Here is a 72089-nt window from a genome sequence, read left to right on the forward strand (position 1 = left end):
AAAGGAACTCTGATTCATGATTTGCTAAAACAGCGACAAAGTTTGATGGAAGGGGTGAAATCCCAAGCAACTAAACAACTCACAATGACATAAAAGGAGCCTTTTTAGAAGATTCTCATATAGTAAGCTTGAAAGCTGTCTAATTTAAGGTTTATTTAATAAATTTGAGTTTCCAGTGTTCTATAATCAAGCTCTAATTTCTGTAGAGTCCAGTGTCCTTTTCCTTAATAATATCAGTAGTTATCAAGTCACAGTACGCTATAAGTTGTGAACCGACAGATTCGAAATATCTCTCAGAAAAGTCAAACCTTTGGCATGACCCGAAATTATCGTTTTTCTCTCTTCAGGGTAGAAAACGGTATATTAAGACAAAAAAGTTACATTATCTCTTGGGGAAATTATTTTCCAAGAGCTGGTTCCAAACATTCATTAAAGGCTAGAGCGACTGTAAAGACGAACTGCCGATTTTTTTTAGGAAAAAAAATACTGTGTGTTTGTGTGTGTGACTTTTGACATAACTTTTGAATCGGCTTGACCGATTTGATCGTGATTGGCGCAATTTAAAAAGGGTTGACCAAACTTAGATTTTGAATCTAATTTAGACTAATTTGAACCCGTAGATTTTGAGAAATCCCAATAAAACTACGAAAAAAAATGTTTTTAATGTGTTTTTTTTTGGAATAACTTTAGACGGATTTATTGATTGGGTCCAGAAACTGATTAGTTCTTAACATCAAAAAACCACGTTGATCGCCGCCAGGCCGGTCAAAATCGGTTGATTCGTTCGTGAGTTATCGTTGGTGAAACAATTAAAATAAAGAGAATTTTTCGAATTTCTCCGAAATTTCTGGGCTAATCATTCTGTGTTTCAGAGTAAATTATAGGATTTGAAAAACTTTGTCAAATGCTACCAAGCGCGTGAACATCTGTGTATTCACTCAAAGGTAATAGGTCCGAAAATTTAAAGGAAAATGTTAAATAAAACCTCTATCAGACGTTTGATCTCGAAAAGATCAAAAACGTCATAAGTGGCATTTTAAGCAATAAGTTATAGAATTAGCGGAAAATTGTGGTGATGGTCTTTTGGATCAACCGTTCTCCTAATTTCCTTATTCTCAAGTTAGTAAAATAAAATTTTCAAACCTAGATCCAGACTCAATCTAACCCAAACGTCCGTCACTATTTATTTATTATCATTTTCTCCAGCTCGACCAGTTCAGGAATCAACAATTTCTTAACAAGGCTCTTTTTTCATTCTTGAGATAGTAAAATAAAATTTTCAAAATTGAAACCATTCTCAATCTAACCTAACATCCGCTGCTATTTATTTATTTTCATTTTCTCCAGCTTCACCATTTCAAAATTTATTAATTTCTTAACAAGACTCTATTTTCTATTCCCCAGATAGTGAAATAAAATTTTTAAAATTAAATCTAGCCCAGATCCAAGTTAGATTTCGGCTAGATTCAATTTTGAAAATTCTATTTTACTATCTCGAGAATAAAAAAAACAAAGACTTGTTAAGAAATTGATGAATTTTTTACTGGTGGAGCTGAAGAAATCAAAGTTCATAAATACTTGTGAAACTTAGGTTAGATAATCTAACCTAACCAGTAAAAAATTCATCAATTTCCCAACAAGGTTCTTTTTATTATTCTTGAAATACTAAAATAAAATTTTCAAAATTGAAACCTTTCTCAATCTAGCCTAACATCCGTTGCTTTTTATTTATTTTATTTTCTCCAGCTTCACCAGTTAAAAATTCATTTATCCCTTGACAAGGCTCCTTTTTTTATTCTCGAGATAGTAAAATAAAATTTTCAAAATTAAATCTAGCCCAAATCTAACTTAGATCTGGGCTGGATTTAATTTAGAAAATTTTATTTCACTTTCTGGGGAATAGTAAATAGAGCCTTGGTAAAAAATTAATGAATTTTGAACTGGTGAAGCTGGAGAAAATGAAAATAAAAAAATAGCAGCTGATGTTAGGTTAGATTGAGAATGGTTTCAATTTTGGAAATTTTATTTTACTATCTCAAGAATAAAAAAAAAGAGCCTTGTTAAGAAATTGATGATTTTTGAACTGGTAGAGCAGAAGAAATTAAAGTACAGAAATATTTGTGAAACTAAATTTAGATTTGGGCTCGATTTAATTTTGAAAATATTTTTAACTCTATGGGGGATAAAAAAAAGAGCCTGGTTTAAGAAATTGATGATTTTTGAACTGGTGGAGCTAGAGAAATTGTAGTACATAAATTCTTGTGAAACTTATGTTAGATTTGGGCTGGATTCAATTTTGAAAATTTTATTTCACTATCTGGGGAATAAAAAAAAGGTTATTGTTAAAGAATTAATAAAGCTTTAACTAGTGAAGCTCGAGAAATTGGAAATAAATAAAAAGCAACGGATATTAGGCTAGATTGGGGCTGGTTATAATTTTCAAAATTTTATTTTACTATCTCGAGAATAGAAAAAATAGCCTTGTTAAGAACTCGATGATTTTTGAACTGGTAGAGCTGAAGAAAATAATGTATATAAATATTCGTGAAACTTAGGTTAGATTATCTAACCTAAGTTTTACAAGTATTTATGAACTTTGATTTCTTCAGCTCCACCAGTAAAAAATTCATCAATTTTTTAACAAGGCTCTTTTTTTTATTCTTGAGATAGTAAAATAAAATTTTCAAAATTGAAACCAGCCCCAATCTAACCTAACATCCGATGCTTTTTATTTATTTTATTTTCTCCAGCTTCACCAGTTAAAAATTCATTTATCCCTTGACAAGGCTCCTTTTTTATTCTCGAGATAGTAAAATAAAATTTTCAACATTGAATTTAGCTCAAATCTAACCTAAGTTCCACAAATATTTAGATACTTTAATTTCTTCAGCTCTACCAGTTCAAAAAGCATTGATTTCTCAAGAAGGCTCCTTTACTTATTCTCTAGATAGTAAAATCAAATTTTCAAAATTAAATTCAACCCCAATCTAATGTTAGATCCACTAGTATTGATTTAATTTACATTCTATAACTTTACCAGTTGAAAAATCATCAATTTCTCAACAAGGCCCTGGTGGACTCGAGCGACGGCAAAAACGTCGGTCGCTTTGTTCACGAAAACGTCGACGTTTTGATTAAAAACGACGGTGATCTAAAACATCGATAAATAAGCAAAAAATGATAAAAAATGTAAATGTACTGAATATAGAAATTATTTTCAGTATTAGTGGAGATATAAAATTTATGTATAAATGAATTAACGGTGAATAAAAGTATAAAAACCAATAAAATAAAATAACTCGCGAGTATGTTATACTGAGCGGGTAATAGGTGGGAACCCATGACTGTTGACAAAGCAAATAGCAATATTATCGGCACATAAGGGTTCAACCATAAAATCAGAGATGGCGCGTGGACTTCGAAATTTAAGTCAAGAAAAGAAATATCAATTTAATATTGGATGTGCGGAGCTGTTGATCTAGAGCGAAAAAAAAAACGTCGTCGTTTTGTTATAAGCGTCGAAAAAAACGTCGGCTGAAAATTTTACTAGTCTTTTATCTGTTAAATTTTAATTTTATAACTTTCCCTTATCCTAGCCAATTAATGTCCAATCTAGCTTTAAAGTGCGCGGAATTTTTAATATCGGGGACTTAATTAAATCGAAAAATTAGAACATCAAATTATCGAGGGCCAAAAAAAAAAACGTCGTCGTTTTGTTGTAAGCGTCGAAAAAAACGTCGGCTGAAAATTGTACGAGCATATCATATGTAAAATTTTTGTTTTTTTTTCTTTGTCTTATTCTTGCAAATAAATTTGTAATTTTCTTCTGAAATACGCAGGATTTTGAATATCGGAAACTTAATTAATTCAAAAAAAGAATGGAAGATCAAATTATCGAGGGCAAGAAAAAAACGTCGTCGTTTTGTTGCAAGCGTCGGAAAAAACGTCGGCAGAAAATTTTACTAGCCTCTCATATGTAAAATTTTTGTTTTTTTTCTTTGTCTCATTCTTGCCAATAAATTTGTAATCTTCTTTTGAGATACGCGGAATTTTCAATATCGGGAACTTATTAATTAATTCAAAAAAATTAAAAGATCAAATTATCGAGGGCAAGAAAAAAACGTCGTCGTTTTGTTGCAAGCGTCGGAAAAAACGTCGGCAGAAAATTTTACTAGCCTCTCATATGTAAAATTTTTGTTTTTTTTCTTTGCCTTATTCTTGACAATAAATTTGTAATCTTCTTTTGAGATACGCGGAATTTTCAATATCGGGAACTTATTAATTAATTCAAAAAAATTAAAAGATCAAATTATCGAGGGCAAACAAAAAAACGTCGTCGTTTTATTGTAAGCGTCAAAAAAAACGTCGGCTGAAAATTGTACTAGTCTTTCGCTTTTAAATTTTTGTTTTTTCACTTTTTCTTGTCCACGCCAATAAATGAGCAATCTAGCTTTGAAATACCCGGGATTTCGAAACGACGAACGTCATTTATGCAAAAAAATTGGAACATCAAATTATCAATGGCAAAAAAAAAACGTCATCGTTTTGTTGTAAGCGTCGAAAAAAACGTCGGCTAAAAATTGTACTAGCCTATCATATGTAAAATTTTTGTTTTTTTTCTTTAACTTATTCTTGCCAATAAATTTGTAATCTTCTTTTGAGATACGCGGAATTTTCAATATCAGGAACTTATTAATTAATTCAAAAAAATTAAAAGATCAAATTATCGAGGGCAAGAAAAAAACGTCGTCGTTTTATTGTAAGCGTCAAAAAAAACGTCGGCTGAAAATTGTACTAGTCTTTCGCTTTTAAATTTTTGTTTTTTCACTTTTTCTTGTCCACGCCAATAAATGAGCAATCTAGCTTTGAAATACCCGGGATTTCGAAACGACGAACGTCATTTATGCAAAAAAATTGGAACATCAAATTATCAATGGCAAAAAAAAAACGTCGTCGTTTTGTTGTAAGCGTCGAAAAAAACGTCGGCTAAAAATTGTACTAGCCTATCATATGTAGAATTTTTGTTTTTTTTCTTTAACTTATTCTTGCCAATACATTTGTAATCTTCTTTTGAGATACGCGGAATTTTCAATATCGGGAACTTATTAATTAATTCAGAAAAATTAAAAGATCAAATTATCGAGGGCAAACAAAAAAACGTCGTCGTTTTATTGTAAGCGTCAAAAAAAACGTCGGCTGTAAATTGTACTAGTCTTTCACTTTTAAATTTTTGTTTTTTCACTTTTTCTTGTCCACGCCAATAAATGAGCAATCTAGCTTTGAAATACCCGGGATTTCGAAACGACGAACGTCATTTATGCAAAAAAATTGGAACATCAAATTATCAATGGCAAAAAAAAAACGTCGTCGTTTTGTTGTAAGCGTCAAAAAATACGTCGGCAGAAAATTTTACTAGCCTCTCATATGTAAAATTTTTGTTTTTTTTCTTTGTCTTATTCTTCCCAATGAATTTGTAATCTTCTTTTGAGATACGCGGAATTTTCAATATCGGGAACTTATTAATTAATTCAGAAAAATTAAAAGATCAAATTATCGAGGGCAAACAAAAAAACGTCGTCGTTTTATTGTAAGCGTCAAAAAAAACGTCGGCAGAAAATTTTACTAGCCTATCATATGTAAAATTTTTGTTTTTTTTCTTTGTCTCATTCTTGCCAATAAATTTGTAATCTTCTTTTGAGATACGCGGAATTTTCAATATCGGGAACTTATTAATTAATTCAAAAAAATTAAAAGATTAAATTATCGAGGGCAAACAAAAAAACGTCGTCGTTTTATTGTAAGCGTCAAAAAAAACGTCGGCAGAAAATTGTACTAGTCTTTCGCTTTTAAATTTTTGTTTTTTCACTTTTTCTTGTCCACGCCAATAAATGAGCAATCTAGCTTTGAAATACCCGGGATTTCGAAACGACGAACGTCATTTATGCAAAAAAATTGGAACATCAAATTATCAATGGCAAAAAAAAAACGTCGTCGTTTTGTTGTAAGCGTCGAAAAAAACGTCGGCTAAAAATTGTACTAGCCTATCATATGTAGAATTTTTGTTTTTTTTCTTTAACTTATTCTTGCCAATACATTTGTAATCTTCTTTTGAGATACGCGGAATTTTCAATATCGGGAACTTATTAATTAATTCAGAAAAATTTATAACGTTCACTACTATTTCACACTACCCACGGCGGAGTGTGGTTAGTGTCAAATAGGCGTTATGGCCCACCGATGGTAAAAACTGAAAATAAAAATAGATAAACAGAAAACAAAACCAAAAATGTCCTTTGGAACTGCCCACAACCCCAATGGACACTCAGCTCTCCTCAGGCTGGGTTAGAAAACCTAGTTGGGCGCCAGCTCGTGTACCCCACGAACGAAATAACAAATAAACAATAAAGAAATAAATGAAAATGAAAAATGAAATAATAAAATAAAATCAGAGAGCAGTATTCAGGTATTGGAAGAGGAAAAGCAAGAAAGAGATAGATGCAAGAAATAAATAATAATAATATTTAATTAAATCCCGGGTTGGTAGCCATTTACCCGATATAATTCAACTTATAATGTTTCATCGATATTCAGATAATAAACAATAATAATAATAAAAATAATATTCACTTCACAATATAAACGTTGACTAATCGTCAAATAACGCAAAAACAATAATATAATTCCTTTGGGGTATCGCTCGCACGTGATAAATAATAAATATAAATATTTATAATTAATAATTGTTACGCGCACACATACAAATTTCTCAATTATTTAATTATATAATTCGCAAAATAATAATAAGCACTCAATTACGTATAACTATAATATTGTTAAATAGTTATACCAAATAATCACCCAATGATGAAAATAATAATTATGTGAATAATTACAACTAATATTTAATTATTCACCGCAAATTTAATCCCAAAACCCATTGGTGATATTCAATGATTGTATATAAATTCCAATTGGTAACTTTTGATCACAACAAACAAATGGGTATATTTTTACCGCAAATAATAAATAATGTAAATTATAATCACTGTAAAATAATACATGGGGTTCAAATAATAATTACTTAAGGATAAATATCCACCAACAAAATAAATACTTCCCCACACTCTTCAAACTAATGATTATAAAATATAAATAATAATTATAAATGATACCAATTATTTACCGTAACAATACACGGTCGCCAATAATTAATAGAAATAAAATAATAATAATAGGTAGTATTAATTATTTACCGTGAACAATACACGGTCACCAATAATTAATACAAATAAAATAATAAGGATAACTGGTATTAATTATTTACCGACAATAATATGCGGTCACCAATAATTAATACAAATACGAAATAATACCAAGAAATATATTAATAATTATTTACCGTTGAACACATATACGGTCACCAATAATTATTAATATAAAAAATCATAAATTTACCTCCCAATTCTTTGAATTTAAAATTCATTTGCCGAGACAAAGAATTACGCACTATCTGTATATATATATATGGTCCGCTCTCTCTCACTCACACGTGAGGTATGTAATAATAATGGCCACCAACGCGGGACAAATTACACGCCAATGAATGATACTCAAAGGTACTTACAGTCATCATTGTAGTATAATATTTTAATTGGCTCCATTGGTGTATTTAACAGCAATATCAATTACGGCCAACAATTTCAATCAATATATATATATGCCAAATGCCAATAGTTGCCCAACTATGCAAAATAGATCAAATGGCGTCTTAATAAATTTCTTTCGGCAACAATAACAACACACCTTGCTCTCTCAATGGACTATCCACGTCTGGCCATGGCAGCACGTGAGTCCCATGCCGGCACCTCGGCCGGCGCCATCTTGTAATGGTTTCTCTTTTCAACCAATGGAGCACTATTTCTGTCGCATGTTAATTCACTCATTGACATCAACATGATGCAATGACTGTTTTGGCATGTAATTTGTCCACTCTCGGCATTAAATGGCCATTCTTTTTCCCAAAAATAATTAATAAGATACTTTTATACCTAAATATTCCCGTAGTTTAGGTATAATGCCCGTAAATTTATTTAAATTAAATAAATTCCCCGAGGCCAACTGTTGCATTGCCGCGCATGCGCCAACCAACCAACATAATAATAATAATAATCAAATAATTAAATTAAATAAATGCGTAATTAATTATCCCGGCGGCTGTAAAATCCATTGGCAAGTTTATAAAATACAGTAATTTTTACTGATATCGCCGCAATTTGTATCTAGTAAATTAAACAATTAATAATAACACAGTGAATAAAATAAGATAATACATAAGATAATAATAATAATAGTATGATAATAATAATAATGGATGAGACGTGCTGAGCAGCGTGTGCTGCCATCTGTTGCCCTTCTCCGACCTAATGCGAAGATGCCGCGATATTTAAATATCGTGACACCCCCCCACCAGGCCGGTCTTAGCCCTCTGCAAGACCTTTGGCCGAGACAACAGCAGTCTTCGCATCCATTGGCGTGTTTCAAACAAATCAACATTCACTTACCTTCTCGTTCTTGCTACTATTGGGAAGCAGGTGAATGAGGATTGGGTAGGAATGAGTGTAAATAAGTAACTTGAGTAATGGGTGTGTGGCGCTTTACTATCGACTATTGTACCAAGTGGAGAGCGTACAATGATTTCACTCCCACTTGGCCGCCTACCGACACGAACAGATAATGAATATAAAAGAAATAATAATAAATAATAATATAAAGAAAGTATAAATGAATAAATAATAATTGGGGAACTCAGCTGCAGCACCGTAGCTGCCGTCACGGTTATGCCTGCATAACCGTCCGATGCGGTACCTCCGCACACCCCCTGATGCTAGTTCACCACTCGTCCAAGCGATACTTGAGGATGACTGCTCGATCCCAGGTGAACTTCGGAAGCCGTTCAAGAGCCCACAATTGCTCTGAAATGGTTCTTCGACACCCCTGACAACGATGGCCCACTACCCGCTCGCGACAGCACACCATACAGCGCCCTCGCGCTGCTAAACGCGCTCGCCCATGGGGACCATGACATATGTCCGTGTCAAAGAAGCCAACACACTCGTCACAGAATGGCTTAATCTGCGCCGGGGGGTTTGTACATTCGCGCGCTGTGTGCCCCCAGGCAGTACAGCGAGCACAACCCTCTGGTACCGTGCGCTCAGCCCATTGTCGTCTCCACTGGGTCAGTTGTTGGCGGAACATCAGCTCAACCTCCAACTTCCATTCGGCTGTACCGGGCGTGATACTTGCTTGGAGGAACGGCTGTCGGCCGAACCTCATTATTTTTTCAGCCAGCTCTTTCTGTCGTTCCGACAGTCTCGGTACCGCAATCCCGTAATGAATTAGGTTACGGGCCGCCGCAAAGTCTGAAATATATATATATCCACGTTACTCACACAGGGTCTTTAGCCCTCGAAATCCCAGAGTAAGCAATAGATCAGAAGCAAAGCGATAGAAGGACAGTGCAAGAAATAGAGACAATAGATAGATAGGTAATCAGATAGATTAGACCATTGGAGAGTCATTAGGTGACCATCAAGATAGCGTTCATAGACACTAGCGCAACCGAATTTTCGACCGATTGAACCACATTCTCCGACCGCTTGAACAATTTCAACAACTTGATGTGACTACGACCCACGAGCTTACCATCAAGTGTTTTCAATTCAACTATGACCGGAGTGACCACCTTATCAACCACCAATGGACCGACAAACCTTGGAGCCAACTTACCGACCACCTGATCACACTTTTTGGACAGAACCTTGTTTGGACGATAGACGAGATCACCGACTTCAAAAACCCCCACTCGGCGAGTTTTATTATAGTGTTTCGCATACCTGTCCGATGCTTGACGTATGTTTTGGTTGACTACGTCCCTTAGTTCAACCATTCGGTCCATCCGAGCTACCCACGAAGACTGGTCCACATTATCGTTGATAGTGATGGCATCATTATCATGTCCATAGCATCTCATTGGACACGGGTCTCGACCAAAGTTGAGAAAAGCTGGACTCACTCCCAGACTTTCGTGACTGGCCGTATTGTACGCAAACTGGAACTCGTATATATATTTATCCCACTCCCGATGGTCGTCTTCCAAATAGCTCATGATCATGGTCTTGATATTACGGTTCACCCGTTCCACTGGGTTAGCCTGTGCATGGTATGGCGGAGTGGTCATGTGTTGTATTCCCGATTCCTCGATAACGGCTTGTACATCTCTATTCAAGTACTCACGCCCATTATCGGTCCAAAACACCTTTGGAGTACCCCACCGGTTCAGTATGGCTTGTTTGAAGCTATTTGCGACTGTCTTACCATTGGCGGCTCTTACTGGGACACACTCAATCCAACGGGTGTACAAATCTTCGAAAATTATCAAATAAGCGAACCCAGACTTCGACCGAGTGAACGACATGGTGTCTGCAGCTACCACTTCCCATGGTTCCATTGGTGCTCGGGTTTCCATCAAACCAAGCGGTTTTTGCTGAACTGGTTTCGACGCAATACAAGTTTCGCACTCAGACACATAATGACGTATGTCTTTAGACATCCCCGGCCAATAATATCGCGCCTTCACACGTTCCAAGGTTTTGCGGATTCCCAGGTGACCTGATTGAGGATGGTCATGGGCCTGTTGCAATACCCACCATTTATCTTTTGGAGGTACCACCAGTTTCCAAATCACATCATCGTTGGCAATCAGACCTTCCATTGGCGCGGGTACTTGCTTATACAACCGCCCATTATCATACCGATAGCCAGGCACGGAATCCGAGTCACTTTCCAGCAGTTGGCATTTTTCGGTGTACCAATCATCCTCGGTGTCCTCGTTCAGCACATTTAAGTCCTCTGGTGCTTCGGTTTCATCCTCGAAACGACGGGATAAAGCATCCGGGGCTTCATTTTCCGACCCACGGCGGTATTCGATCCGCATGTCATACTCGGATAATTCCAGAGCCCATCTGGCTAACTTTCCAGTGGGGTCCCGAGTATTCATTAACCACCGAAGACTTGAGTGGTCAGTCACCACTGTGAATGTATATCCCTCCAGATACGGACGAAACTTTCTCACTGCCCACACCACAGCAAGGCACTCTTTTTCTGTGGTGCTGTAGTTGGCTTCCGCTGGAGTTAAAGATTTACTGGCACAAGCAATTAGTCGTTCTTTGTCCTCTTCACGTTGGACCAGCACTGCACCCAATCCCGATTGACTAGCATCGGTGTACAACACGAATGGTAAAGAATAATCAGGCGTACTCAGAACCGGTGCCTCTGCCAGAGCCTGTTTCAATGCCTGAAATGACGCCTCCTCGACTTCGGTCCACTGCCACTGGAGATTTTTGCGTGTTAGCCTGAATAGGGGTCCAGCTACGCAGGCTACATTTTTGAGGTGACGATGGTACCAATTGATCATCCCGTTGAACCGACGAACTTGTTTTACGTTCTTCGGTGTCGGATAATTCACGATGGGCTCAATTTTCTCCGGATCTGGTCTCAACCCGTCCTTGTCCAACAGGAAACCCAAAAATCGAGCCTGAGATTGGCAGAATTTACTCTTCTCGAAATTCAGAGTAAACCCTGCCTCTCGTATCCGCTTCAGAACTTCAGCCAATACTTCCAAGTGCTTTTCAAACGTCGGAGTGATCACAATAATGTCATCCAGATACGCTGCAGCGTATGGTTTTAAATCTGGAGTGATTATCCGATCAATTCCCCGCTGGAAGGTCGCTGGTGCGTTGCACAAGCCCATTGGCATCCTCTTATACTGATAGAGGCCTCTACCAGGTACCCAGAATGCTGTAAATGGCCGACATTGCTCAGTCAACAGGATCTGGTAATACGCAGAGTTCATGTCAATCGTTGAGATGTAATGTGCTTCTCCGCAGCCATCCAATACTTCATGTATCGGAGGTGACCGATATGTATCGCGTTCAGTCACTGCATTGACATCTCTGAAGTCCACACACATTCTGTATTTTCCATTGGGTCTTTTTACCATCACCGGTTGACTTAGCCATTCTGACGACGCCGCTGGTTCGATGATATCCTCAATTACCATTTGGTCCACGATTTCCTGCATAGCTTCCAACACCACTGGAGATCGTCGATATACACGCTGCTTGACGGGTTTGTGCTCTTTCAGCCTGATATCATGCTCGACCAAGTGAGTCAGACCCAGCCCCGGGGTCATCAGACTCTTTTGGTGATCAATGAACTGCTGTAACTGTTTTGTTTCATTGTCAGTTAGCTCTTGCAGTGCGCAGAATGTCTTACGACGGCTGGTCGACGTTTCCCGAGCCAATTGATGCCACTCGCCATCGCGTATGCGCCATAAATTCCGCTGTAGGTCCAACTGCATTTGGAAATGATCGATGAAGTTCATCCCAATCAGATTCAACGATCCCAGTCTTGGTATGTAATGTATTGGAAATGTCACTTCTTCAACATTATCCAATGTCAATACCGGTCCAATCACACCTCCACTCTCATCGGTGGTATGATTGGCCATGCCAAATCTGGTGGGAGTCTCTTCCACCATGAATGGACACCCTGAGTCCATCAATTCTCTGGCAAAAGACCCAAATGCAGTGGTTTTAGCCCCCGTGTCGATAATAGCAATGCGAGACCTTCCCGCAACGCTTATTGAAACCATTGGTCGCGAATGCCCGGTTTTGAACCGCCAAAACCCATTGGAGACCTCTGGTTCAGCCAAATCTCGCCTCGTGTGCATCGCCAGCAAATCATCAGTCAACACATCCATTGTAGCATCTAATTCTTGAGATAGACCCGCACTGGGTGGTTGACTGATGGCGTGTACCTCGACCTGGACACAGATTCGGTGCTGTTGATGGTCTGGTTGAGGGCTTACCACGCTATGAAGACCGTCACCCTCTATTGACGGCCCGCATTGGCGTTTTTTGGCTGCACAGATCTTGGTGGGCACTGACAAGTCACCGCTGTCTTGCCTACTGTCCCACATCTTGGACATACATCGCGATGAGGTTCACGACAATCATAGCTCAGGTGCTGCAACGACCCACAGTTGAAACAAAATCGCGGTCGACGGAATGATGGTGCTCGAGGATTCAAATTTCCCGGGCCCCGAGACGTCGACGGATTCCCCGGAACGTTTCCACCAGGTACCATTGGTGGATTTGGCCTCACCGGTGGCAGGTTTGGTACTGCCGGCTTATCAGGCTTGCCTGCATTTCCCACTGGTGCCAATTCTGGGTCAGGACCGTCTTGTCTGTCCCGTTTCCTGGACTTTCTGGGCTTTTTGGATTTTGACTTTTCCACTGGTGCTGTTTGCTTCTCAGATTCACCAGATCCGTGATCATCAACCGCGTGCATCAACCCTCGATGCTCCCGTGGTTGTTTTGGGCCATATGCATACGAGCATTCTTTCACGTATGCTTCCTCCCTTGGTGGTGGGGCACGTCGCGTTTTAGCTGCTCGCCATTTTTCTTCCAGACGAGTTGCCTCGTGTAGCAGCGACTGATAAGTATCGAATTTACCAGCCGGGCAATGGTCCCAGAACTCTGGACGAAGTCCTTGACAAGCACGACGAACTTGTCGTGATTCCTCTGGTGGATGACGTAGTCGTGAGTATAAACTCTGTAGGCAAATTAGGTAATTTCTTGCCGACTCCTTATCGCCTTGATTGCGGGCACGAATGTCAGATTTGATTTCCCGCTGGCGTCTTCCACCAGTGAACCACGTGCGGAATTCATCTTTGAACTGTTCCCACCGTGTCCACCGTTCGAAGTTTGCTGAACACCACGTAGCAGCAACACCAGTGAACACTTCAGGCAGAACTGCCAATCGATCCTCGTGACGGATGCCAGCACTTCGCATTAGCACTGACAACCGTCTCAGAAACTCATCACCAGTCATGGAACCATCTCCAGCAAAAGACAGCTTCCAATTGCGGGCAATTGCTCCATAATCTCGATCCCGACCATGAGATCTTGACCTTGAACGTCGGTCGGCCCTCTGGCTGGCATATGAATCATTTGATGACCATGATGGACTACCGCTGGAGTCAGAGTCATCTCCATGGTCTGATGGTCTCCCATGGCGCTGTTGATTGGTTGTCCCATGGCCCCGATTTGCCGCTGGTGGCCAATGTACATGCACATTAGACGCGGTGGTAGTGCATGCCGGTGGTACCATGCTCATTTGAGGCCCACACGCATTTACTGTTTGAGTATTGGCCCTCAAACCGCCCATTTGTCCCGATGTCGTATGGATGGCACTTAAATACGACGGTATGGACGCAGCTACACAGCTGCGAATCGGTGACGACGCCCGAAATGGATCCAGCGGACGTAATGTGTTTGCTGCTGACGTGCCAGCGGTCACATTCGACAACATGGCCGTAATTCGGGTCTCAAACACCCGTAACACCTCTACGACATCCCGATGGGTCGCAAATGCATCCATTGGGGCTTGCTGCTGCACCCCTGAAGCGACAGATACTGTTGGAGTACTAGTGACCGGCACACTTGACTCCCCAGTCGTTGCAGAGACCCCGGTATGAATTCCCATGGATTGCAATCGGTCCATAATGGCCAAATCGTCCCGTTCACGACCAACAGCTGACTCCCGCATCAGCTCATCCACCATTGGGTCCCACAAGACGTCTTTACCGTCATCACGGTCCATTAAACGTCTGACCCGATCACGAATGACACTGTCTGTCCCATGGTGATTCAACCACCGACTGCGTAAATACTCTCGCAAAGCCGCGACATCCACGTACTCTGGGATAGTATCAGATCCTGACGGAATTTCATCTACGGCTGGGCTCCATCGGACATTGAGGGCACCCAGCGCCCTCTGGTGGTATCGATTTAATCGATTCCGAAGAACCAGTGGGGACCCAAATGTTGATAAACCAAAGCTGGCCAACAACATTTTAAGTTTTGATGGTGGTTGATCCAGCAACCACGTAAGCTCAGTCGGTGGTAATGTACTATCACTACCGTGCTCCTCGTCGTGACCCTCGTTGTCCTCTAGTGTCAACGTGTCATTGGGCCCATGATGACCTGCGGCTCGCAATTCATCACCCAATGGTATGGTGGTTGGGGGCTGACTCGAGTTTGACTGCCCGCTTGGCGGGTCATCATTATCGCCTCCACGCATTCGTTGGCATGCCGCCAATAACGCACTCGATTCGTCCCAAATTTCGCGCCACGACTCCATTTTAAATTTTTAAATAAATAATACACGGTAAATTAATCAAATAAACACGAATTGTTAATCGCAAACAAATAAATAAATTACCCGGAAACAACAACCCGAAATCTCTTGCTGCAATCCAAATCTCCGCACCAAAACCTGAAACTTCAAAAGAAAATCGAACCGAACGATTTCAATGGCTCCCTGGCCCCACGTTGGGCGCCATATAACGTTCACTACTATTTCACACTACCCACGGCGGAGTGTGGTTAGTGTCAAATAGGCGTTATGGCCCACCGATGGTAAAAACTGAAAATAAAAATAGATAAACAGAAAACAAAACCAAAAATGTCCTTTGGAACTGCCCACAACCCCAATGGACACTCAGCTCTCCTCAGGCTGGGTTAGAAAACCTAGTTGGGCGCCAGCTCGTGTACCCCACGAACGAAATAACAAATAAACAATAAAGAAATAAATGAAAATGAAAAATGAAATAATAAAATAAAATCAGAGAGCAGTATTCAGGTATTGGAAGAGGAAAAGCAAGAAAGAGATAGATGCAAGAAATAAATAATAATAATATTTAATTAAATCCCGGGTTGGTAGCCATTTACCCGATATAATTCAACTTATAATGTTTCATCGATATTCAGATAATAAACAATAATAATAATAAAAATAATATTCACTTCACAATATAAACGTTGACTAATCGTCAAATAACGCAAAAACAATAATATAATTCCTTTGGGGTATCGCTCGCACGTGATAAATAATAAATATAAATATTTATAATTAATAATTGTTACGCGCACACATACAAATTTCTCAATTATTTAATTATATAATTCGCAAAATAATAATAAGCACTCAATTACGTATAACTATAATATTGTTAAATAGTTATACCAAATAATCACCCAATGATGAAAATAATAATTATGTGAATAATTACAACTAATATTTAATTATTCACCGCAAATTTAATCCCAAAACCCATTGGTGATATTCAATGATTGTATATAAATTCCAATTGGTAACTTTTGATCACAACAAACAAATGGGTATATTTTTACCGCAAATAATAAATAATGTAAATTATAATCACTGTAAAATAATACATGGGGTTCAAATAATAATTACTTAAGGATAAATATCCACCAACAAAATAAATACTTCCCCACACTCTTCAAACTAATGATTATAAAATATAAATAATAATTATAAATGATACCAATTATTTACCGTAACAATACACGGTCGCCAATAATTAATAGAAATAAAATAATAATAATAGGTAGTATTAATTATTTACCGTGAACAATACACGGTCACCAATAATTAATACAAATAAAATAATAAGGATAACTGGTATTAATTATTTACCGACAATAATATGCGGTCACCAATAATTAATACAAATACGAAATAATACCAAGAAATATATTAATAATTATTTACCGTTGAACACATATACGGTCACCAATAATTATTAATATAAAAAATCATAAATTTACCTCCCAATTCTTTGAATTTAAAATTCATTTGCCGAGACAAAGAATTACGCACTATCTGTATATATATATATGGTCCGCTCTCTCTCACTCACACGTGAGGTATGTAATAATAATGGCCACCAACGCGGGACAAATTACACGCCAATGAATGATACTCAAAGGTACTTACAGTCATCATTGTAGTATAATATTTTAATTGGCTCCATTGGTGTATTTAACAGCAATATCAATTACGGCCAACAATTTCAATCAATATATATATATGCCAAATGCCAATAGTTGCCCAACTATGCAAAATAGATCAAATGGCGTCTTAATAAATTTCTTTCGGCAACAATAACAACACACCTTGCTCTCTCAATGGACTATCCACGTCTGGCCATGGCAGCACGTGAGTCCCATGCCGGCACCTCGGCCGGCGCCATCTTGTAATGGTTTCTCTTTTCAACCAATGGAGCACTATTTCTGTCGCATGTTAATTCACTCATTGACATCAACATGATGCAATGACTGTTTTGGCATGTAATTTGTCCACTCTCGGCATTAAATGGCCATTCTTTTTCCCAAAAATAATTAATAAGATACTTTTATACCTAAATATTCCCGTAGTTTAGGTATAATGCCCGTAAATTTATTTAAATTAAATAAATTCCCCGAGGCCAACTGTTGCATTGCCGCGCATGCGCCAACCAACCAACATAATAATAATAATAATCAAATAATTAAATTAAATAAATGCGTAATTAATTATCCCGGCGGCTGTAAAATCCATTGGCAAGTTTATAAAATACAGTAATTTTTACTGATATCGCCGCAATTTGTATCTAGTAAATTAAACAATTAATAATAACACAGTGAATAAAATAAGATAATACATAAGATAATAATAATAATAGTATGATAATAATAATAATGGATGAGACGTGCTGAGCAGCGTGTGCTGCCATCTGTTGCCCTTCTCCGACCTAATGCGAAGATGCCGCGATATTTAAATATCGTGACAAATTAAAAGATCAAATTATCGAGGGCAAACAAAAAAACGTCGTCGTTTTATTGTAAGCGTCAAAAAAAACGTCGGCTGTAAATTGTACTAGTCTTTCACTTTTAAATTTTTGTTTTTTCACTTTTTCTTGTCCACGCCAATAAATGAGCAATCTAGCTTTGAAATACCCGGGATTTCGAAACGACGAACGTCATTTATGCAAAAAAATTGGAACATCAAATTATCAATGGCAAAAAAAAAACGTCGTCGTTTTGTTGTAAGCGTCAAAAAATACGTCGGCAGAAAATTTTACTAGCCTCTCATATGTAAAATTTTTGTTTTTTTTCTTTGTCTTATTCTTCCCAATGAATTTGTAATCTTCTTTTGAGATACGCGGAATTTTCAATATCGGGAACTTATTAATTAATTCAGAAAAATTAAAAGATCAAATTATCGAGGGCAAACAAAAAAACGTCGTCGTTTTATTGTAAGCGTCAAAAAAAACGTCGGCAGAAAATTTTACTAGCCTATCATATGTAAAATTTTTGTTTTTTTTCTTTGTCTCATTCTTGCCAATAAATTTGTAATCTTCTTTTGAGATACGCGGAATTTTCAATATCGGGAACTTATTAATTAATTCAAAAAAATTAAAAGATTAAATTATCGAGGGCAAACAAAAAAACGTCGTCGTTTTATTGTAAGCGTCAAAAAAAACGTCGGCAGAAAATTGTACTAGTCTTTCGCTTTTAAATTTTTGTTTTTTCACTTTTTCTTGTCCACGCCAATAAATGAGCAATCTAGCTTTGAAATACCCGGGATTTCGAAACGACGAACGTCATTTATGCAAAAAAATTGGAACATCAAATTATCAATGGCAAAAAAAAAACGTCATCGTTTTGTTGTAAGCGTCGAAAAAAACGTCGGCTAAAAATTGTACTAGCCTATCATATGTAAAATTTTTGTTTTTTTTCTTTAACTTATTCTTGCCAATAAATTTGTAATCTTCTTTTGAGATACGCGGAATTTTCAATATCAGGAACTTATTAATCAATTCAAAAAAATTAAAAGATCAAATTATCGAGGGCAAGAAAAAAACGTCGTCGTTTTATTGTAAGCGTCAAAAAAAACGTCGGCTGGAAATTGTACTAGTCTTTCGCTTTTAAATTTTTGTTTTTTCACTTTTTCTTGTCCACGCCAATAAATGAGCAATCTAGCTTTGAAATACCCGGGATTTCGAAACGACGAACGTCATTTATGCAAAAAAATTGGAACATCAAATTATCAATGGCAAAAAAAAAACGTCGTCGTTTTGTTGTAAGCGTCGAAAAAAACGTCGGCTAAAAATTGTACTAGCCTATCATATGTAGAATTTTTGTTTTTTTTCTTTAACTTATTCTTGCCAATACATTTGTAATCTTCTTTTGAGATACGCGGAATTTTCAATATCGGGAACTTATTAATTAATTCAGAAAAATTAAAAGATCAAATTATCGAGGGCAAACAAAAAAACGTCGTCGTTTTATTGTAAGCGTCAAAAAAAACGTCGGCTGAAAATTGTACTAGTCTTTCACTTTTAAATTTTTGTTTTTTCACTTTTTCTTGTCCACGCCAATAAATGAGCAATCTAGCTTTGAAATACCCGGGATTTCGAAACGACGAACGTCATTTATGCAAAAAAATTGGAACATCAAATTATCAATGGCAAAAAAAAAACGTCGTCGTTTTGTTGTAAGCGTCAACAAAAACGTCGGCAGAAAATTTTACTAGCCTCTCACACGGAGAAAAAAATATTGTTCTCAGAAGTATACTGTATAGTTACAGTAACAATACGCTATAGTTATCTACTAGATTGTTACTACAACGATTTACCGTATGGTTCTGACAACAATACGGTGGATAGCTCTGAGACCTATACGGTATCGTTCTGAGCCCTATCTGACGTCACGCGCGTTGCAAATTATATGAGATATTTAAAAACCTTTATCATTCATAAATAAATGATAAGCAAATAACTTTGATTAAATAAAATAATTCATAAAACTGATTTATTAGTTAGTTATAGTCTAAATAAATTTTAAATATAAATATAAATATATCTTTTAATTTTCCCAATTTATTTATCAGTAATTTAATTTTAAATTTAATATTAATTCAGATCTCATTTGTTTATTGATTATTTTTCTTCTATTTACGTATCACATTTAAATTATAAAACATCGACTATATATAATATTTAGATTTTTGGTTATGAATGTATATTTGATTACAAAAAGCATAAAAAAACACTTATCAATAAATGTATCAACATAGTTATGGAGATTCTGCTCTGTTAATTTATTAATTACCCGTGGGTCCATATTTCAACATCACAATTATTTTTTACACTATTTCTTTTATTAAACGTCTGCTAGCAACAATTATACAATATTCAAAAGTTGGCGCGAAAATGGATGTTTAGTTAGGTTAGAAGGTGCCGTGTGAGGTGACGACTACGGAAAGTCGTATAGGGCTCACAGCTATCTAATAGATAGTTACTGGAACGATACGGTATTGTTACCATAAGCATACGTATTGTTGTGGTAACGATCTACGAGTTACTATACTTTAGATCGTTCGAGGAGCAATATTTTTTTCTCCGTGCATATTTAAAATTTTTGTTTTTTTTTCTTTGTCTTATTCTTGCCAATAAATTTGTAAACTTCTTTCGAAATACGCAGGATTTTCAATATCGGGAACTTATTAATTAATTCAAAAAAATTAAAAGATCAAATTATCGAGGGCAAGAAAAAAACGTCGTCGTTTTGTTGCAAGCGTCGAAAAAAACGTCGGCAGAAAATTTTACTAGTCTCTCATATGTAAAATTTTTGTTTTTTTTCCTTGTCTTATTCTCGCTAGTAAATTTGTAATCATCTTTTGAGATACGCGGAATTTCCAATATCGGGAACTTAATCAATCCAAAAAAAATGAAAGATCAAATTATCGAGGGCCAGAAAAAAACGTCGTCGTTTTGTTGTAAGCGTAAAAAAAAACGTCGGCTGAAAATTGTACTAGTCTTTCACTTTTAAATTTTTGTTTTTTCACTTTTTCTTGTCCCCGCCAATAAATGAGCAATCTAGCTTTAAAATACCCGGGATTTTGAAACGACCAACGTCATTTATGCCAAAAAAATTGAAACATCAAATTATCGATGGCAAAAAAAAACGTCGTCGTTTTGTTGTAAGCGTCGAAAAAAACGTCGGCTAAAAATTCTACTACTCTTTTATCTGTTACATTTTTGTTTATTTACTTTTTCTTATCCTTGCCAATAAATGGGCAATCTTGTTCTGAGATACGCGGAAGTTTTGATGTCGGGAACTCAATTAACTCGAAAAAATTAGAACATCAAATTATCGAGGGCAAAAAAAAAACGTCGTCGTTTTGTTGTAAGCGTCGAAAAAAACGTCGGCTAAATATTTTACTAGTCTTTTATGTTACATTTTTGTTTTTTTACTTTGTCTTAACCTTGCCACTACATGTGCAATCTAGCTTTAAAATACCCGGACCCTAACGACGGACCCCTATCAAAATAAAAATACTGTTTATGAACGGTTTTTTTTCGGTTTAAGTGTTTTACTGTTCATTTTCAGTTTTTCAACAGTAAAATAATTACAATTTTATGGTTACAATGTGCGCAAAACAAACTTATCTTATACCCACTAAAAGCTGTTAGTTTGCAGAGATTTTTCAGTCATTATCGGAAATTTCGACTGTAAAAAGACATATAAAAATACCAAAACTTATAACTAAATACTCCTTGAGTGAACTATTTATAAACTGTCATACAACTACCTTAGAATCATATGTCTATGGTAATACAGCTCAAGTTCTGATCTTACCAACCAAGTTAAAACCATAAAAAAATGGCCGAAAAACTGATATTTGATAGCTCGAACTCAGTAAAATCGAAAATTCGATAATTTTTTTAAAATGATTATCAAAAAATAATTTTTTGATTATTTTTCAGTAAGACTGAATTTTTTATCAAATTATCTTAATTAAATTTAATTTTAATCAAAGATTTTATATTAATAACAATTATTCATTTTTATTATTCCTTTATATATAATTAACATGAAATCGTTTTGAAAAACATAATATATAAATATAACACTAAAAAATTTTCATAGAGAAGCAAATTCAATTTTTTCACTATACGTAAGTATTAATAAAATTAGAAAAAAAAACTAAATATCATTTTCTTGCAACAAATGCTTTTATCATATTTTTTTTAATTAGCAAATTCAGCAAGTAAAAACTATATAAAATTATCGTAGTTTTATCTCATCTTTCTCATAAACCGCTAATAAGAGCCAAAAAGAAAACCTGCGTAACATTATACAGCTTTCACTGTACTTTAAACTGAGTCTTAAAAAAAATAAATCGATAACAGATCAACACCTTTTTCTATCGATGAAAGTGATGGTATTCTTATAGTTCTAATGACAATTTTTTTACAGTTTATTTACAGTTTACTTGATATAAGTTGGAAAACCGTTATAAAACCATTTAGTTAGCGCACATTGTAACCACTAAACAACTATCAATTTATAGTTATTAAACAAGTTTTCATTTTTGATAGGGACGTCACTTTTCCAAAAATATTGGATTATCAAATTTGCGAGGACAGAAAATAAGCCTCCGTCAATTTATTGCAAGCAATTAATGCTGCAGTCTAGCTTTAAAATATCTGGATTTTTCAGCAACACGGACGTTATTTATGCGAAAAAATTGGAACATCAAATTTTCTAAGGCATGAAAATAAAACGTTGTCGTTTTATTGTAAGCGTCGAAAAAAACGACAGGTAAAATTCTACGAATTTTTCTCCTATTAAATGTGTTTTTTTTTTTTTACTTTTTCTCATCCTCGCCAATCAATATGCATTCTAGTTTCGAAATACCCGGATGTAACAGGGTAAAATAGATTCCAATAACTATTTAATTATTTCTAAAATTGGATGTGTCCACGGTCGATAATAGGTCCTGATTATAACCCGGTTTATTAAATTGAGTGATTCGACATGTCATCGGGTGTCGCTAATCGGTGAGACTCGAACATTCGCCCCTCTTTTTGGCTAATTAATTTAGTAGGGATGAGTCTTCCGGGGCTGAATCGAAGAGTTATAAGGGAGTGCCGTGCCAAAAATCCAGAGAGTCAATTGGACGACCGAAGGCGATGGACGCCTAAGTGAAAGTTAGTGAACGACTAGAGTGATTGGACGCATCATCTACACCATTCTATACGAGGCAAGACGAGGACCTTAACAATCTGGAGCGAGAACAAACCGGACAATCGGGAACCAGAAGAGCAAATTTACCCGTAAGGAAAACTGGACGACAGTTGGAGGAATAGCCGGACATCAGCTACAAGTCTCATCGGGTTGCTGCGGTAAAATTCATCAAGGTAAAATTACAATTAATTAAGGCCGGAATTTATATTCCAATGGCAGAATTAATTATAATTAATTTAATTAATATCTTTCCGTTGGTTCTCGCGTATATAAATTGGAAGTTGTAGGCCTTCGGCCATTACAACCACGCGCCTCGTCTTTTCAAAAGTTGCCGCTCTTATTCGCTATATTGTGTCTATAACTCTGAATTATGTTATTCGAGGCCTTTGGCTGGAATAAAATAATTTTCCCGCGTAAATAACGAATTAAATAAATTATTCGATAACGTCAGTAAATTACTTGAGGCCGGAATTTATTCCAGTGGCTGAATTAATTCATAAATAAATTTTAATTTACTCGAATCCGTCAGTAAAATTCAGGACCCGAGTGACGCCAACTCAATGGCCGAATTCCTAGTCAATTCATAACGTAATTCTAGTAGGAGTAAATGTGGAAATTTTATATTGGAATTATAGTTGAATTAGAGTCATAAAATTTTGGGTGAAAAAATTGTGATGATATTAAAAGTACAAAAGAAAATAGAGTTTTAAATAGAGTCAAGTAATGTTAATTAAAAGAAATTGTGGTTGTGATTTTGGTCCGATGGACAAAAATTTAAGTTAGGTTTAAGATATGTCCGGTGGACACTAGAAATAAGAAAATGCGGGTTAACGTCCTGCTGACGGTTTTTTAAAAGTAGAATTTAAGGAAAATAAGGTTTAACGTCTGGTGGACGGTTTTTTAAAGAGAGTGTGTGTGTGTTACGTCCGGGAGACGCTTAAAATACGTGTGTGTGTGGGAGTGTGGAAACGTCCAGGGGACGCATTTAGTTTGTCATAAGTTTAGTTTGTCATAAGTATAGTTTGTCATAAGGTTATTAATTGTTATTAAGGGTTAAATAAATATAAAAGCAAGGTGCTTAATTAATAAGAAATTGGAATTAAAGTCTGAAATAAATTTATTCCAGCCTGTTCATCATTCCTCTCCTCTCTCACAAAATATGAAATTTACGAACGACCCTGAGCATACAATATAATTACATTAACATCCGGTTCTGGAAGGCCGAGTCCATCTTCCAGTGGCGCCCTAATATTCGACTATAATACTTAGGTGCGACCAGACTTGGCAAGCTAATCACTCTGTCATACGGAATTTTCCGCACCACGGACGTAATTAATCCGATATAATTGCAAAATCTAATTGTACTGAGAGCGAGAATAAAAACGTCGTCGTTTGCTTGTGGACGCCGAAAAAAACGTTTGGTAAAAATTATACGCATATTTTACCTGTAAAGTTTGTGTTTTTTAACTTTCCGCTAAGGAAATTGTTAATTTTCAAAAATTCGGGAAGTTATTGGTTTCACCCCGGTTTTCGAAAATCGAGTTTTCATCGGATGTTGACGTTTTGAGGTCCTAGGAAGCTATTCTGACTAATTTCACGATGATGTCCGAGTGTATGTATGTATGTATGTACGTATGTAAATACCTGTATCTTTTGAACGGATGAACCGATTTTGAACTTTAAGGTGTCATTCGACGCGGATTGTCAATATCTTAAAGCCGAGAGACAATTGAGCTTGATCGGTAGGGCTCGTTCAGAGATATTCCAACAATAAAGTTTATTGAAAAATGTTTTTTTTTGATAAGTTTTAATGTGCTCGATAGAATGATCCCAAAATGAACTGGGCTCTAGAACTTTATAAACCGCGTCGAATGCCACCCCAACCATCAAAATCGGATCATTCGTTCAAGAGAAACCGCTGTCGAAAGAATTAAAAAAAAAAATTTTTTTTATTTTTCCTGAAATATCACAAAAACGACTTGATAAATCGAATCCAAAATTTGATCAGCTTTGAAACTTGACAAAACGCGTCGATTGCCGCCTCAACCATCAAAATCGGTTAATTCGTTCGCGAGATATCGTGGGAGAAAGAAATGCTAAAAAATAGTTTTTTACAGAACAATGGCATACAAAAGTATTTGCGAGCTCGATTGAAAATTTATTCACAATAGTGTTTTCGAGCTCAACGAGCTCGAAAACAGCGGGAAGTTTAGGGGCTGGCCCGCAGGGTCAACTTATGGACATATTTTTTTTATTGTGTTCGTCTTCGAGACTTTAATGTTCAAATTGTTTCGAATTCATTAAAACCCCGATATTAAAAATTCCGTGTATCTCACGGCTCCATTGCACATTTATTGACGAGGACAAAAAAAAAAATAGAAAAACAAAAATTTACCTGAAAAAAAAATCGTATAATTTATAGCCGACGTTTATTTTCTTACCCTCGATAATTTGATGTTCAAATATTTTGCATAAATGACGTCCGGCGTTCCGAAATTCCGGGTATTTTAAAGCTAGATAGCGAGATTGCACATTCATTGGCGAGGACAAGAAAAAGTGAAAAAATAAAAGTTATACAGATAAGAAAGTAGTAACATTTTCAGCCGACGTTTTTTTCGGCGCTTGCAATGAAAGGACGTATTTTTTTGTAGCCCTCGATAGTTTGATGTTCTCATTTTTTCGAATTAATTGAGTCCCCGGTACCAAAAATTTCGCGGATTTCAGAGCTAAATTGCACATTTATGAACGAGGACAAGAAGAAGTAAAAAAAAAAAAAATTTTTGATATGGAACTCGTAAAATTTTTAGCCGACGTTTTTTACGGCGCATGCGATAAAACGACGACGTTTTTTTTTCTCGCCCTTGATAATTTGATGTTCCAATTTTTTCGAGTTAATTGAGTTCCCGACATCAAAATTCGGTGTATCTCATAACAAGATTACACATTAATTGGCAAGGATAAGAAAAAGTAAATAAACAAAAATTAAACGGAAAAAAATTCGTAAAACTTCTAGCCGACGTTTTTTTCGGCGTTTGCAATAAAGTGACGGCGGCTTATATTCTGTCCTCGAAAATTTGATGTTCCAATATTTTTAGAAAAGTGACGTCCGTCGTTCCGGGTCCGGGTATTTTAAAGCTAGATTGCACATTTAGTGGCAAGGTTAAGACAAAGTAAAAAAACAAAAATGTAACAGATAAAAGACTAGTAAAATTTTTAGCCGACGTTTTTTTCGACGCTTACAACAAAACGACAACGTTTTTTTTCTTGCCCTCGATAATTTGATGTTCTAATTTTTTCGAGTTAATTGAGTTCCCGACAACAAAACTTCCGCGTATCTCAAAACAGGATTGCCCATTTATTGGCAAGGATAAGAAAAAGTAAATAAACAAAAATGTCAACGATAAAAGAGTAGTAAAATTGTAAGCCGACGTTTTTTTCGACGCTTACAACAAAACGACGACGTTTTCATTTTGCCCTCGATAATTTGATCTTTCATTTTTTTTGGATTAATTAAATTCCCGACAGGAAAAATTCCGCGGATCTCAAAAGAAGATTACAAATTTATTGGCAAGAATAAGACAAAGGAAAAAAAACAAAAATTTTACATATGATAGGCTAGTACAATTTTCAGCCGACGTTTTTTTAGACGCTTACAATAAAACGACGACGTTTTTTTGTTTGCCCTCGATAATTTGATCTTTTAATTTTTTTGAATTAATTAATAAGTTCCCGATAGTGAAAATTCCGCGTATCTCAAAAGAAGATTACAAATTTATTGGCAAGAATAAGTTCAAGAAAAAAAACAGAAATTTTACATATGAGAGGCTAGTAAAATTTTCTGCCGACGTTTTTTTTGACACTTACAACAAAACGACGACGTTTTTTTTTTGCCATTGATAATTTGATGTTCCAATTTTTTTGCATAAATGACGTTCGTCGTTTCGAAATCCCGGGTATTTCAAAGCTAGATTGCTCATTTATTGGCGTGGACAAGAAAAAGTGAAAAAACAGAAATTTAAAAGTGAAAGACTAGTACAATTTTCAGCCGACGTTTTTTTCGACGCTTACAATAAAACGACGACGTTTTTTTGTTTGCCCTCGATAATTTGATCTTTTATTTTTTTTGAATTAATTAATAAGTTCCCGATATTGAAAATTCCGCGTATCTCAAAAGAAGATTACAAATTTATTGGCAAGAATAAGTTAAAGAAAAAAAACAAAAATTTTACATATGATAGGCTAGTAAAATTTTCTGCCGACGTTTTTTTCGACGCTTGCAACAAAACGACGACGATTTTTTCTTGCCCTCGATAATTTGATCTTCCATTTTTTTTTTTTGAATTAATTAAGTTTCCGATATTGAAAATCCTGCGTATTTCAAAAGAAGATTACAAATTTATTGGCAAGGATAAGACAAAGAAAAAAAAACAAAAATTTTACATATGATATGCTCGTACAATTTTCAGCCGACGTTTTTTTCGACGCTTACAACAAAACGACGACGTTTTTTTTTTGGCCCTCGATAATTTGATCTTTTAATTTTTTTGAATTAATTAATAAGTTCCCGATATTGAAAATTCCGCGTATCTCAACAGAAGATTACAAATTTATTGGCAAGAATAAGACAAATAGAAAAAACAAAAATTTTACATATGAGAGGCTACCCTCGCGGATTCGGGGTTACTGTGAAATCACAGTGAAATCACAGTGAAATCAATTTTACCGTAAGTTTACTGTGTATTGATGGTAATTTCATAGTGAATTCACAGTCGTTTTGTGCCATTTCGTCACTCTGGTTATATAGTAATTTTACAGTAATTTTATGGTAGTTCCATAGTGATTTCACTTGTGATTCTTTTGTAGGTTTACAATTAAATTACCATACTTTCATGATAATTTTACTGTCGATCAGCTATCGATTTATGGTAACCCAACAATGGTAACACTGAGGCTTTATCATGGGTTCACAGTCAGTTTATCGTGATTTCACTACGAATTCACTGTGATTCCATAGTAATCTGATAGTGTTAACTCTGTGACTTTACAATAGTTTCACAGTCAGTTCATAGTGGTTTAACCATGAATTTACCGTGATCCCATGACAACCTAGTAGTATTAGCACTGTGACTCTATGATATTTTCACAGCAAATTATTAGTTTTTTCTCCATGATTTCACTCTACTTTGATAGTGATCTGATACGGTACATCTATCATTAATCCAATTTCAAAATCAAAAATTGAATTTTTAATGTCATTAATCGATAGAAATGGAATTAAAAAAAAAATAAATAAATAAAAAAATTGAATAACTTTTTTTTTAAAACTGTATAAATTGAATTTAAACTACTGCAAAAAATAAAGAGAACATCATTTAGATTAAGATTTCAATAGTAAATATTTATTATTTATCATAATTTAAAATAAAATATTCTTAAATTAAGAAAACTTGATGATTTACAAATGAAGGCAAAAATTTTTTTTGATAAATATCGAATTCGTTTAATTTTATAGTATTTAATAAAATAATTTTTCTTATAGCTTAGTCTTGAGTATATATAGTATTGAATAGCATGAAGTAACAGATTAAATATTTAGTTCTGAATGCGTGTGGTGGCCGAGCAGGCTAAAGTACATGACTTAATCTACTCTCAATCGAAAGGTCGGCAGTTCGAGTCCCATCATGCGTTAAAAAAAAAAAAATTCCTTCTTTACCGAGGGTAAAAAAATAGCAGTTAATCCTCCAGAGGAATTACATGAAGTCGTACAAAGGGATACTAAATAATTTTTTTAAACAAGAAAAATTATTTATTGAAAAACCAAGATTAGGATTATTGTTGCTATTATAATATTATTATTAATTTTATTATTATTATCTTTGAATCAATAAATATAGGATCTCAATATTGCCCCTAAATCTCGATGAAAACTAAGCAGATCCAGGATTAAATGATTAAGAAATCACAGTAATATTACTGTCAATTCACAGCGATATTATTGTGATTTCACGAAGAATCTATAGTAAGACTGCTGTGAAATCACTGTATGATCACGGTATTATTACTGAGAAAACATGACTGAAGCACTGCAGATCCAGCATAAACTGATAGTGAAATCACTGTAAATACACAGTAATACTACTGTCAACTTACAGCTATACTACTGTAAATTGACTGTTATGCTATTGTGATTCTACTATGAATCGATGGTGAAATCATCATAAAATTACCATCGGATGATAATTATCACACAGTAAGCAAATGGCACAAAGTTACAGTGATTTCACTGTCATTTCACTATGGGTTCACTATCTTTCCACTATGATTTCACTGAAATTTCACCATGATTTCGGAGTAATCTCGAGTCCGCGAGGGTAGTAAAATTTTCTGCCGACGTTTTTTTTGACGCTTACAATAAAACGACGACGTTTTTTTGTTTGCCCTCGATAATTTGATCTTTTAATTTTTTTGAATTAATTAATAAGTTCCCGATATTGAAAATTTCGCGTATCTCAAAAGAAGATTACAAATTTATTGGCAAGAATAAGTTAAAGAAAAAAAACAAAAATTCTACATATGATAGGCTAGTACAATTTTTAGCCGACGTTTTTTTCGACGCTCACAACAAAACGACGACGTTTTTTTTTTTGCCATTGATAATTTGATGTTCCAATTTTTTCGCATAAATGACGTTCGTCGTTTCGAAATCCCGGGTATTTCAAAGCTAGATTGCTCATTTATTGGCGTGGACAAGAAAAAGTGAAAAAACAAAAATTTAAAAGTGAAAGACTAGTATAATTTTCTGCCGACGTTTTTTTCGACGCTTACAACAAAACGACGACGTTTTTTTTTTTGCCATTGATAATTTGATGTTCCAATTTTTTTGCATAAATGACGTTCGTCGTTTCGAAATCCCGGGTATTTCAAAGCTAGATTGCTCATTTATTGGCGTGGACAAGAAAAAGTGAAAAAACAAAAATTTAAAAGTGAAAGACTAGTACAATTTTCTGCCGACGTTTTTTTTGACGCTTACAATAAAACGACGACGTTTTTTTGTTTGCCCTCGATAATTTGATCTTTTAATTTTTTTGAATTAATTAATAAGTTCCCGATATTGAAAATTCCGCGTATCTCAAAAGAAGATTACAAATTTATTGGCAAGAATAAGACAAAGAAAAAAAAACAAAAATTTTACATATGAGAGGCTAGTAAAATTTTCTGCCGACGTTTTTTTCGACGCTTACAACAAAACGACGACGTTTTTTTTTTTGGCCCTCGATAATTTGATGTTCTAATTTTTCGATTTAATTAAGTCCCCGATATTAAAAATTCCGCGCACTTTAAAGCTAGATTGGACATTAATTGGCTAGGATAAGGGAAAGTTATAAAATTAAAATTTAACAGATAAAAGACTAGTAAAATTTTTAGCCGACGTTTTTTTCGACGCTTATAACAAAACGACGACGTTTTTTTTTTCGCTCTAGATCAACAGCTCCGCACATCCAATATTAAATTGATATTTCTTTTCTTGACTTAAATTTCGAAGTCCACGCGCCATCTCTGATTTTATGGTTGAACCCTTATGTGTCGATAATATTGCTATTTGCTTTGTCAACGGTCATGGGTTCCCACCTATTACCCGCTCAGTATAACATACGTGCGAGTTATTTTATTGGTTTTTATACTTTTATTCACCGTTAATTCATTTATACATAAATTTTATATCTCCACTAATACTGAAAATAATTTCTATATTCAGTACATTTACATTTTTTATCATTTTTTGCTTATGTATCGATGTTTCAGATCACCGTCGTTTTTAATCAAAACGTCGACGTTTTCGTGAACAAAGCGACCGACGTTTTTGCCGTCGCTCGAGTCCACCAGGGGGGTCCTTCATTGATTTTCAAAATAGAAGAGTAAATTTTCAAAATTAAAACTAGCTAAGATCTAACCTAATAACCACTGCCTTTTATTAAATTTACTTTCCTTCCTCTTTACTTGTTAATTTTAGTTTATGTGTTTCACACGTTAATGTTTAAATAAATTAAAAAAGATCGCTTAAGTCTCCCCTGGTAATCGATTCTACATGAATTTAGTTCTTCCAACTAATTTTTTTTACCTTCCCTCTCTGCTTCTCTCATATGAGCATCTTCTTGTCCAGTATCTCTACGATCAGCTCCACCAAGTACTGTGCCTTCAAGTTCATCGTTTGATTCTGTTGAATTTAAACTATTCGACAAACTTTGCATTGAGACCTCGTCATCTGCATCTTAGAATATATTCTCTGTTAACTTTGTCTGTCATATTTTGGGTTGTATTAGTCTTACCTGAGCTAGTCAAATTATCTGATTCACTCGTGCATCTGTCGTTCTCACTTCGCATCGGCTCATCTCCTTGATCTTTCAAAAATTTGATAATTTTATATCGATAAGATCTTGAATATTTCTCGAACGGTTTTACTCGCTTCGGCATTTTTTACTGTGATTCACTCCAATGTTTTTATAGTTTTGATTTATTTTTTATTATTTAGTTTTTTTTTATTTTTATAACCAATTTATTTGCAATGAAGTACATACAACTTTTTTTTGATTAATTAATTTTTTTTTTTACGATTCCCGTTGTGTTGATTATAATATTCTATGGTTACGTTATTTATTTACATAAACAATTATCTCTTGACTAATTTTGTCGTGGTTATCTCGTCTTGTTCTTTAATTCGCATTATTTTCAAATAATAATGATTCTTTGGGCTCTTGTCCTTTGGTGTGGTTCACACGAACGTGACATTTTGAATTACGATTCTATTTAATTTAAGAAAAATGGTGATGCTTCAGCTAAATGGAAAAACAAATTTTATTCTGTTAAAGTTCTACGTACAAGTGGTAAGTCAACTAATTTATTATGGGATCATTTTAACACTTTGTTCCATTTTTAAATTAATTTATTTATTTTTGGTTAGTTTTTTTGTAATTGTTTTTATTTCTCTCCTTCACTTACTTAAGACTTGATAGTTGGATAATTCACAGAATAAATTACTCGTTATTTTTTATCTTTTCTTATGGTTCTCTTGTTAATTTTGCATCATATTGTCATTAGAGGAGAAGCAGTGGCTGGAGTCTCTGGTTGTTGATACTGACGGAAATGTGGCTTTACCCGATGTCCCGGATAAGTGTCGTGAAAAGAAAAAGCATAAAAATGATTCAGCTGTTGCTGACTTAAAAACTGAAACAAAAGCCCTCAATACAAGCAAGTCCCGAGAAAACGATTCGATCACTCGTGCTGAAAACATCCTTCAAGACATCACTTCGAGGACCAATGCAAGTAATCTTCAAGATTCAAATGAGGAGGATAATTTATCAGATCGCGGTTACTCGCCAGTTCAAGAAGTGGAAGTAGTTAACCCCAATAATGGATCAAAATCACGGATGGTCCGGGCTGAAATTGAGTATGACAAACAAAATGAGAATTTCCCATTTGTTTGTCAAGTTTGTAAAACTTCGCAAGAAGGTACAATTTTTTAATTATCATAACCCATAATTTTGCATTAGTCACGTAACCTCTAACAAATATTATGCTGACCAACCACTCTATGATGAACCGACTGAGTCATCAGTATAGCACCTACAACTTTTGACTGATCTTTATAAGACTTATTACACTTATTGCTCAGACAATCAACTTTGACGAGATTGAAGATGAATAAAATCCTTCAATTTATTTTGTAATACTAGCCATCTTAGTTTTTAATATCAATAAAATTGGGTGACTATGAATGACTTTAACTATGAATGACTTTTGACTGAGAATAGATTATTTTCTACTGAAAATACCATCTTAAAGCTGATTAAATTCCCTTCAATTTGATCTCAGTAACTTATACTTTAAAATATTTCTCGTTATTTCATGGCCTATTTAAAATTTTGAAATTTGCAAAAATTATAAGTTGAGTGACTTATGAATGAATTAATGAATAACTTTCTACTGATAGCTCATTTTTAATTAATTATAATTATGTCAAAACAGATGACACTCCTTTCAATTGACCTATAAGTACTAGACATTGAAATAAATTTTATTAATTTTATAAGCTATTCAAAATTTGTACAATACAAAAAGTAATAACTTTATAAGCTGCATCCTAAAACAAAAATATTTTTTGGCTCTAAGATTTTGCCAGAGGAATTCAATTGTGTGAAGAATTACTAACTTTTTTTCGTCAAAAATCCAGTCAACTCCACACTACTCAAGCAGTCAACCCCAAATCATCTCAGTTTTCCCAGCCTATGGTTCTATTTCCACTCGATTCTGAATCAGCTAAAAAATCACGCCATCTACATAATTCTGACACCAGAAACTTCTCAGCTGATAATTCAAGTCAACATTCTGACGTAAAACGCGCTACGACTGTTCGCTCTTCTAATGCATTTTCAGCAACCGAATCCCAGAACACTGACAATCAGAAACGTTTTAAGCCGTCTCGTTCTGAGTATTCCGATAAGTTTTCTGTCTTGAATCACCACAAATTTCCTCAAAAATCTAGGGAAGTGGCGCGTTCAATTGTTTTATTTTCTCCGAGTCCTGAAAAATCACCTCGCTTACAACCTATTCAAATACCAAAAGTATTTCGTTCACCGATTTCATCAGGTGATGAAGTGAAAACCACTCAAGACTGTAATGTCTTCGAACCAAGATCACAGTGGATCTTTTGGCCGAAATTCTACTCGGGAAGAGGATCCAAAATATGTATGGAATATTCCTTCAGCGAAAAAAGTAAGTTTAAACGATTTCTTTTATTCTTGACACTAGTCTGACAATTTTTTATTATCTAATGTATTTCTTTGTTACAACATTATATAATTATTTATTTCTTTGTTAGAAGGAGTTAATTGAAAACTCAGATGTTTACATCCGTGAAGTGGATTTAAATTATATCAAAGTGAAGTTTCGTCATGATCCTGCTGAAATGGCGCGACGACTCTTCAAATCGATAATTGGAGAAGACCGATTATGTACTATGAGCCGTACTGGTGGAAACGAGTGGCAGCCATTATCCTCAGACGTTAGACAAACAGTTTACGGTATATAAATATGTCCGTATAATTTTTTTTTATATACAGAAAAAAAAATTTACCCGACTTTACCTAGAATCATGTAACTAAAGTTGCGACCGGTCAACTGAACGCTAATATATATATAGATATATAATATAGGGGAAGGGGGGGGGGGGGCAAAACGGGGTACCCTAAAAATTTTATAAAAAAAAAAAATTTTTTTTTTTCGAAGAAAAAAGCCGAAAATCCTGAAAAAATGATTCTTTCAAATTTTTATGGTTAAATTAAAAGAATTTTGATATATATCCGCATTTTTAGCCCTACCCATAACACCTAGGGCAAAATGGACCAGCCGAAAATTTTAACAAAATGATTCTTTTATATTTTTATCGTCAAATTAAAAAAAAATATATTACATTAATCCAATTTTCGGCTGATTTGTTATAGCTGGGGCAAATTTGGCCACTAAAAATATTCGAAAATAATGTTTTATTTTTTTATTGATAAAATATTTTAAATAATGCAAAATAATCTGTAATCTAAAAAATCAAAAAACACGTATTTTGGGTTAAAAATAATGACAAATAAGAAATACAGAATTGTTTTTTTTCATTAAACAGTAATCAGTAATTAAGCTAGTCGAGAGGAAACCATTTATTACACTTAAAAAAATTTTTCGTGAGTATTATAAAACCAAAAATAGTTGTCAAGAGAAAGAAATACATTCTCAATAATAAAAACAATTTAAAAAAAAAAAAAAAAAAATACATTATTTTTTAGAATGAGGCCTCTCTGCCCCACAAAAATTTTTTTTTTTGCCTTCGTGTCCACCAATGATGTGAAATGTAATTTTTCTTTATGTACATTACATATAAAAGATTCAAGTAATAAAATTTGATCAATTTTCAGAAATTTTTTTTTTTCAACTTTTTTTAAGGGTACCCCGTTTTGCCCGCCAAAAATAAAAATCTTATTATTTAACGGCAGCTAAAAATTTTGTCTATTTAACTCGAATATCATTAAAAACAAAAAGATTTAGCGTATTTTGGTCCTCGAAAACTTAGTATTTCCTTAGGTACCCCCTTTTGCCCCCCTCCCCTACACTAGGGTGGTTCAAAAAAAAATTGATTTTTTTTTGCTCTTACCCCCTGAAACGTTGTCGAGAAAAAGATCCTCTTAAAAAATGGGCTCTCTAGCTCAACTCTGAGGTCGCTATTTTAATTTTAATGTCTTATCTAATTAACATGTAAATACTTACTTTTTCACTAAAAGTGTAATTACTCGTAAGCTGCTCAATATTTTTCAAATTTATTCAAAGATCTTCAAAACTAATTCCTCGAGCTTTCCAAAACTCTATGAGTCAAAATTATCGCCAATTGATGATAGCAAAAAAAAATGAAAATTAACAATATCATTTTGAAATACAAAATCGATACTATTCAGATAGCTTCAATTGGCGTTTCAAATATGATAATTTTGACTCATTACAGGGTTTTGGAAAGCTTGGGAATCAGCTTTGAAGATCTTTGTATAAATTCACTGTTAAAAGTATTTATTTGAGCCAAATAAATATTTATTAATAGTTAATAAATGGTTTATTAAATGAGATTTATTTAGGCCAAATAAGCCATATCTTAATAGTTAATAAATAGCTTATTTGAATAGAAAGAAATCACACATGAAGTTAATTAAGTAAGGTTATGACAAATAATTTATAGGACTGTTCAATTTTATTTTTAAAAAAAAAATAATACACACAATTTATGTTAATTGAAGATAAAAATTATTATACAAAAATATTAAAAAAATGAAATATTATAATTAGGGCCGGGAATTTGGTTTCGCTAAAAAAGAGAGATAGAAGATGGGCGGAGCCAAGTTTTCTGATTGGCTAAAACTTTTCCCTAGATTTGGTATTTCTTTGTTCTCTGAAAGTGTTTTTTTTTTTTTTTTTTTTGTAATGAATAAGAGCTATCACATCTATTATATTAATTTAGCTGTCAACGTTAGATATATTGAATGGGTTATTCATCAAAACATGGCTAGTTTCACGATCATCAATATTGTATGTAAGTCGTATATACATGTAGAAGGAATGACTTAAAATCAGTTTTAGTAGGTTTTTTTCCTTTATCAATACTGATTTTGAACGAATAATTGAACTGCCAGTAAATCTTTTAGGGGAAATTATTTTTTGTTTAAATAACTTTGATGGTCAGTTTTTCAAACCGGGTTTATTTTTATCTAGGCTTAAATTATTATTGCTGGTATATCTATGTATTATTCATTTTTTTTTAATTTAGCTCGCTACAATTTTAGAATTTAATGAAAAAGTATAGGTTTTAAGCATAATTTTCGTATATTATCTGTTTCCAAGAACTAGCATAAAAGTAAATTACTATGAATGTTTGAAACCTGAATTTTTTAGTTAATTTTATTTTTCAAATGTGTTCATTTTCAATCCGGATTGATAATCTTGACAATTATAATTGAATTATACTTTCAGTACTAAGGTCCAGTTTTTCAATCCAAGACTTTTTTCATTCGGGATAAAATTGTTATTGTTAGTGTATATATACACTATATTTAGTGAATATGTATACCTTTATAGACACATAGTCGATAATTATTTAATGCCGAATTTGAGAAATTTCAAATTACAAAACTGGCCTCGAGAGTTGAAATGTTTGTTAGTTGAACTATAATTTTATATTCAACGTTTTATTGAACTTAGGGTTTATTTAATTTCAGAAATGTATTATTTTCTATTAACTACACACAGAGAATTTTATTATTCAATTTATTCAAACATTTTAGTTACCGGTCAGTCATTTCCATATTCTTTAAAATTATCCTATCTGTTTAAGTAATTTTTAATGAAATTGAATTAATCTTCATAGCACAGGTTGCTTCAGCAAAAGTTCACTTTCCAAAAGTTTCCTTGAATTTTTCGTCAAATGTCAATCAACTTCGGACTTTTCCGTTTTTAACGAAAATTTATATACAACTTGTTGTAAAATTTGACGTAAATTTACCACCCGAATTAGAATGCAAATTCACTTCCAAAGTTGACTAGAAAAAATTTATCCTCAATTTGCAGGCAAATTTTTATATCAATTTATTGTTAATTTGACTTGAAAATTGTTAATTATTTGCTTACCGCTAAAATGTAGAGATTTTTATGTATAAGTTTACTTACTTTTTGAAGTGGTAAGAATTAACATTACCGTCTTTTTTTTTCTAGTAAAAAGTTACCTCTAAATTGAGCAAAAATTAACCGCAAATTTTTCTTTTCAACTTTTGCTGTTAAATTGTCAGCGAATTCAGGCAGCGAATTTCAGACCATTTCAATGTCAAATTACTGTCAATTTCAAGCTATAATGGCTAATAGGGAAATTACGCTCTACAAAATAAATATAATTCACACACAGCATTGAAAATTTTTTTATGTTTCAAAAAAGCTATGACTTTATTTTAATAATTACAATAAAAAATAACCAAAAAACCTACCTGCAACGAGAAATTTATTACATTAATCCAACTAGGAATTTCATTGGCGATGCTACAACAATTAAGAAAATACATGTAATTCAATCAAAATAGATAAAAAATATATAATAATTGAAGGTTCACGGCCTTCAACACATAAATTATACTTTTCGAAAACTCTACAATCAGACTAATGAATGTTGATACTCCATTTGCTAGTGTAAATGAAAGCTTGGAAATTAAGTCAAACCCGCCATCGGTATGGAGAATTAGTTCTGCAACCTATCGTTTACTGAACTTGTAGAATTTAATAATGACTATCGCGGCTTCGAACACTATCTGTCGCAAACACCGAAATCTGGTAAATATTTTAATGCTCGGTTTAGTTATGTAGAAAAATTGAGTAGATTTATATAATTCATAATTCGGTACCCTGCTTGAAAAATCCGATAGATTTTTATACTGGATGTATAAGACCCTATACTTAACTGTAGCACTTCTCATGGAACTCATTAGTCCTTATAAAATTTCTATAGGAATTCATGAGAATCTAATAAATTCTATGAGATTTTCTAAACAGGATATATAACATAAATTATACCAACTTGCTTACAATAGAATTACAGACTAAGCGTCATTTGTGCGACGCTTCAGTGACATCTCAAGCGACACTTGTGCGCCATTTGTGCGACACTTCAGTGACATCTCATGCTACACTTGTGCGGCATTTGTGCGACACTTTGTCGACATCTCTGCGACACTTGTAAAGTATGTGTGCGGCACTTGTGCGACACTCCGGTAACATTTGTGCGACACTTGTGCGACACGTATGGAACACTTGTGCGACACTTCGGCGATATCTGTGCGATACTTCAGCGACGTCTGTGCGACACTTTAGCGAAATTTGAGCGACACTTGTGTGACACTTTAGCGACATTTGAGCGACACTTGTGCGACACTTCAGTGACATCTATGCGACACTTGTGCAACATTTCGGCGACATCTATGCGCCATTTGTGCGACACTTTGGTGACATTTGTACAACACGTGTGCGACATTTGAGCGGCACGTGCAAAACCGGCGGCATTTGTGCGACACACTGTCGACATCTCTGCGACACACTGTCGACATCTCTGCGACACTTGGTGACATCTATGCGACACTTGTGCAACATTTCGGTGACATCTGAGCGTCATTCGTGCGACACTTCAGTGACATCTCATGTGACACTTGTGCGACACTAGTACCATATATGTGCGACACTTCGGACAAATCTCTGCAACACTTGTGCAGTATATGTAGGACACTTTAGCGACATCCGTGCGACACTTGTGCGACACTCCAGCGACATTCGAGCGACACTTGTGAGACACCTCAGCGATATCTATGCGACATTTGAGCGGCACTTGTGTGGCACTTCGGTGACACTTCGGTGACATCTATGCAACACTTGTGCAACATTTCGGCGACATCTAAGCGTCATTTGTGCGACACTCTGTCGACATCTCTGCGGCACTTGGTGACATCTATGCGACACTTGTGCAACATTTCGGTGACATCTGAGCGTCATTTGTGCGACACTTCAGTGACATCTCATGCGACACTTGTGCGTCATTTGTGGGACACTTCAGTGACATCTCATGCGACACTTGTGTGACACTAGTACCATATTTGTGCGACACTTCGGACAAATCTCTGCAACACTTGTGCAGTATATGTAGGACACTTTAGCGACATCTGTGCGACACTTGTGCGACACTTCAGCGACGTCTGTGCGACACTTTAGCGACGTTTGAGCGACGCTTGTGTGACACTTCGGTGACATCTATGCGCCATTTGTGCGACACTTCAGTGACATCTATGCGACACTTGTGCAACATTTCGGCGACATCTAAGCGTCATTTGTGCGACACTTCAGTGACATCTCATGCGTCACTTGTGCGGCATGTGTGCGACACTTTGTCGACATCTCTGCGACACTTGTAAAGTATGTGTGCGACACTTGGTGACATCTGTGCGACACTTGTGCGACATTTGTGTGACACTCCAGCGATATCTGTGTGACATTTGAGCGACACTTGTGCGACACTTAGGCGACATTTATGCGACCTTGGTGAAACATCTGTGCGACACTTTTGCGACAATTGTGCGACACTCTAGCGACATTTGTGCGACACTTCAGCGACATTTGTGCGACACTTGTGCGGCATTTGTGCGACACTTTGGCGACATCTGAGAGACAATTGTGCGACACTCTAGCGACATTTGTGCGACACTCCAGCGACGTCTGTGAGACAATTGTGCGACACTCTAGCGACATTTGTGCAACACTCCAGCGACATTTGTGCGACAATTGTGCAACACTTTGGCGACATCTGTGCGACATTTGTGCGATACTTGTTCGACACTTCAGTGACGATTGTGCAACACTTGAGCGACATCTGTGCGACACTTTGGCGACACTTGTGCGACACTTGTACGACATTTGTGCGACACTCCAGCGACACTAGTACCATATTTGTGCGACACTTCGGACAAATCTCTGTGACACTTGTGAAGTATGTGTGCAACACTTTGGCGACATCTGTGCGACATCTAAGCGACACTTGTGCAACACTCGCGCGACATTTGAGCGACACTTGTGCGACACTGTTGACATTTGAGCGGCACTTGTGCGACATTTGAGCGACACTTGTGCGACATTTGAGCGATATCTATGTGACATCAATGCGCCATTTGTGCGACACTTCAGTGACATCTCATGCGACACTCGTGCGACATTTATGCGACACTTCGGCGACATCTGTGCGACACCTTAGCGACATATCTGCGACACTTGTGCAGTATATGTGCGACACTTTAGTGACATTTGTGCGACACTTGTGCGACGCGTGCAAAATCGGCGACATTTGTGCGACACTCCAGTGACATCTGTGCGACGTTTGTGCGATACTCCAGTGACATCTGTGCGACATTTGAGCGACACTTGTGCGACACTTGAGCGACATCTGTGCGACACTTGTGCGACATTTGTGCGACACTTGTGCGACACTTCAGTGACATTTGTGCGACACTTCAGCGACATCTGTGCGACACTTTAGCGACTTCTGTGCGACACTTGTATAACACTTCGGCGACACTTGTGCGACGCGTGCAGAACCGGCGACATTTGTGTGACACTCCAGTAACATCTGTGCGACGTTTGTGCGATACTCCAGCGACATCTGTGAGACATTTAAGCGACACTTGTGCGACACTCAGGCTACTTTTGTGCGACATCTGTGCGACACTCGTGCGACAATTGTGCGACACTCCAGCGACATTCGAGCGACACTTGTGAGACACCTCAGCGATATCTATGCGACATTTGAGCGACACTTGTGTGACACTTCATTGACATCTGTGCGACATTTATGCGACAGGTCGGAGACATCTGTACGACACTTGTGCGACATTTTAGCGACATCTGTGCGACACTTTGGAGACATCTGTGCGACATTCGTAAGGGACTTATGCAAGACCTCCTTTCGTATAGTTGGGATACTTGCAAGACATAAACTATCCAACGGTCACGACGCTTGTAAAATACAGCCCGCCATTTTGTTACGATAACTAAGTTACGACAACAATTTACTATAGATTCTCGGCCCGTGTTGGACTCCTATTTTACACAACCTACTAGCCAGTTGCCTTACGTTTGTGACACACACTTTTAATCGGCGACAAAACGACGGCGGAAATTGAAACATTCATCAATCACGTGCGTAGCGCCCGTCTTTTTACTCACGACTTGTGATAAAATGTCTGCGACACTCATGCGACATCTGCACGATACTTGTGCGAAACCTATGCAGCACTTTATCGATAATAAAATAAAAAAGCAAATGTAGTTTATACATTTTTGCGACATGTAGTACCTTTCAGTCGTGACACTTGTGCGACACAACTAGTAACGCGATCATGACATTTGTATAACGTAGCTCACTATTGAATATCATTACTTTCGGAGCTTTTTTTCGACACAACTTTTTATTTAGTTTCAACTTGTTTGGGACACAAATTTCTATTTAACCACGGGGCTTGTCTAAAAATGTATTCATTTATCGATGATATGCACGACGCACTACTCCAGTAGAGGGGCCTAATAGTAGAAAAATGGGTAAAATGGCCACTTATTCGAACTTGATTGCTAACAACTTTTGTTCTAATGAATAGATCTGGCTAAAAATTTGCTCAGACCTAGATTATGATCCTCACAAGCGAACAAAAATTTAGGGTGCAGTGTAAATTTACTTGCGACTCCAGAAGAGGGGCCTCATAGTGAAAAAATGGGAAAATGGCAACTTTTGAACTGAATTGTATAGCAAGTTGTATATCAATTGTCGTCAAAAACGGAAAAGTCCGAAGTTGACGGACATTTGATGAATGATTCAAGGAAAATTTTGTAAAGTTAACTTTTTTTTAAGCAAACTGTGCTATTAGGGTTGCGCAGTAAGTTCTGCAGTGAAACATTTTCGGTTAACTAAACGACAAGTTTCTGGCAAGCCTTGGCTGGACAATACCTGCGTGTAAGCTAGTGCAAATCAACTGCTGTCATCTGAATGTAATTTGACAGAAGAACTTGCCGTCAATTTGAAGTGAAAGTTTCAATCAACTTAACGTCATTGTCTAACAGTAACACTTATTTTCAAATTGAATTCAAGTTTACAGACAATTTACTGTCAACTTAACCGTAACTGTTTGCTCTCCCTTTTATTTAAGTTGACTTCAGAATACAGCAGTACCCTAAAATCACAGTTTGCTTTAGCAAAAGTTTACTTACAAAAGTTTCCTTGAATTTGTCGTCAAATCTCCGTCAACCGGACTTTTCCGTTTTTTACGACAATTTGTATGCAACTTCCTCTACAATTTCACGTAAATTTACTTCCCGACTTGGAATGCAAACTCAGTTCAAAAGTTGACTAGAAAAAAGTTGTCGTCAATTTTCATCAAATTTTATGTCAATTTATTGTTAATTTGACTTGAAAAATTGTTAAGTATATTTTCTCGCTCAAATTGTAGACAATTTTATGTATAAATATGCTTACCTTCTGAAATGGTAAGAATGAACATTACCGACTGTTTTTTTTTCGTCAAAGCCCTGATAGCCAAGTTGGCCGCAACTTGTCGACAACCCACTGCCGCAACCTGTCGCCAAGTTGGCCGCAAAAGTTGGCATTTCCATAAGTTGCGACCAACTTGACGACAAGATGCTCAGAAATTTGGTGACAGGTTGCGGCAGTAGATTGTCGCCAAGTTTCTGAGCAACTTGTAGCCAACTTGTAGTTAACAGTTACACAAGCTAAAAGTTGTAGACAACTTGTCGTCAAGTTGGTCGCAACTCAGGTACATCGGCTTTCTGATCAGAAACTCTGGCTATCAGGGAGTTTACCTTTAAATTGAAGAAAAATCAACCGCAAATTTTTGTTTTCAACTTTTGCTGTGAAATTGTCTGCTAATTCGGGCAGCAGATTTCAGGTAATTTCAACATTAAATTACCGTCAATTTCAATGCAAAGTGGCTATTAGGGTTACTGCTAACCGTAACTGTTCTCCAACACTTTTCTTTAAGTTGGCTTCAGAATACGGCTGTAGCTTGAAGTTAACTCACAGTTAAGGTGGCTATCAGGATATTTGAGTAAAATTATCCATAAATTGAAATAAAATTTTGCCTGAAAATTGACGACAACTTTTTTCTAGTCAACTTTTGAAGTGAATTTGCATTCTAATTCAGGCAGTAAATTTACGTCAAATTGAATAACAAGTTGCATACAAATTGTCGTCAAAAACGGAAAAGTCCGACGGAAATTTGACGAAAAATTCAACGAAACTTTTGTACAGTAAACTTTTGCTCAAGCAAACTGTGTTATGTCCTCAGTGGCCTCAGGTGCCTCCACCTGTTAAATATTGTTACTAACAATTTGTTAGTATACTTATATGTACATGTACGAGCAATATGAATTTAATTACGTAATACTAAAATCTCGGATTGACAAGCTAGTGCTGAGTAAGTGTGGTTATATGTATAGACCGAGTTATTGATATGTATTACATTTGAAGTCTGCTTAAAGTTTGTGTATATTCATATATATATATATATATATATATATATATATATATATATATAGTGCAGGTACTCTTAAAATATTGTAAATAATGAAAGGAATAATTTCATAACATGAAATAGTTGCGAAATTTGACAATTATTTTGTTTACTATGGAATAAAACTAATGGGATTGGATTATAATGTGAAACGCATAAGTTATCAGGAATGAAAAAAAATTTTCTACTTTTCTTGATTCCATTCAAATTTTAAAGGATATAAAATTAATGAAAGAAACAATCAAAACTTTAAGTTTAAGGACAAAAATTAAACTTTCTTCAACAAGCTTTAAGATTACTTTTACAGAAATCGTCAATGAGTTTTAGTCGTAAAGTTATATAAACTTTAACATTGAAAAAAAACTGATCTTTTCAAAAAATCGTGAAAATTTCTAACATTCATAACTTCCAAACCAATCGACATTACAATAATTTATGAAGCAATCATCAAACACTAAATCCAAAGGGCCGGTATGGGTTTCGTAACCTATAAGGAATTGTAATATGCCTTATCCAAGAAAAAACTAAGAAAATTGTTATTTTTTATCACTGAATCGTTCGAGCTAAGTAACCGATTTTGATGTTTGAGACCACACTTGACATTAAAATAGAAATAACTAGAAAACAATGCAGAAAAAATGTATCAGAAATAATTTGTAGGAAATAAAATTGTCTACAAAAAAAATTCCATGACATTTTATGATAAGTCCGATAGTTTCACAGAAAAAGTAAAAAAATCTCGAAATTTACTCTAACTTGACTTCGAGCTCCAATAACTTTTGAACAGATGGATTTATCAAAAAATGACAAAAGACTTTTTTGTAGAGCGTTCAATTTCCTACGAAAATGTGTGCTTGGCTTATTTGTACAATGAGCCATTGCCGAGGTAAAAAATTCCAAACTAAAAAATATTTGTTTCTCATGTTATTTAAACGGGAAATCGAATTTTTCAATGCACTAAGCTCTTCATTGACTTATAATTTTTTTTCAAGCGGTAATATTTTTTTGTTCTATGAATTGTTAGTTTTTCATGTCGGACAGAAAAAAAAAAAATCGCCTGAATATGAAATACCCTATTACCCGTATAACAATCTTTTTCAATTCTTAAACAAGTCTGCACTCGAGATCGACAGGTGCTAGTGTCTTTTTCTACGTATGTGTCTTGCTGCAGATATTTGTAACCAGATTTTAATTGCAAGCTTAGTGCAAGCCTTACACAAGGAATTCTTGCCAGTATAACTCAATCAACAAATTCCAAATTTTAACATAAAATTTAACTCTTTTGGGCTTGAAAAATTAGTTTGAATGATATCGGCAATGGAAAATTTTAAAAATAACAATTCACTTACTAAAACAAAAAAGTATCCGAAGGTATTAAGGCTGGGCCGCACCTAACGAAATCTCGAATTTAAGAATTCTAATTATTAATTAAATAATTATCATAATAGCAATTTTCTTAGTTTCCGACTAAAAGCAAAAGACGAACTTCCTCGGAAGATTTTCATCATCCGAGTACCATAAATATTCCGAAAGTAATTAGAATTCTTAAATTCGAGATTTCGTTAGGTGCGGCCCAGCCTTAACAAGCTTGGAGAGCTCAAACCTATATTGGCAATAATGTTTTCGAGCTGAAGGAACTCGAAAATAGCGGGAGGTTTCGGGGCTGGCCCGTAGGGTCAACCGGTTTTCAGATTTTTTGTGTTTTTTTATATAGTAACTAGAAAAAAATTAGTATTTAAAAGTTATGACCTGCTGCATTAAATTGTCATGAGAAGACAGATTATATAATAATTTAATGTTACAAACAAAAATAAAAATAAAAAAAAAGTCTCCAAGGATTCTATTTTATTTAAATTTTGAGTTCTATGATTCATTTTTTAATAGATTGTATGAAAATAATCCTAACAGCTGATTTTGTAGACAATTGTATTTCTTATAAGAGCTAAGAGCTAAGAGCTACGATCACACAATGTAAAAAAAATATTCATCTGTAAATTTACGAACGAAAGAAAAATACTTTTTTTTTTTCTTTAAAATTTGATTTTCCTCTTCAGTTCCATACTCTGTGTTTTTTATTTTATAAACTTGGGCATATGACATTAAAGATTTTTAATCAAAAATTCCGATTAAAGCCACTGAGTTCCGATTTAATCCGAAAGATTTGCAACTGGAATTCATTGGTTTTAATCAGGATTCATCGGTTTTATTTTCGGAATTTAAGGTCAGTTTTTCAAACCGGGTTTATTTTTATCCGGGTCAATGTTGCTAGTATACATTAATTAATAATATATAGATATGCCAGCAATAATAATTTTAACCCGGATTGAAAATAAATCCGGTTTGAGAAACTGGCCCTTAATCAGAGTCGGATATTGCATTCAATTTTCCTTAAAATCTCTGAATCAAAAGCTAAAAAAAAAAAATTCATGTAATTATTTACGAAATACAAAACAAATAAACTGTTTCAAGTGTCTTTTATTTATTTGGTATTCTATCAATTCCATGTATTATTTATTTACACGAAAACTCGCGTGTAACCAACTTATCTCATGTAACCTGTTTTGACAGTTGACAGGGTCTTTAACAGTTGGTAAAAACTTAAAACCACCCTGATAGCTACTTTAGCTTGAAATTGACAGTAATTTGACATTGAAATTGCCTGAAATTTTCTGCCCGAATTTCCCATACAAAGTTGCCGTTAATGGAGAAAATGCCGTAGGTTGGCCGATGTGTAGCTGCCATCGCTCGGCCAAGCATTGGCAATTCGTAATGGCCCAAACCTAGTTAATTACCACCAGTCATTTAATTTTTCATCATGATAGCGTAGTCGAATCGAAATGAATTTTTATTAAAATTTTTGAATGTAGATGTAATGGCATTGCTGGTTTCATATCAGAATATGACTTCCCGTAATCCCTTTCAAGGAAACACCAGACACACGACGCTGCCGATGGCTGGCCAATGAATGGCTACTTATGACTGGCCGATTATCGGTTCGCAACTTTGGGCTACTGTTGGTGAATCAGTGGTCCATGATTGATTCTTGTTAACTGAAAAAATCTACCAATCAATTATTAATTATTCAAATAACTTGTTATTGTAGTTTCCTTTAATTAATAATTATTTATTTTTGAATTAAACTAAGTTTCAATTAATAAATATTTTAATTTTTCGAATACAGTTATTTACAACTAACAATGAATATATTTTTTAGTTCGTTATCATTTGCAATCAACACTCGCAGTTTTATCATTTTACTTATAAAAATTAATTTAATTCAAAAATAAGTATAGTAAATTGTTAAAGTAAATGCCATTTTTAATAATAGTGGTAGAGTAAGATAATTCAACTGGATTCTCGATAAATAATCAATTAAATTTAATAAGCTTTATCTTTAATGTTGGGATAGGCTATGGAAATTTATTTAAAATAAAATATATTTTATAAATCTAATTTTCTTTATTAAAAGTTTGCGTTTCGAGAAGTGTCTTTACTCGAGAGTAATATCTTTTAGACTAACTTATTTTCTAAAACTATTCCACAGTGAGGCCTAACAACCTCTCCTTTTTCTTAAAAGTAAATAAAAAATATATATTATTTCATCTTGAAGAAAAACACATTGCCTTACAATTATACAGCACTTGGGCCTCATGTCGTCAAAGATGTCCTTTGACCGACCCAAGTACCTAAGGTCATAAAAATCCAGTTCAAACTGGTCTACTTCTCCTCCAAGAGAAAATACACATTCCTAACTTACACCCAATATTATTTTAAAAGAGAATAAAACATTTACTAAAATAAGAAGAAAATATTAGATTAATTTCTGTACTCAATTATTCAGGGAAATCAACACGCCCCCACAAAAATTAATCTCTAACTTAAATTTGAACATAATTAATCTTTAAATATAATAGTAACATTAAACATACAATTTATTTGTAATAAAATAAATTAGTAAAGACACATCTTTCTACGCAGTCTGGGGGTGCGAACAATATGGCCCAACTAATTTGCAAAGGGATTAGGAAAACCCAGAAAAACCTAATCCGACCATTTACTTTAAATATTGATTACAGTTACAATATATTTTCTTAAAATTAATTTAAACCCATTTGTGTTCGGAACTCCACAAATTTTGCTCCAGGTAATGACTTTGTCAGTACATCAGCTATCTGTCGATCTGTTGGCATATAAATTAATTTTATTAAACCTTGTTCAATCTTATCACGAGAGAAATGATATTTTATATCAATATTCTTTGATCTTTTGTGACTTGAAGGATTACTAGCAATACTTATACAACCATTATTGTCTTCGTAAATTATTATTGGACCTGATATAATTAATTTTAAACTATCAGCTAATGAGCGTAGCCATAATGCTTCTCGTGCAGCCTCGTATAGAGCCATATATTCGGCTTCTGATGTCGAACCTGCAACGGATGCTTGCCGTTTTGTTGCCCAGCATATGGTACAGTGATCAAATAATTTGAATAAGTAACCCGTTGTACTTTTCCTATCATTCTTATCATCTGCCCAATCCGAGTCAACAAAGCCACTAATTATATTTACATAATCATTACGAATATATGTTAATTTAATATTGCTAGTACCTTTTAAATACCTTAATATTCTTTTAAGATATTGCCACAATGTTTTATTATTTTTATTCATAAATCTGCTTACTATATTAACAGATATACTTAAGTCTGGTCTTGTACAGACCATCAAATACATTAAACAACCTATGACACTTCTACATGGTACATCGTGACTTTCATCTGAATTTAAAGCTTCGTAATCAATTTTAGTTTCTAGAGGAGTAGTTACAGGTTTGCAATCATACATATTAAATTTATGTAAGACCGAATTAATGTATGAATTTTGATCTAGTGTTATAATATTGTCTTTTCTGATTACTCTGATGCCCAAAAATAATTTTATCTCTTTTAAATCTACCATTTTAAATTTATTCATTAAATATTCTTTAAATCTATTCATGGTATTGACATCTGCAGTCGCAATAACAAGATCATCAACATATAACACTACATAAATGCTCTTGGAAACATCTTCTAAGTCTAAAATATAAATACATCTATCTACTGGAGAATTTTGAAATTTAAGTGCTTTCAGAGTTGATTCAAATTCTTCAAACCAACACCGTGCAGCCTGTTTTAATCCGTACAAAGCTTTATTCAATTTACAAACCTGATTCCTACCGCATTTAATTCCTTCAGGTACTTTCATATATATTTCTTCCTTTAATTTGCCATTCAAAAATGCTGTTTTGACATCCATATGATGGAGTAACAAATTGTTTTGATTAGCAAATGCAATAATAAATCTAAAACTAGAAATCCTAGCTACCGGCGCAAAGGTTTCGTCATAATCTACCATGTATTCCTGGCTGAAATCCCTTGCAACTAAACGAGCTTTATACCTTTGCGGATTTCCAAATTCATCATTTTTAATGGTGAATATCCACTTACAATCTACAATATTCTTATCTTTAGGTTTAGATATTAACGTCCAAGTATTATTAATTAAAAGTGAATCGAGTTCATTTTTAATAGCACGCTCCCACTCGACTCTATCATCCCTATTTTTAATCTCATGATATGAACTAGGTACTTTGCCGGTAATTGTTTGAGCGGCCATTATATAGTCATCAGGTATACTATCCTCATTATACGAAACCTTCGGATGTCCTCTAATCCTATCACTCCTCCTAGGCTCTAACAAAACTTGTTTATCACTACGGTTTTCTTGAGTGAAAGACTCTGAAGAATTTGTGTGACCATCTGTTTCAATTACAGATTTATTAGACTCTCGGTCTACTGCTTCATTTTCTTTTTGACTAGGTTCTAATATATCTGATTTACCATTATCAGATTTATCGTTGTTAGCTACTGGTTTTGACACAGTGTCAGATGCACCAGTTTTAGAGTTTTCATTATTAACTCTTTCAGACCTCATTTCAGGCCTGGACTTTAAGAAATTTACTTCGTCCACAATGACATCTCTAACAACGATGAACCTTTCAGTACCCACGTTCCAAACTTTATACCCATTTGGTGCATAGCCTACTAGTATCCCTTTAAAGGATTTTTCTTCAAATTTTGTTTTAGTAGTTTTATTGTGAATGTATACAGTAGAACCAAATACTCTTAAATACTTTAATTGAGGCTTTTTATTATGCCACATTTCGTATGGTGTTTTGTCTTGGCTAAGAGCTCTTGTCGGAGTTAAATTGATAAGATATGTAGCAGTAAGAACTGCTTCACCCCAAAAGCTCTTTTCCAAACAAGCACCTGATACCATTGCCCTAGCTCGTTCAGTTATTGTTCTAACCATTCGCTCAGCTACACCATTTAATTGTGGGGTATGTGGTACTGTCAAATGATAGCTAATACCTTTTGTCACACAGTAGTCTTTCATCTCATTTGATAGATATTCTCTACCATTATCTATGTATAAATTTGTAACTGATAAATTAAAATGAGCCTCACTTTTAGCTACAAAATCTTGAAATGAAGAAAATACATCTGACTTATAAGTGATTAAGTAAACTGAACAGTAATGAGTAAACTGATCAATGAAAAGTACATAATAATTTTTATTATCTATTGTAGAAAGAGTGATCGGACCACAAACATCCGAATGTATAATAAACAATGGTCTCTTTATATGATTTTTATTTTTAGCTTTAGAAAAAGGTAATCGCGCTTGCTTTCCATTTATACTAGCTTCACACAAATTGTCGTTTGGTACAACCTGATCTATTTGTTCTAAATCATTTACCATTTGTTTGTTTTTCAATTCTAAGAATTTAAATTTACCCATATGACCTAACCGTTGATGCCATAATTCATATTTATTTATTACGTTTTCTATCTGTGTAGTAGAGTTTACCATTTTAATATCAACTATAAATTCAATACCAATTAAATTATTTAATGGCTTACCTTTCATAATGGTCTTACCACTTTTGGTTATTACTACACCTTTTTCATCAAATGTAATTTTCATACCAGCTTGCTGCATTCTTTTTACAGAAAGTAAGTTGTACGGCAGTTCAGGAGAATACAATACATTTTCTAATACCCCTTGAATACCCTCATTGCTGGTCACGTTCAATGAACCTTTCTTCGTCGCAGTGATGTAGGCCCCATGCTTGGCAACTGAAATTTTTAATGGTGTTTCTAGATTTCGAAAATGGCTTATAAGATCACTTCTGTTGATAAGGTGATCAGAAGCACCTGAATCTAAAATGAAATTAATTTTATTTTTGTCCTTGTTTTCAATTTTAGTATTTCCAGCCATAAAAGCAAAACCAGAATAGTTTTGATTAGACGGTTCAATTGTTTGAACAGTTTGAATCGTTCTATTTCTTTCAGCGCCCTGCTGTTTGAGGCTTTTCTTGAAAAGGAAACAATATTTCTTTAAATGACCCTTTTTTCCACAGTAATTGCATTTTAGGTTAAAAGAGTTTTTATGAAATTTTGAGGAATGTGATTTATTCTTCTGACGATGAAACTTTGATGATTTGAAATCCTCAAAATTATTCCTATTGGAGATCCACTTGTGATTTTCCACATGTAAAACTTTTGAACTTGTATCACCACTTTCACTTCTCAATTTCACCTCATGATCTAGTAGTCTAGTTTTAACAAACGCTACAGTTAAAGTGTCGTCCGTTAAGGTTTCAATTGCTGTTATTACACCATCATAAGAGGGAGGTAAAGTTAGTAATAGATGTGATACTTTATCGGTTTCATTTAGTTCCGCGCCTGCTGCTGATAACTCAGTAATTAGGTCTTCAAAAATTGAAAAATGTTTAACTAAAGGTGTGTCACTACTTAATTTTAAACTTAATAATCTCTTCCGGAGAGCTAATTGTGTTGCTACACTTTTACGTTCATAAATTGAATCTAATTCTTTCAAAATATCTCTTGCACTTTTGTCTGCTTTTGCGAAACCAAGAAACGAGTCAGATAAATATTCAATTATAATGATCTTCGCATTTCTCTCCGCCTGTTTCCACTTATTATCAGGTTCCTTCGGAACCAGATCATCAATCACATTAATAAGATCAAGTTCACTTAATAAAGCACGCACTCTGAATTTCCACACACTGTATTTTTCACCATCGAAGGCTTTAATGTTTCTTTTATTCTTATAGCTATCCATTGTTTTTATAAATTTAAACTTAAAATATATTTCAAAACTACGTTATTAAAAATACTATTGTATATAAAAATTAATTATTCAATACGCGCAATAGTTTTACGTAACCTGGGCCCATAACCTGTTGGGATAGGCTATGGAAATTTATTTAAAATAAAATATATTTTATAAATCTAATTTTCTTTATTAAAAGTTTGCGTTTCGAGAAGTGTCTTTACTCGAGAGTAATATCTTTTAGACTAACTTATTTTCTAAAACTATTCCACAGTGAGGCCTAACAACCTCTCCTTTTTCTTAAAAGTAAATAAAAAATATATATTATTTCATCTTGAAGAAAAACACATTGCCTTACAATTATACAGCACTTGGGCCTCATGTCGTCAAAGATGTCCTTTGACCGACCCAAGTACCTAAGGTCATAAAAATCCAGTTCAAACTGGTCTACTTCTCCTCCAAGAGAAAATACACATTCCTAACTTACACCCAATATTATTTTAAAAGAGAATAAAACATTTACTAAAATAAGAAGAAAATATTAGATTAATTTTTGTACTCAATTATTCAGGGAAATCAACATTTAAAAATTATGAAATTATAATCAAAATAGTACGAAATTATTATTTTTTTTTCTTAATGATTGAAAATATTAATTCAATTGCTCTATATATTTTATAAAACCGAGTGGTTGTAGCAGAATGAATAAGTAGATCATATAAAAGTATCAATTCAACATTGGTAGGTTCGTCCAGTAGTTATCATTCAGACCCAGCAATCAGAAGGACGACAGTTCGCGCCCGGGTCCAGCAGAATTTCCACCAAGTTTTTTTCACATCATTTACCTCCCGTAGATAATTTAAACGTTAAACGATTATGAATTTTACGAGGTTAATAATAATAACAATTTTTTAAAATTAAATTTATTTGCTTGCTTGGCCGATTGCTGGCTGCCATTAATCGGCTAATAGTCGAGCGCCATTAATGGGCCGACGTTATCATTCCGGCTATAAGCCGTTTATCGGCCAATAAAAATTGCCATTGCTGAGCCATTAATCGACATTCTTGGCCTAGTAATGGCCTGATCTAGGGCCGATTTCCAAACTTTGTATGGGTTGCTGATAATTTAACAGCAAAAATTGAAAATAAAAATTTGCGGTTAATTTTTGCTCAATTTAAAGGTAATTTTTTACTAGGAAAAAAAATTGGTAATGTTCATTCTTACCATTTCAGAAAGTAAGCAAATTCATACATAAAAACGTCTACAATTTGACGGTAAAAAAATACTTTACAATTTTTCAAGTCAAATTAACAATAAATTGACATAACAATTTGCCTGAAAATTTACGACAAATTTTTTCTAGTCAACTTTTGAAGTAAATTTGCATTCTAACTCGGGTAGTAAATTTACGTAAAATTATATAGCAATTGTCGTCAAAAACGGAAAAGTCTGAAGTTGACAGACATTTGACGAAATATTCAAGGAAACTTTTGGAAAGTAAACTTTTGCTAAAGCAAACTGCTATTAGGATTAATTCAATTTTATTAAAAATTACTTAAACAGATGGGATAATTTTCTAGAATATGGAAATATTTGACCGTTAACTAAAATTTTTGAATAATTTTAATAATAAAATTCTCTGCATCTAGATAGTAGAAAATAATACATTTCTGAAATTAAATAAACCGTAAGTCAAGTAAAACGTTGAATAAGAAATTATAGTTCAACCAAAAACCATTCCAACTCTCAAGGCCAATTTTGAAATCTGAAATTTCTCGAATTCGGGATTGAATAATTATCGACAATGTATCTATAGAGGTATACATATTCACTAAATATCGTGTATATATACACTAACAATAACAATTTCATCCCGAATGAAAAAAGTCTTGGATTGAAAAATTGGACCTTGGTACTAAAAGTATAATTTAATTATAATTATCAAGATTATCAATCCGAATTGAAAATAAACATTTGAAAAAAAATATTTAAATCAAAAATTTGGGTCTTAAAGATTCATAATACTTTACTATTATTCGAGTTCCTGGAAACAGATAATATACGAAAATTGTGCTTGAAAAAAAAAAAAATTTATTTATATATCATTTAAGTGTCAATTGGGGCCAGTTTTTCAAACTGGGTTTATTTTCATCTGGTTTTCAATATTGCTAGTATTGATTATATTCATTATTAAATATACATTAATAATATATAGATAGACCAGCAATAATTATTTAAACCCAGATAAAAATAAACCCGGTTTGAAAAACTGACCATCAAAGTTATTTAAACAAAAAATAATTTCCCCTAAAAGATTTACTGGCAGTTCAATTATTCGTTCAAAATCAGTATTGATAAAGGAAAAAAACCTACTAAAACTGATTTTAAGTCATTCCTTCTACATGTATATACGACTTACATACAATATTGATGATCGTGAAACTAGCCATGTTTTGATGAATAACCCATTTAATATATCTAACGTTGACAGCTAAATTAATATAATAGATGTGATAGCTCTTATTCATTACAAAAAAAAAAAAAAAAAAAACACTTTCAGAGAACAAAGAAATACCAAATCTAGGGAAAAGTTTTAGCCAATCAGAAAACTTGGCTCCGCCCATCTTCTATCTCTCTTTTTTAGCGAAACCAAATTCCCGGCCCTAGTAATGATGAAATATGTTTAAAAAAAAAAATGAAATTTAATAAATGTTGGAGATACTCGTTTTGTTTTTTCTATTATGTGCAGATAATATTCTCAATTTCATTGGGAAGGAGAGAAGGAGTCCATTCCTAGTCCTTCAAGGAGGAGAGGAAGGAGTTCCTGTTCCCATCCCGTACCTGATCCCATTTCCATTGAAGGTCTATTCAATCAAGAGGAGGGTTACATTTTAAATTTTATTTATTTGATTCGCTGAATAGGAAAATAGAGTCACGCGTATCGATTAACTATTTAGAGAATATTTTATTTTTTTATTATAAATTCTTAGCTCAATTAAACTAGAGACTATTTTTTTTATGTTTTTATTATCTTTGCGTTAGCCTACAGGGTTGTTTTTGGGCTATGGTGTTTTTTTCCCTGTAGGGTGATAGATAGGGTGTGTTGGGACCATAGCGGAATCGAACGAAGATTGCAAATGGTTTTAATTTCAATTAAGTTCGATTCTTTCAACACAATTTTTATCGGGACGATAATTTATTGAGAAGGGGGTAGTGTAACGAATGTGAAACTGATCTTTTAAATATTTGAATAGCTAGAAAACAAATGCCTTCTTCTCTTGTTTTATAGATTCGCGACAAAAGTCAGTCAGTCTTATTTTGACAGCTTAACAGCAAACATTGTACCTCAATAAACTATATATTGCCCTTGCTTTCTTTTACTGCTGTTAATTGTGGTGTTATTATTTCTAATATAAGTGTGTTATCATTCTAGTGTATAAGTGATATTAATTTAAGATACCAACCACTACAATATATTTAAATATTTATAGGTTTCATATCAATGAAATCTGATCAGATTTAATCATACATAGACATATATAACTACATATAGGTTTATATCACGTCAGATCAGATCTAATTATATATAGGCCTATATCTAATTATATATGGGTTTGTATCAATCATGTCTGATCAGATCTGATCATATATAGACTCATATATGGTTATATATGGAGTTATAACAGCCAGGTATGATTATATCTAATTATATATAGACTCATATATGATCAGACCTGATCATATATAGACTTGTACATGATTATATATGGGGTCATAACAGCCAGGTATGATCAGATCTAACTATATATAGACTTATATATAAATAGATCTGATCATATATAGACTTATGTATGATTATATATGGGGTCATAACAGCCAGGTATGATCATATCTAATTATACATAGACTCATATATAATCAGATCTGATCAGATCTAATTATATATAGACTTATATATAATCAGATCTGATCATATATAGACTTATATATGGGCTTATAACAGCCAGGTATGATCAGATCTAATTATGTATGGGGTCATATATAATTATATATAATTATATATGACCCCATATATAATCATGCATGATTATATATAACTTCATATATGATTATATATAATCATATATGATCATATATATGAACATATATAATCATATATGATTAGACAAAATCTTTTTTCATCGGGTAATTATTTACTGACAAATCATATGAACGGTCACCAATAATTAGTTAATAAAAAAATATAGTAAATATTACTCTCCAAGTTTGGATAAATTTCCGCTGGGACAAATAAGTACGCAAATATATCTATATACATAAGACGCTCTCTCTCACTCACACGTGAGAGATACACGAATGGCCACCAACGCGGGACAAATTACACGCCAATGTATTAAGCACAAAGGTACTTACAGTCATCGTCGTAATAAATAATGCTGACAGGTTCCATTGTTATTAATTTATACTGTCAACAATGATTGTTACAAGAAACTCAATCAACTTTACTTTCCAAAAATGGCCAATACTCTTCAATTATCCCTGGTTAAAAAAGTGAATTAAAAAGGATTAAGCCATGTAACGTGGCCATTTAAGAGAGGATTGGCAGTATTAAAAAGGATTAAAAATTTTGAAAAATTAATTCTTTTTAGTCCTTTTTAATTCTCTTTTTTAACCAGGGATATAAATATGCCCAAATGACGTCTCAATAAAATATTTTCCGCAGCAACAACAGCACACCTTACTCTTACAAGAGATTATCCACGTCTGGCCATGGCAGCACGTGAGTCTCACGCCGGCACCTCGGCCGGTGCCATTTTACAATCTTTCTCACTCAAACCAATGGAGCAATATACCTGTCACATGTTAATTCACTCATCGACACCAACATGATGCATGACTTGTTTTTCGTGTAATTTGTCCATTCCCGACATTAACTGACCATTCGCATATTTCAGGGCCAATTGTGAATGTATTTTCCAGGTATATCTCACGTTCATTTATTTATAAAGATAGTAAATTTACTTAAAATAAATAAATTTACCGATGCCAACTGTTGCGTTGACGCGCATGCGCCAACCGACCAAAATAATAATAACAATAATCATATAATAAAATAAATAAATGCGCAATTATTTATCTCGGCGGCTATAAAATCCATGTATCCGTTTATAAAATTCAGTAAATTTTACTGATTTAACCGCAATTTTTACCTAGGAAATTGAATAAATAATAAAGACACAGTAAATAAAATAAGATAATACATAGAATAATAATAATAATAGTAATTGTTACGTTTTGAGAATTATTCCAAACTAATTAAAAATAAAAATAATTTTTAATTATTAAATTTAATCCAGGTTTGGCCTCATTGGCGTATCGATAGACCCCCGGTGGGCCTTGGTCGTCGATTATTTGATAAATTATTATTTCATTTAATTTTCGCAATTTAATTTATTTTCGATGCCGATTCTAACTCTATATTATTTATGACAGCAGGTGAATGGATAGGTCATCGTGTAGGTGAAAATATTAGGGTGCCAATTGGCACCCCAAAATAAGGTTGAATTAGTTTAGGATTAATTGTAGTTTATTAATTACTTATGAAGCAGAGGTTCGAGCTCCATGAGCTCTCTCCCAAAACTGACTGTATAGTCGTTATAAAAATATAATAAAGTCAACAGAGTTGACAAAATGTTGACGCTGCATCTCAGGTTCTCTGTGAGAGAATCGTCGTGGCCTGGGTCTCATGCATCGTCATCTGTTTTGACTGCTCGCGAGCCACGGCGACTCTCTTGTCGTAACTGATTTCCGTTACATCGAATTAAATTAATTTATGAAAAATAATTAATTTAATTTAATCAATAAAATATTACGGGAACGTAACAGTAATGATAATAATAATGATATGTGAGACGTGCTGAGCAGCGTGTGCTGCCATCTGTTGCCCTTCTCCGACCTAATGCGAAGATGCCGCGATATTTAAATATCGTGACAAGTGTTATGTTCCAAATTTCAATACGATTTTATTCGAGTACTCCTCTGTCATTTGACAGACCAACAAGTACCTGTTTGGGTTGTATTATGGTATATCCCATAATACATCATGACTTTAATATTTAATATTAATGTTTACTTGAGTAATTTTTGATGAATAAATAAACGGACTCAATTTCATAGATTTTTCGTGAATAGATTGCTAACGATTTTCCGCGTAAATACTCATACAAATATTCTTGAGTATACATAATAGAAACTTTTTGAATTCATGCTAAAAAATTCAATAATTTAGCATATAAACTATATGGAAAATAACTGTACTTACATTGATTAATCAGTATCAAATCTTGTATGATTACTTCAGAAATCGTCTCATACAATCTTATTCATTTCCAAAATCTACTCAATTGTAAACTTTACATTTTTCGAAAACTTATAAATACTTATAATCACAATATTACAGCTTCTGTTTCTTATAGATTCTGATAATTTATATGAGAATTTTAAGAAAAGAATTTTTTTGATACACCATCTATGAGAAAATAATTGTATCAGAATTTTTGAGATTTTTCGTGGGCAAATACTGATCGTTTTCTCATAGCCAATTTTATTTATGAGATTTTATAAGACCTTTTCCACAGGGTAACATTACTACATGTGTGGTACCACCACAACGTTGAGGTTATTCCAAGTTGAAGTTGGCATTTCTTTACTCCAACTTGTAGTAATATCAACTACAACTGCTGTTATACCAACTACACTTTATTTTCCATGTATCATTCGCGACGGTTAAATAGAATTCAATCACAATAAATATTTCTAATTCTTGCAAACGTCAAGTTTTTTGTTTAATAAAATTATTCTAAAATAATTAAAGTAACAATTAAGTCTTAGTTACTTTTAGCATTTCCATGTAGTCAATATAGTTATAAGATTGTCAGTGTAACTACGTGACGGTTGTAGTTATTAATCATTATTAGTTTACTTATAATAATTGTAATCAAATAATTCATAATACTACGTTGTTTTAGTCATTTATACCAAGTCGTTTAGTAAAACTAACTATAAAGTTATAGTGCGATAAAGCTTCAACTACAAAGTTTTAGTTATATCAATTAACTGGATCATTAGAATAACTATTCAATATTAACTATGAATTTGCACTTACGACCGAAACGATTTTATAGTTACTTGAACTAACGAAAAAGTTGCTGTTATTACTTTAAATTTATTTTATTTTAACTACATTTTAGTAGTTGTGATAAAAAATTTCAATAACTATCAAATTTTAGTACCCTCGCAGATTTGAATCACGGTGGAAACACGGTGGGTTTGTTCCATTGTACCACTGTGATTACGCGGTGTATCCACCGTGATTCCACGGTGTCTATGCCACCGTGTATACACAGTGGTCAAGCCACCGTGAAATCACGGTGGATACACCGCGTAATCACAGTGGATACACTGTGTATACCCGGTGGTGAAATGGAACAAACCCACCGTGTAACCACAGTGGATCCACGGTGTTTACACTTCCACGGTGTTTCCACCGTGATTCAAATCTGCGAGGGTAGTATCAATAAATTGAATTATGTTTCGGCAATTACTGAATAGTTAATATTACTATCGAAAGTAGTATTAGGAATTAAATTTAAATAGTTGAAGCTTTTTAGTTACCATGACTATCGACTTTTCTCTGAGTGTTGTTTTAAATACAGTAAAATTACTTTTGATCCTCAACATATAAAATAAGAATAAACACTCACATACTTTAACCCGACATCAGAAAGAACAATAGAAATCACGCAATAACAGGCAAGAAAAACAAACTGATTTAAAAAAAAGGCCATTCGGCAGCCGAAATGGAAGGTAGATTTATAAAAAGTCACATACATACATAACTTGTGATACATGTTAGTGTATATTGACATGATATGATATTAGGCTCGTTTTCTTAGAGTGAGGGTAAAAGAAGCCAACGACTATTTTCGATAGAGAACTTCAGATAGTTGATTCGACAAAACATTATGTAGGTAACCTACCAAACTAATTTTCACGTAAAAAAGTATAGAAAATTTAATTAGTATGAGATCATAATTGTAATTGCTATTACGATGGCAAGATCAGATATAATTTTAGGACTACAGGTACGATTGAAACATAATAAATATTAAGAGTAATACTTTTAAAATAAAAAATAGCTGTAAAATTTGCAGGTTATTTTGTTCACAATAAAGTACAACTGACAAAATTGTATTATAATGGAAAATACATAAGTTATGTGGAATAAAAACCATATTTTCAACTTTTTTTGATTTCATGAAAATTTCAAGGCTATCAAATTATTGTAAGAAATACTCGAAACATAAAGGTTAAGGTCATAAATTAAAGCTTATTAGTCAAGCTTTAGAATACTTTTTCCAGAAATTATCTATGAGTTTCAGTTTTAAAGTTATATAAACTTTAAAAGTGAATAAAAACTGATTTTTTCGAAAAATCGTGAAAATTTTAAACAGCCATAACTTCAAAACTATTTGAACGATTCAGCCCATCTTTAAACTTGATCAAGATAATCGCCTATAGAATAAGTGTGGAAAATTTCATTAAGATCTGATAAGAACTGTAGGTGCTATCGTAATGACAAGTCCAGTGATAATCATAGGAAGTAGAGGTACATTTGATACATTATAAGTAATAAAAGAAATACTTTTAAAATATAAAATAGCAGTGAAATTTACAGGTTATTTTGTGCACAATAAAATACAACTGACGAAACCGGATTATAATGAGAAATTCATAAGTTATGTGGAATGAAACCCATATTTTTAAAATTTTTTGATTCCATTAAAATTTTCAAGGCCATCAAATTATAGGATGAAATGGTCGAAATGTAAAGTCTAAGGTCATAAATTAAAGCTTATTAGACAAGCTTTCAGATACTTTTTACGGAAATTGTCTATGGGTATTAGTTTTAAAATTATATGAACTTGAATGTGGAAAAAAATTGATTTGTTCAAAAAATCATGAAAATTTAAAAAAGCCATAACTTCTAAACTAATCAACCGATTTTGCCCATCTTCGAACTTAACCGTGATAATCGCCCATAGAATGAGTGGGAAAAATTTCATTAAGATCTGATAAGAATTGTAGCCGTAATCGTAGCCTCAAAACTGCGTTATATCCCATACATATATATGTATATTAAGGTGTGTCATTTTGAGGCTATATTTTTTTTTTTTACTGCTATACCCGAAAATCTGGTAGTATATAGAAAATAGAAAATTATGCCGCTGGGCTAAAGGGTTTAAGTTCAATAGCGGCTTAGCTCATCAAAAAATTCGATTTCCCATTTAAATAACACAGGAAATTTTTTTTTTTACTTTGAGTATTTTTAACTCGTGAACAAATTCATAGATCGAATTAACTAATACATAATTTTGTAGAAAATTGAACGCTCTACAAAAAAGGTCTGTTATCATTTTTCGATCAATCCATCTGTTCTAAAGTTATTGGAGCTCGAAGTCAAGTTATAGTAAATTTCGAGATCTTTCTACTTTTCCGGAAAAACTATCAGACTTATCATAAAATGTGGTGAAATCGTTTTTGTTGACAACTTGATTCTCTACAAATTATTATACGCAAAATTTTTTCGAATTCCGCATTGTTTTTTAGTTATTTTCATTTCAATATCGAGCTCTTGGAATCGATCAGAAAACTACTTTTTTAAGAGCTTAAAATTAAAATTAAAATAACTAGGAAACAATGCGGAATTTAGGAAAACTTTAGGATTAATAATTTGTAGAAAATAAAATTGTCTACAAAAAAGGTTCTATGATATTTTGTGATAAGTCTGATAGTTTTGCCGGAAAAGTAAAAAGATCTCGAAATTTACTATAACTTGAATTCGAGCTCCAATAACTTTAGAACAGATGGATTGATCGAAAAATGATAAGAGACCTTTTTTGTAGAGCGTTCAATTTCCTACAAAAATATGTATTAGTCAATTCGATCTATGAATTTGTTCACGAGTTAGAAAAACTCAAAGTAAAAAAGAAAAATTTCCCGTGTTATTAAAATAGGGAATCGAATTTTTTGATGAGCAAAGCCGCTATTGGACTTAAACCCTTTAGCCCAGTGGCATAATTTGTTACTTTCTATATACTACCAGATTTTCTGGTATAGCAGTAAAATGAAAAATATAGCCTTGAAATGACACACCCTAAGGTACATGTATGTACATGTATGTATTGTCACGAGATATTCCCGGCTGGGAATCTAACCAGCGAGAATTCTCTGTGCAATTAAATTATGGCTTACCTGCAGTTCCCGTTGGACGCCAGGTAATTTTTGGAGAGAATTACCAAACTCACGACGCGGAAATTTACTAGTGTGGAGGGTTCAGGGAAAACGAGCTTCCTGGACGGCGGGAGGAGTTGGGTTTGGGTATCTTACCGGCTATTACTATCAAGGCAATTATTTAATAAACAAAAGAAATTTTATGTTAACAAGAAAAATTCTGGTTAAACACTTTAATCAACAAAACAAAATGTTTACGCAGCTCTCAACAGTATCATCAATACATCGTTCGCATTTCACCGTAATATACAATTTACTACATCATCATACCACGCGGCACACTGATCATACCACGCGCATTCCAATATAATTACTGCTCAGAGATTCGCTCACTTACGTATTACTTCTTCGAAACAATTTGTCAAGGCGCGAAACTATTGTTGCACGCAATCAACAACAACAAACCAAACAAGATTATAAGTTTGACTGCCAATAAGCACTACAAGTATTGTTTTGTCTTTTTTTTTTTTTTGTTTTGTAACGAACTTATTTTTCATCTAACAAACGCACCAGTATTCCATGAGTTGAGCAAAAAAAAATAATAATAAAAAAAAATACACAAAAAAAATAATACTAATAATAAAAAAAAATAATAATAATACAAACTCGGAATCGCGACTGATTTTTATTCAAAAAGAAAAAAAAAGAAATTTCACACGGATTTCTTCTAAGGAATAAATAATCTCATACCCGCGTCACACCCCGCAGCGACGGCAAACGCACTCAAAAGAAAAAACCAAGAACAAAAAAAAAAACTTAAATACGCGAGCGTAATCGGATACAACGTAAAAAAAAATTAAGTTGCGGTCAACAACTAAAAATTACCCGCGAAATTATTCACCCGTGACGACCACGCGACGCACGAGGACTCTGGCTTCACAACTCACCAAAATGCACAGTCAACAAAAAAAAATTCAAATAATAATTATAATAATCGATAATACAAAAAAAAAAACATCAACCACCACAAATACGGGGTATCGAAATGACCGATAAGCGCAGTACAAACTTCCACTCACCCTTTTCGGCGGTCGACGAGGGGATGTTGATTGTTGTCCAGCTCTCGGTGTTTCTCGGCAGGGCCTTCTAACTCCTTCCCCGGTTGCGGCAAGTGAACAATCCCAAGGTCAGCTACGAGACACACGCGGTTCGACGGCGACTCTTTGTCTCAACTTAATTTATTTGGTTCTGTTTTAACAGACAACTTGCCTTCGCGGCACTTAAAAATTTATTGCTGAGGCTATATCACCATATATTGCCTTCGCGGCACTCAAATTAGTTTATTTGCAACTAATTAATAACGAAATAACCGTACGTTAATTGCTGGTATAATCCACAAAAAAAGAAAACTTTCAACAACACGTGTTATACGCAACAGGCATCCAGCAAAGATGGCTGCAACACCTGCGATCACATGGATCTCACACGCGACTCCCCACTCCATTGCCCAGTTCAGCTGCTGCCTCAGAGATGGCGCCAGCGGTACCATAAATTGTTCCATAGTGAACCTTCGAGTCCATGGCTCGGATTGATGGCGCGCGTGCTCTCGCGTTAGAAACTCGAACTGCTCGTGGCTTACAGGCGGACGGTCGTTGGTTTTGCTGCGAGTCTCCCCTTGCCCCATCCGCGGGTCTTCTGGGATTGATTGCGGCTTATCTCCCTCGATGATCGTGGTCCACTTCCGGTGAGCGAGATGGAAGTTTGTCTGGCTACTTAATGACTAATTCTTAATGGCTAACTTAACTTAACAATAATTAATCTCTACCTACCAGAGTCTTCGGGGATCGTTGCTGGAAGCCTGTTAATAGCCGCGTTACTTTACCTGAGACTTCCCATCACTCCCGTGTGTCTCGCAGGTCCTAATTATTAATATTATCATTTACAGAAACAAAAAAAATGAATTAATAACTAAAGTTAATCTAACGCGTGGGATCCGCCGAGGACCGGACAATCTCAAATGTCACAACTGCCCTCCCCCAGGCGAATCACACGGGCCAGCGGAAATCGCACTGCTCTCATCGGTCTGAATATACCACCCCCAATGCCCATGCTCCGTCGATCTGCTACATCCCGAACTTACTCGTACTGTTTGCTGAAATGGAATGGTTATCCTACTACAAGTAACACAACACCAATTCACCCTTTTAACCTTTTATTAATTATAATAGTTGGCGCGGCTGCGCGAGATCTCGCGTATAAACGCGGTACATGAAAGGGTTATGGACACAAACAAAACATTAATAATGAAGAAAAAAAAAATAAAACACACAAAACTCAAATCAACTAGTAATAATGATATCAATAGGTCCCACCCCTATCGAGCGGTGTTCAGGTACCCCTGATAGCGCGTCTCTTGGTTCCCTTATTAGCGAGGAAGCCCGTAAGTCTCCGGGTGGCACCTCGGGCAATGCTGGAGTAGCATTCCCTGCTCCCCACAATGCCCACAGTAACTACCACGCTGATATGGGCAGTCACTACTGCGGTGCGGCCCATCGCAATTATAGCATTGCGAGTATCGACGTCTGGGTGTTGCCGGGTTGTTGCGTAGTGTATCCGCCAGGCGTCGTCCCCGGTTCTCGGCCTCTTCGCGAGTTAACTTCGGCAACAAGCGCGCGTTCCCACCAGCGGGAATCTGGCGTAAGAGCATTTGGGCCCATTCCCGCTGTTGTTCCGGACCCCAAAATGGACGCCCACACTCTCTGCAACTCGGGTGGTATTGTAGGGCGATGGGTTGCCGGATAAGTCGTGGCCGAACCCACTGCAGTGGGATGGCGCGGCGGAACACGGGCTCTAATTGAGTTCCCAACCTCATCGCGGCTCGTTGTCGTCGCTCTTCGCGGGGCTGTGGCTGATATAAAACCACTCGGCGGTCTCTCACCGGCTCCTCCACATCTATCTGGGCCAAACGTTCAGCCGCTAGCTTCCCGATGATCTGTATAATCAACGCAGGGTCTCGTCGCAACGCCACCTCGATGATTGACTCCATCCACTGCTCCATCCTGCACCTGTATACAAACAACAACCACAACACACACAATTACTATCTACCATGCCGTTAGTTATTCCGGTCAGCCCAGAGTCCTCGCGTTACATATCCGCGAGATCCTCCGCGATCTCTGCGTTATCCCGATAGAGCCTCAGCTCTTTCACGTGCTGCCTACCTACATTCCTGCCTCGATTATCTACTAATTCGTATACCACCGGTGAGATGACTTTAGCTACTGTATAGACCTCTTGTGAAAATTTGCGGGCCAACTTTGAGGAAAACCGATCCGCGCCTCGAGACAACACATGTTGACGTACCCGAACGGTATCCCCTTCGACAAACCGTACATCGCGATGTCTGCGGTTATAATATCGGGCCTGACGCTCGAAACAACGACCTAAATTATCCGCGATCAGATCATGTAACTGCCCTAACCTATTCACGCGCGTGACCCAGGCATTTGTGTCGGGTACCGGTATATCCACGGCTCCTTCAACTAACTTACGATAATACTTCGGTGCGCGGGGTTGCCACCCATAATTTAACATGGCTGGGGAAACATGCAGTGAGCTGTGAACCGCAGTGTTATACGCGTGCCGGAACTCGTGTACATGTTCGTCCCAGAGTCGATGATCTAACTCCACAAACGATATGATCATGGTCTTTAAGACGCGATTGACCCGTTCGACCGGGTTTGCTTGCGCGTGGTATGGCGGAATGCGCGTATGATATATCCCATACGCGTTTGCGACTCCTTCCATCAGTTTATTGGCAAATTCCGTGCCATTGTCCGTCAGTAAGACTTCCGGGCACGTGAAGCGATTGACGATCAGTCGATCGAACTCGCGGCATATGGTGGGCCCATCAGCTTTTTTAATCGGAGCCAACTCGATCCATTTGGTGAACAAATCTTGGAACACCACCATGTATTTGTGGTTCGCTTTACTCAGCGGGAACTCCATACAATCCGCGGCGACCACGGTCCATGGTTTAGTTACCACTCGTCTGCCCATCAGTCCCGCCGCCGGCCGCTGTGATACCTTCGCGGTCTGACATACGTCACACTCGGACACAAATTTCCGCACGTCTTCGTGCATCCCAGGCCAGTAGTAATCCACGGATACTCTGTCAGCTGTCTTCTCAATGCCTAAATGACCTGCATGCGGTGGGCAATGATTTTCCTCGATGATGCCATGGTGGGCCGTTTTCGGTGGCACCAATTTCCACGCGTCCAGGTCCTCGACGACCTGCGCAACCAGCGGGTTGGGGTGATATCGGTACAACCGATCGTCTTCCACCCGCCAATCCCGCCATTGTTTTGGTTTCGCGAGTACCTCGCGTTTCCTTCGCGTATACCAATCATCGACTAACTCTGCCACGGGTACCTCGTCCTCCTCGGCATCATCCACGGCTGCCACCTCTTCCTCTGGGGTTGCTGACCCCTCTTCCACGTCTTCTTCCGTGTCGTACATTCTCGACAGTGCGTCGGGTACCACGTTTAATGACCCCTTTTGGTATTCAATCGGACATTGGTACTCCGCGAGCCTGATTGCCCATCTACTTAGCCGCCCCGTCTTATTTTTAACGTTGCGGAGCCATTTCAGACTGCTGTGATCCGTAATCACCTTGAACTGGTATCCCTCGAGGTACCGCCTGAAATGTTCACACGCCCACAGCACTGCCAGACATTCGCGTTCGGTCACCGAATAATTCCGCTCGGCTTTATTCATTACGCGGCTCGCATACGCCACTACGCGTTCTTCGCCCTCATGTTGCTGTGATAGCACCGCACCGAGTCCGGTGTCACTCGCGTCCGTCTGCAACGTAAATGTCTTGGAAAAATCCGGGCACGCGAGTACTGGAGCGGTTGCCAGTGCGATTTTCAATGCCTCAAACGCTTTATCTTGTGCATCACCCCATGTCCAGCGGACCTTTTTACTTGTTAACCGCGTCAGGGGTTCGGCTACAGTGGCAAAATCGGGTATGAATCTACGATACCACGACGCCATGCCCAAGAATTGGCGTAATTTCTTCATATTTCCCGGTCTCGGGAACTCAATCATGGGTTTCACGCGTTCCGGGTCTACCAATAGGCCCGTTTCATTCACGCGGTATCCGAGATAACGAACTTCTCTCGTACAAAACTCACACTTCTCAGCGTTAATCTTTAAATTTGCGGCTGCCAATGCTTCTAGCACTTCATCCAATACCTGCAGATGTTCTTCAAAGGTTTCGGTTACTACAATCAAATCGTCCAGATATCCAAATACGCGACATCCACGTCTTTGGCCGAGCAACTTATCGATCAAGCGTTGGAAGTGCGGTGGGGCACCTGCCAAACCAAACGGCATGCCCACATACTGGAACATTCCTCTGCCAGGTACGCAGAACGCCGTATACTCTCGACTGGCAGGCTCGAGTTTCACTTGGTGGTACGCGTGTTTCAGGTCAATTTTTGAGATAAACTTCGCGCCGCTTAACTGGTCGAGTATCCATGTCATCAGTGGCAGCGGGTATGCACAGGGTTTCGCGATCGCATTCAATCGGCGGAAGTCCAGGCACATCCGGTACTCACCGGTAGACTTCTTCACCATAATGACTGGGTTGCTCCACGCACTCGTAGACGGCTCGATGATACCGGCTGCCAATAACTCGTCAACTTGCCGGCACATCTCCTGCTCTATTATCGGTGACGTCGGGTAATTCCGCTGGCGTATGGGTTCACTTCCTTGAACATCGATTTGATGTTCCATCAAATTGGTGAACGTCGTCGTCCCCGTATAGTTCACTTTCGGGAGCTTCTGTGCGAGCAACGCGTCCAACGCGTCTGTCTGATCTGGCGTCAGCTCAACAATCGCGGCAATCTCGTCAGCATTCATCCATCTCCTACTCTGCCAATCGAAAATATTCGAGGCACGGCTCGTCGTGCAGGTTCGCGTCGCCCCGTCATACGCGATTCCAAACGTCGCGATCGCATCCATTCCCAAAATCATTTCATATTTTAGCTTCGGGATCACACGCACTTCTACGGGCATTATTTCACCGTTAATCTCGACGGGCAGCGTGATCAAGTGCGTCACAACCATCATCGCTCCGTTGGCTACGGTCGCGGTGGTACGTGGAACTGATCGTGCCCGCGCACCCAATTCCCGGGTCCATTTCTGAACATCTATCACCCGTATGCACGTGGCAGTGGACCCGGTGTCCACTAACGCGTTCAGCGTAACATCCCCTATTCTTACCGGGAGGTACGGCCGGATATCCGCGGTCTCAGCCTGCAGTGGGCAGACTTCAGTGGCTACTGCGTGCTGGAGCTCTTCGTGGCGTCTGTCTGCGTCATTCTCGGGCCTTGCGTGTCTGCTACACCCTCTCTTTTTACGCGGTGTCTCTCTGGAGTCTCTCGTGGATAACATTGGACCCCACGGCTCAACATCGATACCGCAAATGCTCGGTAGAGACTCAGTCGATCCTCGTGACTGATCTCCTGCCATCTGCTGCTCACTACCGCCTGTGTCGGTCCGCGTTTGTAAGGAAGTCAGATTGGGACCTCCTAGTGCTGACTTCCTCGCCCGTTTCCCGTGAAACGAGCTTGGCAGTTATTACACTGGTTAAATACTACCCCTTCAGTACCGCATCCCCAACAAAAAATGCGATTTGCTGGATGTGGGCAGAGACGCCGTACATGCCCTACTTCCTTGCAGTTAAAACAACGGTTAATCATTTCTGGGATTGCCCGGACCATCCCAGTCACGCGTGGTGCCGGGGTTGGTCTACTCGCCGTCCCTTCCACCGCCGCCATGTGTGTCGTGGGTTGACCCATGGGTGGTCCTTGCGCGAATGTCTGCGCATTGGGGTCGTGATCAGCTCGCATTCCCATTTCCCACTGTGGTGTGGGATAGCGCGTCATCTGCTGCTGCATCGGCTGTTGGGGCAGAGCCCACTGTTGCTGGTGCATTGGTTGATACTGCGGCCCTTGCTGCGGTTGCTGTGTCGTCATCGAAGTTGGTGCGCCGGCGTAACGTTCATTTGCGGCTTCCCGCTGCTCCCTTCTTTGCCGTCGGCTTAGCTTTGGGCTGCCCGGCGGTGTGGCGGGTTTCGCGTGGGCATCCACCGCTGCAGAGTGAGCTCGCGGTAGTCTTCTCTGATCCGGTGCTGCGTACCGATCCGCGTGGTAGGCGTATTCCGGTACCACACTTTCGTTGGGTGGCACCGGCATCCGCGGTTGCGGTCTGCTCCGCGGGCTATCGTATTCGCGGACTAGCTCGTACAATCGCTCGAACGTATCGAACTGACTACGACGGATCGTCTGATGGTAACCCGTACGTAAGCCATTAAATGCGAAATCCAGACGGAAATTTAATGGTAGCTGTGAATCCGTTCTGGCCCACATGGCCAACACTGCATCCAAATAGTCCAGTCCGGACTCTAATGGACCTTGCGTGCGGTTGACAACCTCGGATAGGAGTCGACAGTCCACCGCCGGTTCACCAAAACGCCTCCTTAGTTCCTGGCAGAACTGAGGATATGATAAGATTCGAGTCTTAGCGTGTGACCACCAAGTTTTGGCCAGGTCGGTCAGCAATAATGGCATAATTGCCAGGACATCGGCATCGCCGAGCCCGCAAGTCTCGCGACACTCGTCGAGCCGATTCAGAAACGACTCCACGCGCATCTGGCTATGGCCGGAGTATTTTAAATTCCACTTCGATACGCGTTCAAACATGGCAGGTTGGTAGTGTGCTTCACCTGCCCATGATCCAGGTGCTGGTCGGCAGGGGAGGTTTCCCCGGACGTCCCCGGCTTCCCCCGGCGGCGATGACGTATTACGTGGGACATCCTGAACATTCGCTGGCATCCTCGTCGAGTTTGCCATCGGATACATGGCCTCATGCGCGAAACCGGGTCTCTCTCTATTCATATTCCCTCCTGGGGGAACGTATGACGGTTGAATATGGGTTGCTACATGCGGTAGTGGGTAATGTACATGCATGCCACACGCGGCGGAGCTAGAAACTACGGTACCCGCACCGAGGTGTCCCATCAGCTGCTGGCGAGGACTCGCCATCGTGGTCACCACCACGGTCGTTACTGCGGTCGCGACAACACTTGCCGGGGTTACCGCGTGTCTCTGCCACGTTGCCAGGTCTCGCAAGAGCCCCCTCGTGGCTAGTGGTTGGTCCTCCGGTGTCCAGGTAGTATTGGGGAACATCGGTAGTCGTATCGTTCGACTGAGCCGGTCCCGTAGCACATCCAAACTACCCACCGGGTTAGCGTTCAGTGTTTCGAGCATCTCAACTATTTGTAGCTCGGTGAGGGCATAAATCCACTCGTCGTACACTTGCCCGGGTTGTTCCCGCTCTGCTTCGTGTCTCCGAAGTCGTTCTTCGGTTTCTCTCTCTCGCTCTCGCAACTGGTTCTCGCGTTCTGCCTGCTCCCGGCCTGCCGCCTCCAACGCGAGCCTCTGACTCTCGGCTTGAGCCCGTTGTACTGCTAATTGTTCGCGCTGTTGTAAGTCGCGTGCATACTCGGCGTCTGCGTCTGTCTGACGCGTCCTGTCATCCGCGGGTATTGGCGGTAATAACCCTGTATCGGAATCATTACCGTCCTCAGGTACCTGTACCCTGTCCTCGACAAGTACCAATCCCCGATTCTGGACTTGCGTGGTTGTCGGCAGGACTACCTGCGGCGCGGTATCTGCCGTCGATGTCGTTGGGCCTTGCGGTGCCCCCTCGTGATCCATTTTCACGACCCGACTACGGTTACTTATAAATTACGGATAATCACTCAACTCTCTCTCTCTCCCGAAGATTCGCGCCTTCTCGTTTTCGAGCCCCACGTTGGGCGCCAAAATTTGTCACGAGATATTCCCGGCTGGGAATCTAACCAGCGAGAATTCTCTGTGCAATTAAATTATGGCTTACCTGCAGTTCCCGTTGGACGCCAGGTAATTTTTGGAGAGAATTACCAAACTCACGACGCGGAAATTTACTAGTGTGGAGGGTTCAGGGAAAACGAGCTTCCTGGACGGCGGGAGGAGTTGGGTTTGGGTATCTTACCGGCTATTACTATCAAGGCAATTATTTAATAAACAAAAGAAATTTTATGTTAACAAGAAAAATTCTGGTTAAACACTTTAATCAACAAAACAAAATGTTTACGCAGCTCTCAACAGTATCATCAATACATCGTTCGCATTTCACCGTAATATACAATTTACTACATCATCATACCACGCGGCACACTGATCATACCACGCGCATTCCAATATAATTACTGCTCAGAGATTCGCTCACTTACGTATTACTTCTTCGAAACAATTTGTCAAGGCGCGAAACTATTGTTGCACGCAATCAACAACAACAAACCAAACAAGATTATAAGTTTGACTGCCAATAAGCACTACAAGTATTGTTTTGTCTTTTTTTTTTTTTTGTTTTGTAACGAACTTATTTTTCATCTAACAAACGCACCAGTATTCCATGAGTTGAGCAAAAAAAAATAATAATAAAAAAAAATACACAAAAAAAATAATACTAATAATAAAAAAAAATAATAATAATACAAACTCGGAATCGCGACTGATTTTTATTCAAAAAGAAAAAAAAAGAAATTTCACACGGATTTCTTCTAAGGAATAAATAATCTCATACCCGCGTCACACCCCGCAGCGACGGCAAACGCACTCAAAAGAAAAAACCAAGAACAAAAAAAAAAACTTAAATACGCGAGCGTAATCGGATACAACGTAAAAAAAAATTAAGTTGCGGTCAACAACTAAAAATTACCCGCGAAATTATTCACCCGTGACGACCACGCGACGCACGAGGACTCTGGCTTCACAACTCACCAAAATGCACAGTCAACAAAAAAAAATTCAAA

General features: G+C 36.1%; 1 protein-coding gene across 1 annotated transcript; it reads right to left on the minus strand.

Annotated features, from left to right (window-relative positions):
* Window positions 1-8722: 8722 nt before the first annotated feature.
* On the minus strand, window positions 8723-56550 carry LOC130675768 (uncharacterized). Its single transcript, XM_057481610.1, has 2 exons — window positions 56285-56550; window positions 8723-9419 (listed from the first exon to the last, which is right to left on the minus strand). Exons 1-2 carry the CDS (start codon window positions 56319-56321, stop codon window positions 8890-8892), a joined length of 567 nt encoding a protein of 188 aa, XP_057337593.1. The 5' UTR covers window positions 56322-56550; the 3' UTR covers window positions 8723-8889.
* Between the last annotated feature and the right edge of the window lie 15539 nt (window positions 56551-72089).

This window comes from Microplitis mediator, chromosome 10, assembly GCF_029852145.1.
Source record: "Microplitis mediator isolate UGA2020A chromosome 10, iyMicMedi2.1, whole genome shotgun sequence".
Classification (NCBI taxonomy): Eukaryota; Metazoa; Arthropoda; class Insecta; order Hymenoptera; family Braconidae; genus Microplitis; species Microplitis mediator.

What these genes read in the sequence shown, in the direction of transcription:
- LOC130675768 (XM_057481610.1), bottom strand. Translation starts at nt 56,321, where the DNA reads ATGGAACCTGTCAGCATTATTTATTACGACGATGACT. An exon ending in TATTTATTACGACGATGACT is followed by an intron (nt 9,420 to 56,284) that starts GTAAGTACCTTT and finishes TATATATTTCAG; the next exon opens with ACTTTGCGGCGGCCCGTAAC.